This window comes from Lepeophtheirus salmonis, chromosome 5 (assembly GCF_016086655.4).
Source record: "Lepeophtheirus salmonis chromosome 5, UVic_Lsal_1.4, whole genome shotgun sequence".
Taxonomy (NCBI): domain Eukaryota; kingdom Metazoa; phylum Arthropoda; class Copepoda; order Siphonostomatoida; family Caligidae; genus Lepeophtheirus; species Lepeophtheirus salmonis.
The window spans coordinates 56,311,640-56,383,728 of record NC_052135.2 but is presented as its reverse complement, the minus strand read 5'-3'; the positions used below and the strand labels follow the sequence as shown (position 1 = coordinate 56,383,728).

General features: G+C 31.3%; 2 protein-coding genes and 1 pseudogene across 2 annotated transcripts; 2 read left to right on the top strand and 1 right to left on the bottom strand.

Annotated features, from left to right (window-relative positions):
* Positions 1-7,371: 7,371 nt before the first annotated feature.
* On the bottom strand, positions 7,372-8,070 carry LOC139905284 (uncharacterized). The gene has a single exon (XM_071888112.1). The coding sequence runs from the start codon at positions 8,068-8,070 to the stop codon at positions 7,372-7,374; it is 699 nt and encodes a 232-aa protein (XP_071744213.1).
* Positions 8,071-9,848: 1,778 nt separating this feature from the next.
* LOC121118540 (SUMO-conjugating enzyme UBC9-B pseudogene) lies at positions 9,849-10,712 on the top strand (annotated as a pseudogene).
* Positions 10,713-12,977: 2,265 nt separating this feature from the next.
* On the top strand, positions 12,978-57,472 carry LOC121117584 (neogenin). The gene is made up of 7 exons (XM_071888812.1): positions 12,978-13,348; positions 36,138-36,466; positions 47,397-47,550; positions 51,626-51,756; positions 52,058-53,136; positions 55,070-55,759; positions 56,196-57,472. Exons 2-7 carry the CDS (start codon positions 36,199-36,201, stop codon positions 56,892-56,894), a joined length of 3,021 nt encoding a protein of 1,006 aa, XP_071744913.1. The 5' UTR covers positions 12,978-13,348; positions 36,138-36,198; the 3' UTR covers positions 56,895-57,472.
* The last annotated feature ends 14,617 nt before the right edge of the window (positions 57,473-72,089 follow it).

Below are 72,089 nucleotides of genomic sequence, written 5' to 3'. Positions count from 1 at the left end.
AGCATAAGTTCTTCTTGAAATTCGTAACTTCTTGACTAAGATAATGAGTATATTATTATTAAATGATAAACTCCTTGTAGCTATTAAAAAGTAGAATAAAATACTACATCAATGTTGATTTTTTTCATTAAGATATATTCAAAATATATGTTCCGGATGAATTTTCCTTTGGATAAACTTGTCTAGGGATAAACCTTCCTAGCTATGAAATACTTCTGGATGAACTTTCCTCGTGATAAACTTACTTTGGGATGAACTTGTCTTCGGGTAAAAATAGTGAGGTAAACTTTTCAGAGGTGAAAAAAATACAGTGAACTTTCCGCACACGGTTTCATAAAATTAGCTGATAGCAGCTATGAGACCAAGAAAATGAACACACATCCCAACACATCATGGGCAAGTAATTTGACAAAAATGAAATATCTTTTTTGAAAGGTTATTAAAAATATGGGATTCATCGACTCATAAGTAATAAACAACTATTTTCTCTAAATTGCCTGAATTACATTTGTATTTATGGTTAGAAATTATCTTAAATTTCTATCAACAAATTATTCTTATTAATCTTTCGGAAGCTCAATTTTTTTTTTTTTTTTTTTTTTTGAGAAATTACACTTAAAGGAGCAAAAATTCATTGTAGCAGATACAAATTCAGAAATTGATAGATTTGTGTGTTTAAAAAGCCATACCGGGAAAAAATTAAGTCTTTTTAAGCAAATGAATGTTTTAATCTATAACTTAAATTTTCAAATATCTTAAGTCATCCAAAAGATTTGAATACAAAGGCTATAATTGACAAAAATATGTCTAGGAAATATTGTTTTGTATGATTGTATTTATATTCTGTGCCTTTTTCTGTTTATTTTTGGAGGAAAGATTGAGTGATACAATAAAGTTAACGACGTGTTGTACTTAATCAGTGCAATTCCTTCTGACTAATTAAAGGAAAATAAAAAAAACTGTCTTTTTTTGTACGAAACTTTATCTTTCTTGTTCCATCTAGCGTTAACCGATTGCATTTATAAAGCACAAGATCAGTTTATTACTGAGTGATATATTGGAAAAATCATAGATTTCTTTTTAATACACCTATTACGTTGGAGATGTAAATGAATGCACATCCATGAATTGTATATATTGTAGAAGTACTCATATTCACATCCAAAAATGCTATTCGCATGAAAACCTGAATTCCCAAAAATTTAAAATACCAATCGTCTGCACATTAGTATTTTTGAGGTGCAGCGCCAAAATCACGTTTTTTTAAATTATTGAAGGGTTTGCCTAGAATGACTATGGATAATTCACCAGCAGTGGTGAACAAATTATTCTTATTGAACCCTTGTAGGTGTTGCTAATTTCTCTTTTAAGTACCCAAAATTGATCGTAACAATAAAAGATTATGACATTGATAGTTTGTATTTTTGAAGGGCATATTGAGTCTCAAACACCTATTTAAAATAGAATAAATTTTTAGGTGCATTTACTTAATTAATAATAGATACTAAACTGTTATACAGTGATTTATATTCATAATTGAGATAAATAAATAAGTTTATCATTTGTACATGTAAATTCCTTTTATTCTTACAGTCCGATAGTCAGTATTTGTTGATGGCTTTTATAGTAATTTTTAAATCTTATTCAGAAAGAGTTATATTTACAAATATGGCATCATCCTTTGAAGATTTTGATTTGATAAATAGTTATACATACATATACAGAACCTAAATTAAATCAAAAGCCCAATTTACTTTAAGAGCTTATTATATATAGACAGAAAATACAAAAAAAGAAAAAAAAAGATAAAGTATTTCGTATAAGAAAATAATAATTTTTATTGGGTGGTATATTGGAATCTGAACACTTACTAATTCAATAACTAATGAAGGTTGAGTGATTGAAATGAATGAGTATTTCTATATATTAAAGCATAAACAATTAATCACAAACCTGAGCTTTCTAAATTACCTACAAGTCGACAAAATAACACTTGAACGGAATCGACAAATTTCCATTCGCGTACTCCAAGCTATTTGGCATCTCCAGACTATCGTCTCAAAATGTCCTAAACGTCGTAGAGGATAGAGGGCTCTATCAAAAAGGCCAAACTGGACCCAGTGGAGTTAAAGAAAGCAGCCCAGGCCAATCCCTTCAAGTCTATGAGGGCCCATACAAGATATATTGGTAAGGACAGCTGCGTTAATTTAATGATTAAGAAAACATAGCCATATATTTATTTATAGTATTAATATTTTGTGAAATTATATTGTTAATTAAGAAGAATTATCTTGTTGAAGTTTATAACTCAAAGTGTATAAGGACATATTGATTTTTACCAGCAGACTTCGAGTTATCGTCGATAAACAAAAAGTATTCTTATTTAAAAAGGCAAAATTAGTTGTAACAAAAAAAAAAAACCAAAGAACAATAGAAAGGTTCTAAACTATAGTTAAAATTGTTATATATTTTAACTCATCTCACAAATTTGATTTATTAGCCTATAATTGACTTAAATATGATCATAAAATATTGGGCAGTAATAAGTGTATTAAAAATAAATCCATTATTTCTAATATATGTTTTTTTACCCATTAATTTTTATCTCTTTGACAATCGAAACAGTACTTATATGACGGTTGGACTTGTCATTTTCTATTATTTTATCAACATTTAAATAATGTACTTTCAAGAGCTTGTTACATCTTTGACATCAAAATTACCGGAACAGAATCGACGAAACAAATATCGCACATGATTAGCCACTGGACTATCAGAACCTTAAACACTGTTCATATTTTCAGTCATTAGGTTTTTTTTTTTGTTTGAAGAAAAACTTTAAAATATGGCATATTTTATCTTTTGGTATCTAACTTTTACAGCCACTCAAACAACACTGAGTTAGACAATCAAAAAATTAAAAAAAAAAAGTTTTTTTGATACGATTTCTTATCTTTCAAACACCTTTCAGCATAAAATGATTGCACCTATACAACCGCTAGATACATATTATTAAAACCATCTATTTGAAAAATGGATGGACTTCTTTAACTGTTTATTTATTCTGTTAGAAAGGAATCAAATATTCACATTTGCATCCAAAAATATCTTTATTCTACAAATATTCATATTCCCATTCAAAAAAGTGTAAATAGTGATATTTGTATGACAACCCGAATTCACAAAAATTGAAATACCAATCGTCTACACATTATAATTTTTAATGTGCAGTGATATAATCAGGGGTTTTTTATTGGCAGCCTAACTGGAGTGTCTAATAATGACTCATAAACAATGGTGAACAAATTATTCTGATTAATCTTTTGTAGGAACCACAAATTCCACTTTAAGAAGCTAAAATTGATCGTTTTAATGATACATTGATAGATTTTTTGAAAGGCCATATCAAGGACAATATAAGTTTTTTTAATAAAATTAAGGTATAAAACTATACCTAAAGTTCTTGGGTATCATAACTCTTCCCATAAATTTTGAATAATAAGCCTATAACTCAAATATGTTTATGAAATTTTGGGCTGGATATTTATATAAAGTAAAAAAAAAAATGGGATTTTCCTTGTCTTGATTTTTGTTCAATATTGTTTTTAATTAAAATTACAGAGAGAGGATCCCTTGTCTTCTCTCATGAATGAAATTAGGTGTTTGTTTAAAAATTCATATTTTCTAAGTTTGATCAGGAAAGTTTTCCGGATTGTTTCTCAACTTAAACACAAAACTTTTCATTCTCTCTATAGCACAAAATAGAAAGAAAATAGTTGGATGAGCTACTCTACCCAAAAATAGCTCATTCTTTCATACATATTCAATCCCTAGATCTTGGGTATACTATAAATAAGTAGGAGTTTAATATGTTTATGTTTCCAAATTTATTATTTCTTTCTTTAAAGTTATACTCAAAATGTCTTAACCGTATGTAAAAATGCAAGAAACCGAAAACTAAATTAATCTCCGTTGGTAATCTGGGATATTATACACCCCAAGGATTATAAAAATGTTTTTTATTGTTTGGAATCTGCATTTTAAGTCTAATACTTTTAATAGATATACTCCTGAAGTATTAAATTAGATTGTATGCAATTATTTAGTATGTTTATAATGCCTTGTATAGTATTTATTCGTATATTTAGTCATTTTATAATCGAGGTAGTAAGAACGCAACCTCATCGTTTAATTCCCAAAATTAGCACGGAAGGACAATTTAATTAATATCAAAAATAAATAAGTAATCTTTTTACTTTACAATTAACAAATTATATCTTTGTGAAGCCCTAGAGTCATGATATTAACATTATTTTAAACTAAAGAAGGATTTTCTCTCAATACTTTATATTCATACAATAACATTTTTAATGATAATTACAATTTCAATAATTGATATTACAAAAAAATTAAAATTGGTCAACTGTTTATCATGTAATTAAATAAATTGCATTCATAGTTTTTTTTACAAAGTTCATTAACCTCACCAATAAAAGGATGTTTGCAAACTTAGGTTCATGGGATCACCCTAACAATTTGATGAATAAAAATAAAATTAAAATAATAATTATTATTTTAATAAGATTAAATATTAATAATAATTTCATCATAATTCGTGATATTAAACACACTTTATAGGCTTCAATCTTCAGTTTAAATTTTTTATACAAAGAACAAGCACAAAATAAATTCCTAATAATATGTTTCATCAACATATAAACAACCTAGAACAAAACTCAATAAATGAAGAAAATCCCAATATATTTTTTTACTTCATATTTACATACATTCCAATTTTTCATTATGGGCATTGTTGAAATCTGACAACTTGCATATTTCCCTCACAATCAGTAAAATAAATGGGAAATCTATTAAATTTCCAATAGAATGGTCATTTGACGTTTATTTACATAAATGGTCAAGTAAAATGATTGTGGTTAATTTGATTTTTGAACAATTTATTGCTGGCAATTATAGTAATATAGTATAAATTTCAATGAATGTGCACACAATGAAACAACTCACGATCAAATTACTTAAAATGAAATTATTTTACTATCAAATTACCCACAAACATTTTACCTGACAATGTAATGAACGTAAAATTACCAAAATATTTGAAATTTTATAAATTGACATTTTGCCAATTGCCGGTAACATTAGGCCATGTTTTTGTTTCTATGAATAAATTTTGGCTACTTTACAGGGTGAAAGCAAAAGTTGGTAATTCAACAATTTTTATTCAATACGACTACCTCCATTCTGAATGATAGCTTCAATACGGGGACAGTCCGAGAACAAGTATTTCCACTTTTCTGTGATCACGGCCTTCAGGGCATCAATATTCGGGTTAGAAATCTTGTTTGTCTTGCCTTCCAGACGCACCGAACATCAAAATACAGTGGGATCACTTCGGATGAGGACGAAGGCCAGAAGTCTGCCGGCCAGAAGGCAGCCATGTTCTCCCAGCAGAGTGCTTCACCTTATTGGAAATCTGCGCTGGGTGCCGTCTTGGGTAAATAGATAGTTGTCCCTGGACCACATGCTCAAAACCCGAGCAAGACATGGTATCTGAGGACCTGGAAGTAGACGTTTGTGTTGATCTTCTCGTTGGCCTTGACGAAGTAGGGATGAATCATCCTGCGTCGGACGCCACGACGATGAGGACCATCACTTCAGCTGGATTTTTGGTCCTGAAGGTTCCCTCGACCTGAGCTCTTGATTCAGTCAAGAAGCGATCATTCTTCCTTTTCGGAACAACTCCTTGGGATCGACTTGTGCGCAGTAGAGATCGCACACACCCCACTGTTTTACTAGTTGCTCAAACATTTTTGATCGCAAAAAAACATAATAAACATACAATTTTAGCTTTTTTTCAGCTTTTTTGAATTGAGTCAAGTACAAAATTGTCAGACTTTTTGAACTGAGGCTAGACAGCTTCGAAGAGGATTTTAATTTTCGAGTCCTCAGCCTATATAGCTACGTTTTTAATAGAGTATTACTAATCAATATTAAAATTAAGTAACTAATTAACTATATATTATGTAAGGACCGATTATTTCAATTTATTAAGTTATTGATACAAAAAGCCATGGTTCAATGGATTTACAAACATATAACGTAAAGCTTTTAACTATACAAATAAGTGAAATCATTTAATTTAAATTCACAAGACCTTGAAAACGCAGATTAACATTTGATTATTATATTATGTAGCTTTTAAATATTCAAATAAACACTTCATTAAATGATTTTACATTTCTCCTTGAGAGCACCTTTCTTATATATCTACGTATTTCTTTACTCTTAATTAATTTCAGAGTTTGAGTGGTTTAATATCAATGTTGATATGGTATTTTATAAAGAATTGACTTTTAATTTTTGGAATACATATTATTCTCTTTCAATTCTGGTATCATTAATGTCTCATGTATTTTACCCGTGGATATTCAGTAAAAAATGAACACTATTCTTGCTTTCCATTCATTTTTGAAAACCTAAACTTGGGATATCAAATATAAGACCCAATTGTCGAGTATGGCTCCCTGGAGGTTTGGTAGAGCCGGAAGATAAATCTCCATTATTAAAATAAATGAATGAATTCACTGTAATTCTAATATTTTCCGCTAGGGACGCAGTGTTTTAGTACTGTTTACAACATTGAAGCAACGCTATGGCGGAACTAACATCAGTAGATCGAAGCATTTTATTCTGTTTAGCATCTGTTGTTGTGGAAAATTGCATTACTATTTTTCCTTGAAACTTGCACCCTCATCAGTGAAATGTTTATGTCAAAAAGGAGAAAAGTGGACACAGAGTGTACGATTTTTGACCAAAAACATGATACTTTTTGAAATTTTCAAAGTGGGTAAATGGAAAACCAGTTTGCTTGGATGCCAACTGCAAATTCCCAAATTAAAGAATACAATCTTTAGTGTCATTATGAAACTCAGCTGATAAATATACCAGCTTACAGGGAGAACTGAGAAAACAAATTGATGGGGAAGTCATTCATTTGTTCATAGTACTTTCCAGATGTTGGAAAAACAGTGTTTTACAGTTCCTCAAGGCTGCAATCAAATGTTTTGCAACACTGTTACTACCACTGTGATTATTTATGCGTAACGCACTTAAATAAATATTCAACTGAAAAAAAATGTTGTTAAAATTGAACAAACAGGTAACTGTTTGGTCTATAATCCGTCCAAATTCTTACTCTCAATAGTTGACCACATGGAGTAATCATGACATTTTGGTCGGGGATGGAGGGGACCAACTTTCTTGTCCACAAGCTACTCATATTGGCCTCACACCACCGATGCGTCTCTCTGGATATGTGGGAGGGGCGCCACTCTGTTGGAAGTTCTATGACTAATTCTGGAATTGCAGTTTGGCCCAGGGAACAAGACCTTCCTCCAGGATGGTGCTGATATACGCCTTGGTGTTGATATTCACCCTGGCCGGCACAAACACCAAGTGGGGCTTCCCTGTCTCAGTCATGGCCGCATAAACTATCACAAACTGTGTCTTCTGCACCCAGTTGGCTCCATGGCCACCCAGTTCATCTTTTTTAGCCAGAATCGAGTCATTTTGGGGGTTAAAAGCTTGCTCCATAATGAAAAATCTTCTCGTGACTGAACACAATGTTGGAGCCGTGACAGTCCTAAGCTTTTGAAGAATGACATTGCGTCTCTCAAATCTTTTAGCCTTAACCTTACTCGTCTGGTCCTGTTGCCTCTTCAATTTGTAGAGAAATATCCCAAATTCATCTCGGATATGGTATCTCATTGTTATTGGTCCCATGTTGAAATTCTCGGCCATTTCGGTGAGGTTCCTATTGTGATTTCTTGCAATCTTTGATTTGACTGTCATGACGACTCCAGGCGTCCTGTTTGACCTTGGTCTGCCTGATCCGGGTCTTTCCTGGATATATTGAGTCTCCTTGTACATTTTAATGGTTTGCTTGATGAGTAAGGGGTTGAACTCCATGCTCTTCAGGTTACTCAAAATCACTTGTCGAGATTTGCCCTTCAGGTACTCCTTGATTATAGCCTCCCTCTTGGCTTCCATTTTGGTTTGATCTAGTTTCGACGCAACTAGAGTTTAAACATAATATCTTGCAATCTTACATATAATTATTTTATATAAAGTTAATTTAACATGACTTTCTCTGGACCCTGTTTGTGTATATACATATTTATTTCAAGTTAACATTTTAAATATTATACAACTAAGCAAGAAAAAAAAAAAAAAAAAAGTATTTTATTTTATTTTCTTCTTCGCCCCCTATCTTCTTTTCTCCCCTCTATCAGCTTTGTCCGTCAAAACTCATTTAGAGTAGTACGAGCAAAAATGCTCGTGGGATTAACATTGTCCTATTGTACTCCAAATAGTAAACATTGCAGTTTACAAACAACTTTTGAGGCCACTCATATGAGATCGCTAGCTCTTCCAAAACCATACGGGAGCTCGTGGTTTGATGGCTTTCTACCCAATTTTAAATCAACAGCCTGGTTAATATCTTATAAAATATACTTTAGTAAGTTGCAGCACCTAAAATTATGCTATACTGGGTTTCTTTCATAACATTCTTTACAGATTGCCCACTCTTCATGAAAGAGCCAATCCATGAAAAAAACTGCAGACTCAATACGATTTTTAAAGTAATTTTGCATTGGATTGAATCCTAAACACCCTTGATGAAGTCCTTTACATTTTCTGTCTTCCTTACTTTCTCATTAAACTAGTATGTTTGGTCTTGCCTAGAGATGTTGTCCCCAATAGTTGATGTGGCAACATTGAAGGTGTCCTGGCCTGTGCTCCTATTGGGATTGAATGAGTATTGCTGGAGTTGATTCATAATCATTGCCAATAGAAAATGAGCCCTTCTAGTATTTAACACATCTCCATTGTGACTAAATCCTAACTATTAGAAATAATTAAGTTATTTTTCACTTTTTCAGAGAAATATATGGTGAACAGCTCATTTACTTCAATAATTCTGCCAGTATGCTCTTCACGTTTTAATCGAAATGCTATCCATTTCTCTTATCGTCGACCTCTGTAAATGTAGTTCCTGCCTATATCAATACTAGATAAGGGGTTTATTGCTTTTATGTAACGTCTACCTGAATTAGATCTAAACAAACGTCATGACAGATAGGCTACTCTTCTCCCAAACATTCTTAAAATTTTCAGGGGGATCCCCTTAATTTTCAGTTTCATTTTTTTAATAACATACCCGTATTTAATATTATTTGAATCTCTGAGTGATTATAAAGAAGAAAAAAAAAAGAACCTATCTATGGAAATTAAACAGGTCGATTGTACTGCATAAAAATCAACTTTAGGTTTTTTTTTCTTTAGAAAGTCGACTATAAAGAAAAAATTTAATTACACCTAATCAGATTGATCACGATCCAAGAGCAAGACTCAGTAAAAATCCCAAAATTTAGATTCCAAATGTATAATATGATTTTATTAAAGGAAATAATCATTTATATATAATTGTTCCTAAGATTGTATTAATATGAAATTTGAATAAATTCTGTGAATTTGTATAATCAGTTATTATAATATATATATAATCAAGTCATTGCATCAAATCACAAATAAGTCTCCAGTCATAACCTACAAGTGTTCAGTATTTTTTTGTTTTTTGACAATTCAAGTAAGTCCAGTCGGTTTATCGTAATTTTATAAAAATATACTGATGATTTTCCAGCTTATCCGTCTACGTCTTACGACCAATAGAATATAACATTCAATTCACAAAAAAGAAGATATAAATAGAAGGAACCGCATAGGTTTGAATCGGTTTTATATTTTAAGAGATCGTTTGAGGAAGAATGAGTGGAACAGCTCAAGCACGCTAAAGTGAAGAGCGGAAGGCATGGAGAAAGAATCATCCCTTTGGATTCATTGTTCGTCCCGTAAAATACCCTGATGGTACCTTGAATTTGATGTTATGGGAATTTGGGATTCCCGGCCAAAAAGGAACTCCTTGGGAAAACGGAATGTATAAGGGGCAAATCATATTTAATAACAACTTTCCCTACGATCCTCCAACTGTGAAGTTTGATCCTCCATTGTTTCATCCAAACGTACATTACAGCGGATTCGTTTGCTTGTCACTTCTCAATCCAACAAAGGATTGGAGACCCAATCTTACCATAAGAAAAATTCTTCTCGGGATTCAATTTCTTTTGAATGATCCTAATGTAAATGATCCCGCTCAATCCGAAGCTTCCTCTTGCTTTCGTCAAAATCGATCATCTTATGATAAAAGAATTCGGAATCAAGCTTTAGCGATGCCTTTGACGAAATAACCTCTTGAGTACTTCAATGTTGTATTTTTTTTAATCAAAAAGACTAATAACAAATATTAGACATGTTTACTTGTAAAAATGAAAGATGAAGCTTTCTCGAATTTCTTCTGCATTTTGGTTCCATCATCACTGTTCTGAATCTGGACCTAGAAAACACACTAAAATAAAATCGTCCGTCTCAAAATAATCTACTCGTTTCAAATTGAGATTATCTTTCCGCCAAAAGATTATTTAACTATGAGGCTTGAGGAATAAGTAAATCCGTAATCAAACATGTATTTCTCCTTTTATTTTGTTAAAAATAATTCAATTTCAATGTGTTATGTGTCATAATTTATTCATTTCCATCTAAACGTAAAATATATCCATAGAGTTGTTAGAAAATATGATCTAAAACAAATGTGATACATTTTGTAATTTACAACCTAAGTAGTGTTATTTTTTCCATAGCTGTTATCATTATTCTTATTCATAACATCGATACATAAAGTAAGCGCAAGTGTTTGTGTTCATCCAAAAGAAGAGTAATAAAAATGGGGTTGGGATCTATTAGTAGAGTTGTATATAATATGACCTGACAGTATGTAAAAATAAAAACGAAAGATCAAGTTGGTGATCCTGACAAATGGAAAAATGTTTGGGAGAACAATGTCAAAAGATTACAATAATTATAGTTATTATCAATACTGTTGGGGAAATGTTTATTTTTCTGTTGGAAAATCATTTACTCATTAAAACAATAAAAACAAAATAACTACCTCTTGGTGACGTCAGAGACTAGTACCAATTGTGCCCAATACTACCAATAAGACATTCTCAAACCTACAAAAAAAAAAAAAAAAAAAAATCCGGTTCTAGTGAGCTTACTTTTCTCAGTTAAGCGGGCTGCTAACTTGTTTTAAACACCAATCAGAGATATATTAACAATATAGCAATACAACAAGATCTATGTACATAATGCAAGCCAATTTCAACAAAAATTAAGACCTAGGGCGCAAATAGGATTTTTAAACTCGGCGAGGGTGTTTGCATAAATTCCATTTTTCTTGGAAAATAAATTTCCACACGTCACCCCTCCCATAATGGCGTCTCAGATTAAGTCACTTAATAAGAAAACAGAGTTAAAAAACAACAACGCGGGAATGGTTTTAATAGGGATATCATTGTGATCCTTATTTTTAATCGTCTTCACTGGTACCACTCCACAAAACCTTTTATTAAAATTTATAATGAAAATTGTCAAGGTGTTACCTCTCAAACCAAAAATTGAGCTGTTATTTGCTGTCAGCTATCGATTTTTTTGCTTTTTTTCTTCTTATCAGCGTTTATACTGTTGATTGGTTAAGTTATAATTGAGGGTTGTAAGTCTGTGAATAATCCCCAATAATGATTAAATAACAAGTCAATATTTGGGAAGAGTTAACTACGACAACTAACTGGTTTTGGGCCTATTTTCTGCTTTGCTTCGGAGGAGGGGTATATAATAAAGTATACTTTATATAAATGTATTGTTACTAATTTCTTCGACCCAGTCAAGTCTAAGACTGGTCCTTAAATCAGGGATGTCTGAAAGGGTAGGCCTGGAGGGGTTGTTGCCCCCCCCTTAAAAAAAATAAAGGAATTTTTGCATCTAAATAGAAAAAATAATTTTTGATCTTTTTTTTTTCAAAAAATTTAATATGTATTATTTAATTTTATCTTTTTTCCCAAAAATTTAATTTAATTTTCCAGTTTTTCTTAAAGTACTGAAATTTTTTTTTTTTCAAAAAAAATTCTAAAAACCAACCCTAATACAGTGGAATAATATTAATTTATAAGTCGAGTCTTCCGTAACAAAATAGAAAAAATTCCTAAAATAAATTAGTAGTAAGGCAATTCTTCTCAACTGTTACTTTATCTAAAAGGACCGGTGCATAAATACAACTAAGTAATATTAATTCATAAGGAGGAAACACCACAATGACGTCGTGAGGATCAAGTCTTCCATCTTTTTAACACATCGTTACCATTATTGTTCTACGCATTATTTTCTCTGAAAAGAAACAGAATACAGGCCCAAAATCAGTCTGTAGTTGGCCAATTCTTCCCAACTATGTGGCTATTATTTAATAGCAATTGATAGTTGGAAGGAACTAATTCTAATTCAACAATTCAACGAAATAAGCAGAAAAATCCACGAAATACAATCTAGGTATATTTTTTGTAAGCGATATAAGGTTAAGAACTACCAAGTGGGTCGGGACTAGAACGGACTGAACTGGACCGAATTGCAGTCCTAAATAAAAACCAATATATCACTATGTATGTACCTATTTGTATACACTTCAGTTTTCCTTCTTTATTTTTTTACAAAAGTTGTTATATATAAAAATATTTTCTTTTGACAAGAAATCACATCAATTATTTTGATTATCTCTGCGAGTACATTTAATGTACTGATCGACAATGGTTTTCGTATGTCTATCATCCATGCGTGGTGCTCCTCTCTCCTCGTCAAAAGAGTAAGTTAGAGCGAGCTAGCGGTAAAAAGAGGGTTCCCTTTTGATACAAAGATTTGTGAAAGGCACCTCATCTTCATTATATTCACCAAGAAAAAAGAAAAGAAAATAACAAAAACATCCTCTCTCCTCCATTTACCAGACCCGCTTTTCCTTTTTCAGACAGTAAAAGCATTTTAGTATCAGTTCTACTTTCGTTGTAGTTACGTCTCCTCCATCTGTTTTTTCCTTTCGATAATTTATATATATATATATATATATGTACAAACTGTTAGACTTGAGGTATGACATGTCACATTTATTCCTGTAGAATTTCTTCCAAGTACTCTCAAAGACTGCATATAATAACCATGTGACAGGGTATAAAGTTAATTTTTCATAAAAAAGTGAAGTGACTTGACAAAAAAATAAATACGTTTGCCAAAACAAGTTTTTCTCCCAGGACTTTTCACACAACCATGGGATCCATCTATGTCACTTTTATTTGGGTGGTTTGGATCAATTTAAGCCAATTGGTGTATGGTGAGGAAACAATATTTGTACAATAAATGTTTTTTTTTTTTTGCAATATACCTAAGTACTCGTCAAAAGCTGTAGCATGATGCAGCATAGGTAGTACATTATAGACTCCTGCATACTTTTCTACCTAATATAAATTAATTAATGTTAAATAAGAGGCCTGAAATATTTTTTTTCTCCTTAAAAAAAATAATTGTATTTCATTTTAAAATACACAAAAGAATTGACAGGTTTATTTTGTCATTTATTGTACATTTGTACAATTATATATTTACAAACTATAGTCGATATGTAAGCAACTTAGATTGTCTTTAAAATACAGAATTAATATTTAAAATCAAGAATACTACATATTTATTGAGAAACAGTCATTATTCATAAAAGCTTTATCAGACATATAGTTCCAGAAATTAGTATAACATATTGCCATTCGAAATGTATCGGTATTTTGTTACAGAATTACTTGTCCGATTGAGTTTGGTTATAAAATGTCAATTATCTAATTTTTATCAAATATGATTATGCAATACTGGAGATACGAGGGGCTGATAAATCATTGAAATGTAAATAATAAAGTGATGACTCCAAGTAACGGAGTTTGGATGTTTTGAATTTTTTTTTAAGTGTTCCAAAAGACATCTAATTTCTTGCAATTCTGTTATGAGGTTACTTTTTTCTTGTAAATAAGATTGAACCCTTTAAATTTTTCTGAAAAATAATAGGAGCATTTTCAAAAATAATTTAGTTAAATTCCAATTGAATGACTTTTTTTTTCATGAATATATATTTTTTTAATGACCTTTCTTTGACATTTTCAAAATCCCTTTTTTAGACTGTCTTTTTTCTGTAAAATTTATACATATTTTTTTTTTTTTTAAGAGGCCTTCATTTCTACTTCTTTAAAAGTTATTACATAAATAAACAAAAATTCCTAGTGATATCCGATCATGTATTGGAGAAAAGGGTGCCATCCTTGTTGCAACGACCTTAATTACACCCTTTTCTGTCTCGTGATGCTTAAAATAAAAACTTTTTCTATACGAAACTTCGTTTTGTTATATTGTCAAGAAACAATTCATCAAAACGTCTTTGGAGTAAAATACAGAATTTACCTATTTTTCGTTAATTTATTCACCGATTATCAAAATTCAAATCGAAATAAAACTTTTAACCAAACTAAAAGTTTGAATGCTGATTTTAATCAACTAGAATTTTTTAATCATTTTATTATTCGTGAGTAATTTATCTTATTTTATAAATGTTTTAATATTAATATATTCCTATTATTTGAGTGCCAGAATAAATTAATGCTGTTTTTTATTTATAAATAAAACGTATTGATAGTTGAATTATATATTAATTTTGTTGTAAAAATACTTTTCCATACTCTAAGCCCACTGCAGAGTTTTACCCAGGTGCAACGTTGAGCAGGTATTGTAATTTCAAAAAATCATATTTTTTTATGAAATATGATAATTGTAAATTCTTATAAAGAGGTAGGCTTTGACTACCTATCATCTGATTAAGATTTTTATATAGTAAGAATATCTACTTTCTACTAAATTTTGAAATTTAGTAATTAATTAACTAATAAATAAAGTATGACTACTTTTGCATATAGCTCAAAATAAATTCTGAACTTTTACTACATAAAAGTATTTAAATATTGATTTGTGGAAATATAACTTAGTGTCGTAATCAGGCCCGGTGTCGTAGTAAGGTGTTTGTGTGTTGGACGGAGGGGAGACATCCCTCGAATTATTGAAGGTGAAAAAAATGGTATGCTAGTAGGAAAATGCTTGATTATTTATGCAATGACTGAAAATTTCTTTAAAATGTTAATTCATATTTAAGTCGAATATAGTAATTACTAAGAATGCCTTTTTTGAATAAAATATTTTTTTTCTCAAAAAACCTATTCGTTAAGAAATTTTAGCTGTACAAAATAAAAAAATCAATAAATGGGATAATTTAGTTTATCAAAATTCCCTAAAAAGTTTTTTTTTTTTTCGTTTAAATCGTTTTTTCATAAAATAAAATATAATATACATTTCTAAAAAAAATCGTGGATAAATATTATTTTATTCATATGAAAGGCCATATATTTTATTTGAAAAAAGGTCCTTGTATTTATGAGTTGAAAAAGATGATTTATTAGTTGCAAATTTAAAAAAATAAACAAAAACAAAGTCAACCCCCACCCCCTCTCTTGAAAGAAAAATATTGGAACCTACCCTTCCTGTAATCACAGTTTTGTATTTAAAAGTCTGGTTGGAGTGACTCGGAATCACTCACTACCTACAACTGAAAACATTATTGGTGGACCAGTTTCTCTTGGCCAAGAAATTGATGATTACGACACTGCAACTTAATGGGAAGTCAATACTTTAAGCCTTCAATCAGAAAATACATTTTAGAAGCAATCTGAAATATATACAAGTCCATAATTGTTAAAGGATATAAAAAATTGTGGCTCATATTTCAATTAATATATTATATTCATTTACATTGTTACAACATCTTTGATAATAATTGAACATATCTTTAAAAAGCCCCACATAAAGAAACTACTTCTATGCTCATGTTACACAGTGAGGCACTTTATTTATTTTGATATGTGAGTTACAACACGAGAAAGTATTAGAGACAGATATACTAAGAATAGAGTTGATACTAATGTGTAAATTTATCATGTAAATCTCTGAATACATTCTTGGGGGGGGCTATGGTTCTTCTACGATATTATTTTTTTTTGAAAGATGTTTCAAATCCATATGTTAACGGTTTGTTAAGACCACAAGACTAAGAAGATTCACATAATTGTCTTCCTTCAACAATATTTCAAAAATATGTTCAGGGATAAAATTTTTTGGATATATTTTGGATCTCTGTAGTAAAAATATATATTAATATGAAGTTTATTACAAGCTCGTTCATTTAATATATAAATATGATTAATGAATATTTATCGATATAGAGTGTGCTACCTTGTAAAAATAGAGGTCACCTTAGTAGGGCCATTTTTCGATAGAATTCTGAAAGAAAAATATAGATTGAATAAGTATATTTATCATAGATATTAGTATTGTTTGCTATATTGGATACTGACGCATTTAAAACGTTATAACAGTAGAACCTGTATTTATAGTGTCATTATGTTATTTTCTTTCAAACTTTTCATTAAGTTATTTCCACAAAACCATTCATCAAAACGTACCTATTTAGTAAAGTACAGAGTCGTATAAAGAAAAATGGAAAACTACACAATTCTTTTTGTGAATTTACATATTTGACAATTATTTTAAACTTTATGTACATTTTACTATTAAGATATTGCCTTTATTTGAGTACCAGAATTAATTAATTCTGTTATTTTTTTTTTTGCACAGTATATACATAAAACAGAAATAGATGAAAGTTGTCGTTGTTGGAGTTCAGACAAGGGATTCAAAATATTAAAGAGAGCATTTCTTAACGGTTTGTAACCCGTATACAGTAGTATATCGGGTACAATATCCATGCATTTAAACACTATTATACTAAATTGATAGTATAACTGGTACTAGTGTCATTAAGTGATAACTATGTTATGTTGAAACGTCGATGACGTATCACTGCCTCCCCCCTCCCTCCCAATGGTCTTTATACAAAAATCACGATAATGAAGATTTCTTATCTTACAGACATAATCCCCATCATAAAATTATATATCAAAGTTATTTAAGGGATGGCCTAGTTCTTCAATTAACGAAAGACTCTTGCTTATTACGTTATTTTATTTTAAATGGTTCTTTGTTCAACTTTATCCTTATTTTGAATTGTCCTATTTGTACCATTGTTTTTGACCTGAACTTTTTCTTTTTCTTCTTGTTTGTTAGTATTGAACATATGTGTTGTATGCTGGTTTTGGCTTTAGATTATGTCTAGATATTTATATTTGTAGGGAATAAAGTTACGCCAGCTGGCGAAAAAAAAATTATTTTATATAAAAATACAATAATGAAAATTGTCTTTAATTAAAAATAAGTCTTCAAATTTCTGAGCTTGCAACAGCCCTCCCTCTCCCTTCCAGCAACAAAAACCCCTGGTAGTGCATTTTGTTATGTGTTTTTTTGTCAAAAAGTATAGATTAAAATATTTATAACACTTTTTGTACATTATGCCGTAAGGAAGTATTTTGTTTCGGAGCAAAACTACAAAGCTTACGTTTCCCATTCATGTTGCTCCGATTTTGAAAAGCAACATTTAAAAAAAAGTTATTTGTGACAATTGATCTATCGTTGTTGATTCATTTTATGGTTATGATGTTTATATATCCCTGCTTTAGTATCAAAAATGTGTCCTATTAGTCAAGTTTTAATAAATTTGTATTTACAATGTGTGTAAAGAAGATTAACATCATCTTAATCAAGAACAGAATGCACATAGTATCAAGAGTATTTTATAATTATAACTATGCCTTGTAAAAATAACAATTATTCCAAAAAATGTGCTCCTTCTGCAGGCACCGTAGCCTCGAGTGTGGCCCTGAAGGCCTTGCACAACTGAATGACGTAGTAATTGGACATAAAACCCCCTCCTTCTCAAAAGAATCCTTCAGGGAATCAACAATATGTTTGGGACTTAATAAGCCTTGCTCTCCACGAATCTGAATATTCCTTACTCCAGTGCCGAACAATGTGGTGTTGAGGGTAACCAAAAGTTTGGAGGACAGAAATCGTTCAGGTTTTCCTTTGACCAATCTTGAGTTGTTATGGCCTTATGATAGGGTGCTGAGTCTTGTTGCCAACAGTAATCTCTTTCGGGATAGTTGTCATCAAACCTCTTTCATCACCTCTAGGTGCTCCTTGACTCCCAAATTGATCCCCTTGTCAAACCAGAAGTCTTTAGTGACAATCTTGTTGTGATATCCACTTCCTGTCTTCCTGGAAAATCATTATCCCCTGTTAATGAGCCGCATAATCTTATGGACAAGCTCAACAGAGCAATTCAGAATGCCCACGACCTCCGTTGCAGAGTGATGGATCCGGATATGATCTACAATCCATTACTTTTTTGCTTCCATTGTCGTTATTTGTTGACGTATTGCGACCAATAATACTGGTTATGAAAGGTTTTAAATTTAAAAACCTTTTTTAAATTAATAGAACATCGATTACAAGTAACAATGCCTTTATGGAGCTCTAATTGGCGGGCTAGGATTTGCTCACTCTAGCATAATAATTCTTGCATTACTCTTATTATTGTAGTTTTAAGTAATGTTTTAATGTCTTATCTAGAAAATCTAATATATATTAGTTATAACATAAATTTTAAGGGAAAAAATGATTGTTTGCCTCCTTGAACAGCTTTGAAATGTTCAAATAAGATTTTTTATTCGAAAGTAGTTAAATTAAGAACAAAAATATATTTTATTTTCTTAGATTTTGCTATCCATGGGTCCTTAGTTGTATTTGTATTTTATGATAATGCCAATGAATAAATAGTTTCAAAATGTATGCATATTGGTAGTTCATTCCTAATTTAGCATATTGAATATTAAATGTGGTTAGAACATAAATGGTTTTTAAAGTTCGGAACTGGAGAATAATTAAACTTAATCACAGTGATTTATCAAATGGTTAAGTCTCATTGGCAGTAAAGATGAACTACCACATCTATCATGATTATACACGCAATTTATCCTTAAGAACTTTGCTTATTATAATCTACAAACTTCAACTATTCTTCCATTCAAAATAACGAGGCTCTGTGTTTTAAAATATTTTCGTTTAGGACATTTCATAATTGTTTCGCAAAGGCAAACTCTGCATCTTCTTTTTTCTCTAAGCCATATGTGATAACTAGTAAATTAAGATAAGTCATTTTTACATTGATAAAAGCAACACATATACGATTAATAAAAATAATTCCGGTGACAAGCTGAACATGAAGAGAGATGTAATAACTTTATGTTTTCAATTTGATCAAACAGGGCATTTTTGTTGCAAAAATAGGGTTTAGATTGCACAATAATAAGTTAAAAAAGTACGTATGTGACCCTTTAAATTATAAGCAAACTTTTTTGTCAAATTTGAGAGGATTACATTTGTATATATATAAACGACTTATCTTCAATTTCTGTCACACTTATTCTTCTTAACCCTTTGGATGTGTAGCTAACTTCTCTTCAGGCCTACAATTGAATCAAATATGTCCATGAAGTTTTGGGATAATTGTCTAAATATTTTTTACATATTAAAAGATATGTATTCAAATTTGTTCAATGAGGGTAAATACCCAAGAATTTTACCTATACGCAACTTATAACTAGTATTTGAATTAAGAAACATATGTCTATTTATAATTTAGTTCCCTGCCTGTAAGGATGATACTTTGCTGCTTTAAATGCAACTTGTGGCACCTTCAAAGGGTGAATTCGTTGATAGTATGGAATTGAATTTATGTTGACAGGCCACTGTTTTTTAAATTTTTGAATAAATGAATGTATTTTTTAAAAGACTGAATAGTAGAATACAACATTAGTATTCATCACCAATGAATATTCGTCAATTTCTATTAACAAATTATTCTTATTAACCCTCTTGAGTGTCTCGCAAATTGCACTTATAGGAGCTGAAATTGATCCTCATAATAAAATAATGAGAAATTAATCGTTTTTCTTTGAAAGGTTATATTAGAGTGAATATAAGTATTTAAGCCAAATAAAGGTTTCAAACTATGAATATCACTTTTATGTACCTTTACATGTCTTAGAAGTTTTAATTCCAGACCTATAATTGACTTTAATAAAATATTGTGCTCTGTGTACTTATCAAGTATAAAATAAATTGTTATAATTTTTGTAAGAGCTTGATGCTATTAGCAGTTACTTTTTTTTTTCATTTAATCAAATTACATGTAATATACAAATATATGTATGTCATGTTTAGACATTGTCAATTAAAGTTAGATCATTTATTTTTTTCAAGTTACAAAATATACATAAATATCTTTTTAGTATGTGAATCTGTCACTTTTCATTGAACTTTCTGTTACTCACTTTTTGACGTATATTGTTATTTCATCTACATAATATTTATATATTAATACTCAATTACACAGCACGGTGTACATATGTAGAGGTTTTGTTAGGTCTACCTCAGCATATGTTTATGCATATTGGGGTACAAATCAAAATCAAATCATACCATTCTTAATGGATATTGGAAATAGTAATACCCAGAGGTCCTATACTGCAAGTCAAAGTCGATTTTTTTTAGTCCTTGCTCATAAGTCCAACTTTAGTAAAAGTCTTTGAAAATTTTCATATACTTTAAATTTCTTTCGAGTTCAATAGTCAACAATTTTTGTTATTTATTATTATTGTCTGTAAATTTGGCCATTGACCTCCCCCCTACATAAAAAAATCAATATACTTAACCTTAAAATTTGAAAAGTGTTTTAGAGGAGAGCAGCTGCAATCAGCTGTGACATGAGAGGAGTGGAATAAGAACATAAAAAATAATATCTCCGATGTCGGTCCTCAATTCTACTCTGACTTCAACAAGGACCAACAAATCATTAAGGTTACTCTACATCTTTTATATGTACACACAAATGTTCAATCAGGTTATGCATTTTATTGATTGTTATAGGAAAGGAATTCCACTACTCAGGAGTTAAATAATAGAGACAAAAGTTGAGGATAAGAAAATTCATTCTTCAAATTACTAATTCCAAAAAACAAGCCAGCTAAAAAATACACTTGATTTATATCACACATTATAATATAGGATCTATGATGAACTTAATTGTCTTTGATGCTAATTTACGAAATAGGAAACCCTGTTTTTCAGTTTGACTAAAGTAATCAAACAAACTACTGTTATTTGTTTTATTCCTAGCCAAGTTTAGATAGTTGAAAAATGAATTCCCAAAAACCAATTAAAAATAATTACCACTCCTTCTCAAGTCCCAATTATCAAATTTTTGGGCTCTTGTTCATCTCCCAACTTCGACCCATTTGACTTTTATTTATAGGTGGAACTTTCTTTAAACTTTAAAATCAACCGAATATAATAATTATTTAACCATTATATTTATATACTAAATTACTCAATCAGCAAGCAAAATAAAAATTTATTGAATTAAGTTTTTATTTCTAACCTAATTGATTTTTTGTATACCATATTTTTCTTAATTGCTTTACTAACATACAATGAAAAAAGTAATTAAATAGTCATAGTACGAAAAAGTTGCCTTGGCAACATAAAAGCAGGCTGGGATAAAAAAGAAAAAGTATTGGAGAAAAAGGGATTTTTCTTTTATTTTACTTCTTTAAAAGTGATTTTTTTCCCTCGGTACAACTATATTTCAACTTATTATTATTTTAATTTTTGAGCATATTAAATACAATATTTTGGAATGTTATGGAAAAATTCTTAGGCAAAGGTGTTTTTGCTTTTTAAAATTTACATATAAGAAATTGTACATTTGGAGTAATTTAATTTATTTTCTCTTGATTTTGGTCGGTGTAAAAATATGAAATATCTGTTAATTGAAAAATGAAAAAAAAAAAAAAAATCAAATACTTGGTTCATTTTACTAACTATATGAGTACACTTAACAAAAAATGTTGGGCTGTCTCCAGTAATTGCTTACAAAAGAAACATTTTCTTTCTTCTGATATAAACTACCTAAGATTAGTAAGATGGTTACCATTCTGTGCTTTAACCAACATAAGGAATAGTTTATCATCCTATTAAGCCCTCTGACTATATCCTGCCAACCGTATATTTCTTCTTCTTATCTGATCTAAAATTTGATAGCTTATATATTTACTAACTAAAATCCTTCTCAGTCGATTGTTTCCCGTTATTTTGGTGGTATTAAAAAAACTATCCCTTGAGCCAATTTCTCTTCTCTTTAAAACAAATTTATTTCCAAATTATTTCCTTTGCCGTAAACTCATAATTTTTATTAAAACCTCTCTTACAAACGATAATATGACTTTATAGATGTCATTATGCACACTTATATCAGAAGAATATTATTTCTTATTATTGGGTTATTATAAATAAGTCTGTGATCTTTTATGTGATTCTACTCATGTAAAATTTAAGGGATTACAATAACAGTTTTTAATCAGAGTAATATATTTCTACGTTTCATATTGTATGTTGAATTTTGATCATTCGTCATATAGGAGTTGAAACTGCGGCTTCTACCCAAAACCTTTGTTAATATCTTTTAAAAAGCAAAACTTAATTGATAATCTTTTAGCTTACTGATTGATTTTCACAAAAGCTGTTCTATCCTTCTTCTATGGGATTTATTAGTTTCCCTGCATTTTCTTTCAATCTCAAAATTGGAGACAGCTATAGCAGATGGCCGAAATTCAACCTTTAATACTAAAAGATATAAACTCACATTAAGTAAGCCCTACCGGTTTTTCTTGTAACTACCAAGAGCCAATACAGTTTAATTACGAGATGAACATAATCAGTAACCTGGAGAGGAACTTCTATTTCATCAAATCCATTAACTCCAAAACAGAACATTACTATGCACATACACAAATAAAAATATACCGTACAAACTCCAATGATTATCATCTAGTTCTATGTGAAAAATTATTCGAGAAATTGTGATCGATTGGTCGGGATCCCTCCTCCTACTCTAATGATATAGTCTTTGCTTTAAGAAGTTATTTCCTTGTTATTGAAAGGTTGCGATAATTCTATTTCAACTTTCTGTTATGGTTGTCTCCAATTTTGAGGTAGAAAGAAAAAAATACGACATAGGGACAAACTTATAAAATGTATCCCATAGAAGTAGGCATGAACTGCTTTCGTGAAAATCAATTACAAGGCTAAAGTTATCGATTAAGTAACAAAGGTTTTTGATTTATTGGGTAAAAGCCGCAGTTTAAACTGCTCTATGACGACTGACCAAAATCCCTTGCCTCCAATTTTGAGATAGATAGAAAAAGTATGATGTGTGGGTAAATTTATACAATGTATGCACAGTTGCACCTATAAAATAATACTCAATGTAAGTTTTGAAATAATTTTTCTTAACCCTTTATATAAAGGAATTACTTAAATTGTTGTAGTTTAACCAACTTTTGGTTTAATACCTAAGTTATTAAAGATTCAACTTTGGAAGCATATATGAGAGTCGTTTGAAAATTGAGCACAAAGTACGAGAGATTGTACTTCTGGCGCGTATCGAGGCTAAGTTTAGTTAATAGCATCTCTTGGAAGAACACACACCAACTTTTACCCAGATTTGTCTATTTCTCCCTGTTGGACATTCGTTCGGGTCAAGGAAGTGGAGTGATTTTCAAAAAATGGACGAAAAAGAATTTTGATCGTTGATTAAACATAACTTTTATGAAGGAGACTAAAAATAAGCTTGATAAACATTATGGGGCATTATTAATTTTCAAAAATTTCGGAGGCGTATTGGGCCAAATGACGTTGAACTCTCTGGACGTTTGAAATCATAAATAAAATCCATGATATGGTGATGGATGATAGAAGAATGAATGTACATGAGATTGCTAGCACAGTGGGCATCTCGAGTTGGAATCCTATTTCCATTAATTTTGCAACCAAACCTGCTAAGGTGTGAGTTGATGTATTGCCGTGATGGAAAATGACTTTTTGTGGGCCAATCGTGGTTTTTTTTTTTTTGCAGTGCAGTTTTCAAACGGTCCAAGAACGATGAATAATATGTATCTGTAATAGTTTTACCCTTTTTTAAATATTCAAATTACTTTAATTTTGGTCCTTCGATATCCCGGCCCCAAGATCTGTGTATGTTTATTGTTGACGTTTTTCAAAAACACTACAAAATTCGAAAAACATTATTATTGAAGCTACCTAGAAGTTGATGCTACGGCATTAAAAAATGTACAGTACCAAATGAAAGTTAATAAAATTCCATTGAATATAAAAGTAAGTAATAACAAAAAACTCAGTAAAAATTAGCTTGTTAGATAGAATGTCGCCAATAGAGGTATGTGTTGTCACTTTCTCTATGTAGCTTTCTTTGAAACTAGGGCAGCAGAATCGGTACATAAAATGTCCGACTCAAGTATTTTGAATGTCACAAACTCTTACTTCACGTCTTGGACTCTAACACACAATAATAAATGTTATAGCCTATATAAGTACTAATGAGTCATTTGAGTGTAGAGAATATAAATATGGATTTAATTTATACCCATACATAGCTATTAGTTACATGTAGTAAATAATTGTACTAGATGTAATGAAAATGTATGGAATATTAAATATTTAACTAGATGAACAACAAATGAAAACACTTAGGAACATAATTTAAACAAATATAGTGAAATCTTAAATAAAGCTAACGCTATACATTCACATTGTATAATGATGTCTGCAAATCAGGTTTGTAGGTAGTTACATTTATCTTTATGCAAGACTGTAATCTGTTGTTTGTAAACTCAAAGAGCGGTGTTTATTTTTTAAAAAAATCATACGATCTATGATCTTATGAAACTGTTATCATATTTATTGGACTGAAATAATTTGGTTTATAAATATCAGTCCAAATTGGTTGGTTAATATAAAACTAGAATAGCCACTCACAAAGGTATGTTGATCCAAGAAAAGACAAGACTCCAAATACATATTTCTATATATATGTAGGTATTAATGATTGATGATATGGTAAATGAATTCACAATTTTTTTAAATCTGTTGTTCCTGGTACTGTCCGCTAGGCAGACAATATTTAAGTACTTGGAGGCAACATGAAAGCACCACGGATGGTAGCTTTTGAGTCTGTTTATAATCTGTTGGTGGAAATTACATTTTTTATTTTCCTTTAGCCTCTTACCTTCATCAGAGAAATATCTTTCTCAAAAAGATTAAAAGTGGACACAGAGAGTAAGATTTTTGTGTTCCTGGAGATGAATGGCAAACCTATGTGTTTGGTATACATTCAGGAACTTTTAGTCCTGAAAGAATACAATTTTCCGTGCTATTATGCAACTCAACATAGTTAAAAATATTGCAAGGGATAACTAAGAAAATGAAAAAGGTAAATGAAATGATGACGAGTGTGGTAAACATCAGTCTGTGTCGATAAGACATTTTTAATTCAGGGAAAGCAAGTTACGTAATTACGAGCAAAATGGCTTAGCATCGAAACCTTATTGGGAAGGTGAATTTGTTAAAAACTGCATGTTGATAATTGCTGAATTTTTGTTTCCTTGTTGAAAACAACATATTTTTACCAACATTAGCTGGACAAGAAATATCCTTGTAGATAGGATTTCTGAACTGTTGGTGGATTTGGAGCATCAACTGAAGTGCAGGGTGAATCCATTTTTGGTAGTTTTGTTCAAATTAAGTAAAATTATTGAAAAAAAGTGCTCATACTTTTTGTGCAATTCTTAAGATCTTCATAATGTATTTCATAAAAGAAAAATTCATACAATAAAGATTTTTATACATGTTTTGTTCTTCTTTGCACTAATTACTATTATTTGTAAATGACATAAAGAAAAAAAGTAGTCTTATTCTTAGTTTTATGTAAATTTGCTATGATTTTACTGGCTTGCCCGTATGAGACCCGGTTAATTTGCATCCAAACCAAAATGAGTTTGATATTCCTTGGTTAGAGCTTGGAGAATGGAAATCATAAATTGTTTGCATATATTTGATGAAAAAGTCACATTTAAAGAGGTTTAAGCCTACAGACTTATTTTTTAGCAAAACATTGTAACATGTTTGAAAATACTGTACAACTTTGTAGTCACTTTTTGATCCCAATTTCTTTCATATTTCTTGAACTCCAATTATATTTTCTCATTTATTTCTGCTTCCCTTACAATAGTAATATTTTGGAGCATACATACTAATACATAGAATGAAGATTATGTGGATTGAAACTCCCAAGAAACTTTGTCGCTAGATTGTCTTAAGTATTAAGATATTAGTCTTATTTATGAGTTGGGGAATAAAAGTTTAAGAAATGATCTATGTAGGTAAAACATATATATATATAGGACAAAGAAATGGAAGATCAAAGAACTATGTAATAGAAGGAAAAGGGAATTGGAGTAAAAGCTTACAGTGTACTCGTATGTACATAATTTACTGTCTCAGATGAAATTTAACCTATATATTATTTCCGTTTATTAAAAAAAAAAAAAAAAAAAACCAACTCCTATATGTTGTGAGTCAACATAAAAACAATTAATTTATTTTACATACCATATATATACCAAGTGGTCCATTAAATTCAGAGCACTTTGAATTTTAAACTTCAACAAGATATAATTTATTAATTAAAAATAGAACTTAAAAAAAAAAAAAAATAATAATTCTATAAGCAATTGTTTGTCTGAGCTCTTTTAATCGTTAATATAACCCCCTCAGCGGCATTCCATGTGGAGGTGGAAGGCATGGAGTCCGGTGCAGTCATGAAGTCCCATTGCCAGCTGGCAGTGGCTTGGTATTTGGATGACGGACACTGGAGGCCTTCCCTCAACATGGACCCATAAGGTGTAATTGAGGGGATTAGCATCTGGGCTGTTGGGGGGCAATAGTGTCAAAAAGGAACCCACAAGACTCCCTTAAAAGTGTCTAACAACAAAGGAGATGGGGTTCTTTAATTGCTGGTGTGAAAAGCAGTCTCTACACCCTCACAAGGTTCTTTCCTACACTTTTTTGATAGCTATGCTGGCAGTCTGCTTGGAAACTCTGAGATCTTTTGCAGGGGCCCTCCTGGACTTGACAGAATTGTCCTGGCTGTTTTCTTTAACCCTTCCGGGTCCTGATTGGCCTTTTTGACAAAGTCCTTCTTTGTCTCCTACGTTTCGCATTTGCTGACGTAGATGGCGATCCTGGAGTACTCCTAACTGCTTAAAATCCAGGAATGGACATTTGTCGATCACATTCAAATGTAATTTGCTTTGATTTTTTCGTAGTGCAAAATAAAAGTTTATTCTTTAATATATCAAAATGTGAAATAAACTCAACCCTAATTATATTTCATTGACTCAACCTTAATTAATTATTTAATTAGGAAGTGTTCAGATTTCAATAGACCACCCTGTAGTCCAAATACATATTTTTAGTAACGTAAATCATGTGTATTTTTTAGCTCTCCCATTTTGAATTGGTATTCTGAAGAATGATTTTTCTTTTGCTCTGCTGTTGTCATTTTTATTTAACTCCTGAGTAGTGAATTTCCGTTTTCTACTACATTTAATTAAATTCAAAACCTGATTGACGGAAAAGGCCTTTGTTCCAGATTTATAACTGTAAGTCCTTGTTCGACTATGAGTAGAATTGAGGATTGTCATCGGAGTAATTCTGGGCAATGCCCTTGTTAATTTCCTTCTCCTCTTCCTACCATGTAACAAGCGGATTGTAGCTGGTCTTATGAAACAGCATGTCCACTAAGCTGCTCTCTTCCAAAACAAACCAAAAATTCTCAGGGCGACCATATTGATTATCGATTTTTTTATTTTTAGTCGAAAAATTATCAAAAAGTACAGATAACTATTTTGGTTCAGGAAGAAGTACACAATATTGGTATCATGACAACACTTAGTCGTTATACACCAATTTCTGGGATGAGTTGAAGTATCCAGAGAATGTTTACTATACTTTCTAATCTTCATTTGATGTATGACAGGTTTAATTTGGGCCAATATGACCGTTCAAATACACAAAAGAGATCAATTTCTAGTTCTTTCAATGTGAAGATTAATTCTTACTATTTTAAGTGCAATTTGCAACACCCAAAGGGGTTAACCAGGATAATTCGTTGATAGAAAACGACTATATGAACGCGTTAAAAAATACAATGTACAGGGTCGTTCAGGTAAATCTGGACCACCTTTAACTTGCAATAAGGGTAGCAAGTAGAAATTTGTGATTTTATTCACAAGCTGTAATAATTTTTAAAAAAAAATTCAATGTATCTCACATCTTCCCCAATCATTCGCTCAATACGTGGCCGAATGGATTTTCCGGGCTTAAACACGTCCGTGGGGAGACTTTTTCGCAGCACTTGATGATGGAGGCCTACAAGTATTTTCTCTTATATGGACCATATTTTTCTGTGGTTGTTGACTTCGTAGACTGTGGTCTTTGGATATATATAAGTCTCTTCTTGATATACGCTTGGCTGTGCCCCGTGCAAGTAAATTCGATGATGGTCTTCCTTTTGGTCTACCCTATCGTAAATATTTGTTCGAATTAAAAGTTGTGCAACAAACTTAAAACTAACGTGCAATCCCTCACTTTAAAATTGAAATAGCCGAGTAAATGCTAACCTTATTTTTGAGTATGTACTTAAAGATGGTCTCGATTTACCTGAACGAGCTTTTAATCCAGTCTCCATTTTGAGAAAAAATCTTTTAGCTTACTTTTGTGTTGGTAGGCCCAATATGTGGTAAAATAATTAGCGTCCTTTAATTATTACTTGTATCAAAAAATCCCTCTTGACAACAAGATCATTTCATTCCCTCTAAATAAATGACATGATATGGCAAAAGCCTCCCATCAAGCCTTGCAAACTGCGTACAACATCAAACAATTTACAAAGTTTTTTTGGGTATTTTTACTAATATAATGCATATATTATTTTTTGGGTTAAATCCATTCCATTTCTAGTAATGTTTTTTTTTAATAATAATAAATGTTCATAGATTTAAAAAATAAAAAAAATTCAAATAAAATTATTTGCAAATCATCAACTTCTTTACAATTTATGTATATATATTTAAAAAATAGTATAACTATGTTATAAATGTTGAACATTGCTAAAAAACCACTATCCATCCATTTATTTCATAAAATAACTTTTGACATTTTTTATTTACAAAAATTAATTCTATAACATGGGGATATTTATGCTATGCCTATGCATATCTATTTTCCTAATTTAGTTTATAATGAATGATATACCTATTTTTAATGATAACACGTATAGTAATAATAAGAAGGGCTTTGAAGACACTTCATGTTTTCTTGTCGCCCAACAGACACGTTTTATTTAATTATACATCTAATAAAATTATTTTTAATTAAGACCATGTTCCAAAACGGAAAGAAAGAATTAATGAATACTTTTATAATATGCTACTATATGAAAAAGAAAAAAACGAAAGCAGACTAAGAAGGAGTAGAAAGGGGAAAAAGAAAGACAATCCCTACATATTAACCCTGTTTTTCCAAAAAGGGGATGAAACAACCCCACCCCTTTTAATTAATGACTAAAAATAACAATGAAAGAATAATAACTAGACTGTGCAATTAAGGGCTCATTCGTGGCCACAACCAAGTGTGACTATAGTGTATACGAAGGATTGTTCCTTTTTTGTGTCCCTTTCAAAGTTATGTAAATCCCTAATATAGTTTTTTTCTTTTTTTTTCAAACACAATTTTCTCTCCAGCCAGTTATCAGATTAAAAATATATAAGCAGATTCTGAAAGCTTAATGAATTCTGATTTATTTAATTTAATAAAATAAACTCAGCCTAAGTTGCAGTCTCTATACAAGGCCAAAAGTATGAGCAGGCCTTCTTCACTTGCTCCCTTGGCAAATCCTGGAAATCCTTCTTGATTCGAATGATAAGCTAGTCTTTCGTATTGCAGGGGGTTCGGTTTGTTTGTCGTTCAACCCCAACACACATATAAAAGTCTGGCGAGATGAAGCAATTCAAAACTGTCTTGGAGCCATTTGATACTTTTTTTCAAAGTGTGACAGGGAGCCGAGTCCTCTTGCATTAGTCTTGACCCTGAGGCCTTGGGAGAATACATGACTTGACCTTCGGAATTAATTATCCCCCAGCACCATGACGTGTGTTGGAATTTCGTCTTCATGATCTTGAAAGGTCTTAAATTCCCCCTTAATCTCGCAAAAGAATGTCTCACTGAATCTCAGAGTTGGAGCAATTGTTCTGTGTTCGCTCCCTGCGCAGATTCCAAAAGAGATTTTCGCGCCTTTTCCAAATATTTGGGACAACGAATTCATCTAGTTATTCCAATTTTTTCAACTGGTGCAAGTTTTTAGCAGATATCTAACAAAAATGAAGCTGCTGACTAAATGCACGCGTTTGCCTGAGAGAGGGCACCAAAGTGACGGCATATATAATTTGCGTACTATGTATCTAGTACGTCAAAATAAACATATTATTGAACAAAAATCACGAAAGTGAGACTTTCCAAAAATATGTTTCTACTTAATAATACGCACCGTGAAACATTTCATAGCTATATTTGAGTCAAGTATAGGTTTTGGATGTCAGTATGTGGGATGAGTTCAGATACCCAAGCGTTTTATCTATAATTTACAACAGGGATTCTCAACAGGTGCTTTTCATATAGCCTTCAAAAATTATTTAATAAAAAAAAAAAAAATATAATTTGATATGACTATAAATGTCCTAAATTGTGTTTGTATGGTAAAAATGACATGAATTATCCAAAAATCTTAGGAGGTGGTCAATCAGTTGCCACAAATTTTTTCTAACAGTGAGGCATTCTATGTGAAGTGTACACAATATCACAACATCATCAAAACAGATTTTGAGGATGTTTATCCCAATCACAGAACACTATGACTCAAATTTTAGACATATACAAGCACGACGGACTGTTTTGGAGTCCATCAACGCTTGGTCCTCTTCGAAGGATCTTTGACCTTCAGTGGAGCATAACTCAACTCAGACTCAACCGATTTCAAAATATTTCTTCAAAATGTTACATTTTGGCAAAAATGAGTTTATTGTATTTTTTAAGTTGTTGTTATGTACTCTTTAATTTCCAAGAGGTTTTATTTCAAAATTTAAATAAAAAAGGGTCAAGTGTTCACACCTCCATATTCACACCTAGGACCTTTTTAGTAAAAGATGTTCCTATGTGCAGGTAAAAGACTACAAACGAGCGTTTGAGCCCTTCATCAAGGTACCTCCAGTATGTTTATAATACAATTTATGTTTTGTATGATATTTATAGCAAATAAAGAATGTTAATATAAAAAAAATCACTGGAGTTATTCATTAATTATATTCTAATTGCAACCCGGACTTCACTTATAACTCCCAATTAAATCCTCAGTGTTACTTTCTGTCATTCATGATCACACTATAAACTTGAATGTTCTCTTCATTAATGTGAAAAATTAATGATAAAAGCTATAGAATATGAATTAAAATCCAGCTCAGGTTTTCCAACAACAAAAAACACATAAAATGCTTAGGATTTACACCCCTATTTATTGGAATATCGGTCAATAGATATGTCGTCTCTCCAAGTTACCATACTTCTAGGACATTCTTTCTAGTGGATTTTTTAAACTAACCTTAATTAAGTCAATATTTACATCCATAACCAGTTCTTATTACCTACCAGAACAATTACGAAAAATAATGTTAGCTATTTAACAAACAATTTATTTATTATTGCCTAATTTGCCTATTTTATTGTTTCATATATGCATGCAATTATCTCAATGAGCAAAACCAATAACAAAAACAGTTATTTCACCCCCCCTACCTCTCCTACTAAAACAAACACAGCAATTTCTTATATGAGTATAGATTTAAAAATATGAAAACGGAAGGTAATTTTGTATCTTCTAAGGCTGTTATTATTATTTTTTTATTCTTTTGAAGAGAGAACACAAATATAAAGTAATCACTAGTGCATAAAAGAAGAATAATAATACTGTTGATTTGTTGCAGAGTTATGAGTGAAAGTCCTAACTGGACACAGTAGAATTATGGATCGACATCCTATCGTTTTAACGACAATTTCTTTCACCACTTCAAGTATTCCATCTTTTACCGTTCCACCAAAGAGATAGATTTTAAATTTGATGATTCAGTCATTTATAACAGTTATGGAGTATCTCCGCTTTATAATAGTTACTTGATGCAGATCTAATGTGACGTCAGCCAAACTGTTCTCTTTCAAAACAATTTTCAAATTGTTATGGTTACCAATCTTGATTTTCGGCCAAAAACACTAAGGACAAAAATAAATGTGCAAGGTTCTTTTCCTAACAATGACAAAAGATAAAATACGAAGTTAGCACTGTAATTTTAGGTGATAATGTTGCCTTGTTCTTGAAGGTATCTTCACACGATATTTACCTGGAACATTCCCTTGTTACCATACGACGTTTTAATTTTAAATCAACTATAACTTTTAAACATCTTTTAAATAACTTTATCTATGAAATTTCTAAAAAAAACCCAACTACAATATGTTATATTTAATCAAAAGAAGCCACACCATGCTAACATAATAAGTACATAAAAACCAACCATTGAATTCAAGTCTTGTAGTACCTTTGATCTATATACTTTTTCATTAAGTATTTGTAAAATTATAGCCTTTATCAATAATCTTTTAGATTCGTCTTCAAATCTTTTTTAACGATTTTATTATCCAATTTGATATATCATTTTTTTTACAATAAATAAATGTATGTAATTTCTTTTGATAGAAATCACTCAACCCAAAAAAAAAAAGGAGGGAAAAAGTAATTCTTATTAAAAAAAACATTTATTTTTTCTTGATATGTACTTATGTATTTCTTAAGGTAGAAATATAGAGCTATACAATATATAGGTATGATTACATATTATTTAATATTCAAATTGTAATCCGCTCTAATCATTTCCTTATATTATCCTTTACAATTTACATATAAAAAATATATTCCTTACTTATAAACATTTATTAGGGTGAGCCTAATTCCTCTATTGTCTCTAAACAAGCTTAAACTTTTTTGGGTAATGCCTTTGGACCTAATCGTCATATTTGTAAATTTTTATTGAAATAATAGGGAGCTATTAGGTTTTGACAAACAGACACACTTTTTTAATGTTCCTTTAATTGGTAATATGGAGGTGACCTGATTAAGTGTAGGTAAACATTATAGTATTACAATCACTCCATATGACATAAAACATGGGCTGAAATATCCCAGGTTTTACACAGAGATGGCGCTATTATTTTTTTAATTTACTTCAGTTTCATTTAGTATCAATGCCTGAAAGAGAGCTGACAAAATATCATGACAATCTGTTCTTTGGTTTGTGAGTAATTGTGCTCAATGCAACGCTACTTTTGTTATTTTCAAAACAATGTATCAAAACAATTTCGTGTTTTAATTTTGCAGAGTTTTTTGATGGGAAAAAATATTGTTCAAGCTGAGCAATGGCTTGAAGAGGATCATAGGGACTCCACTCCATAAAGAGAATAAAAATAGTAATTTAAGAAAAACCATTTTGAACGAAAAGAACACTTGTTTTCTTTGTTAAGCCAGTGACTTTTCAACCCGTGTGTTAGGAATTGTCTTTGAAGTCCACAAAAATTGAGTTTATTTCCTTTTCTACAAACAACCGAGACTTGAAGTTAAACTCATTGAGTTGAAGATAATTATTGTACATTGACAAAAAAAAAGTGCAAACTATACGCGGTACAATTTGTTAAGTGTTTCATTTTTTAGAAGAAACAATCCCTATTAGAGAAAACTCTTGATTAAACTTTTGAAAGATGATTTATTTGTCTAAAAAAACTTATTTACTATAAAGTGCTCTTGTTTGACTTATACTGATTGTTTTGTAGGAAAAAATTTACAGCTACAGAGGCTGTATCCAACCTCTAAACATTTATATACATGGTTTGAACAGTATACTTTGTCACTTTTTATCAATTGAAACCTTTTTTGGAATATTTTCCGTCAATAAAAAATAAAAAAACAAAAACATTTTAAGCCTAATGTATGATGATTGTTTCATATATTCATAGAAAGAAACACTGAACAGATTATTATTAATTAAATTTCTCTATCCATATATACAATATATGTATATACGATACATGCATAGCTAAGTAGTTCAAAGTAGAGTTATATCTATTTTTGTAGAAATGCCTAAAAATGTGAATATAATCCTAGCATTTTTTGAGCAGATAAGAGCATATGTATTCACAAGTGTAAAGATAGTATTATACTATGATTACATTATTTAATTCAATAACGATGTTAATAATATTCTTGGATTTAGACAAGATTATATATTACTTTTTAATCATTTGCTTTAATAAAGAAAACCTTGTATAGTGATCGCATATACAGTATTAGAGTAATGACTTTTTTAATGCGGATGCCATCAGAAAAATACCCTCCATTATATGTGTGGCAATAACATAAAAGGAAGCTGATATTTTTTTGCATTATTAGTTTTTACTTCAATGAAAAACCGAAGAGGATTCTTTCAAGAGGCAATATTAAGCCATTGAAAAACTGTCCAACAAGTTATTATTATAATTGATATTTGTTTAAATTTTTACATGAACATATTATATAAAATTTCAGTCAATTTGAACTTTAAATCGAATTTTTATATCATCAATATAATCAATTTCAGTTGGTGAGGGTTGTTCTTAACCAGTAAATCCCTTTCTTTTTTTTTCTTTATTCTCGCAACGTCAATACTTACATCATATTCTTTAAAAATAATTTTTACGTCACGACGTCTTAGTATCTTTTATTATCAGTGTTACCAAATAACTGATTTTTATCAGGTTCAGTTAACCTTTACAACAACGGCTCCTAAGGACTTTATCACTATTTTGAATTAATATAAATTATAGTACATATATGGACGGATACGTTTATCATACTGTTGCAATGTTGAAAAAAAAAGTATTCCTGCTTACTTTTATGTTATTGCCACACATATTATATAGATGGACGATTCATTGACTAATCTGTACCATCTACAGATAAAACTGACCTATCTAAGTACTCGTAGATAGTTTTCCATATAGAAATATATCTATCACAGGTGGCAAAAAGGGCTAAAAATTTGACCTGATTTGACCTGTATAATGACTGCCTCCTATCATACTTATTTATGCTCAGTTTTTTTGAAAAAATCTGAAAAACAGTCGAACATAGATAGCAGCCGTCGAAGCAGCCATGTAAAAAATATATTGGGAAATTAGGAGGGGATCTTTATGGTCCTTAAGGCGGCTGTGGTGGATTTTTGCTGACAATTTTCTATTTCTCTTGCCCCTTATTATTGTTCTAATAGTGATTGGATTAACAAAAAAGGATGTCAACATCATTTGTCAACAGATATACCGTCTATCCCAATTGAAAAAATATACTTTCCCTTTTGATTAACACTCAAGAGGATTTAGACAATTTCCTAAAAATAACTCCTCATATTTCTGAAATTCCACTCCAGACTCACAGGGTTGCTTGAATATGTTTAGAAATGAAATAGAATTAAGTCAAGTATTTGACAAAATGTAAGAAGTAATGAATATTTTAGAGACATAATAACTACCCGCTGCCACTACGCCACTTTATTGAGTCCAAGTCTAGTTTTGAGTCTTTAATCATGAGGCGAAGTTTTCAAAGTATAGACTCAAGTCTAACTTGAGTTGCACGTCTCAAATCCAAGTACTTTGTTCCACATCCATCCAAAAAAGTTAGCAAATTAGATTCAAACACTTATAACACGTAATTTAATTATATCGGTTCATTTATATCAAAATGTTTTTTAACATGAATGTACATAATATGTTGTTTTTTTTCAGTCTTTTCTGCTACCATTTTTAAAGCATGTCATTCATCATGTTTGTAAAAGAGTATGTTATTTTGAATGTATGTTGTAGGGTTTAATAATAAAAGTATTAAGCAGTCTATGTGGGTTTAGGCATCTTTTCATAATATGTATATCTATACATACTAATGATCCGAGTACTCATATTTTATTTTCTTATATTTTTAGTCAAGTCCCGGACATATCCATCCATGCCAAAGGACCTGTTATTCTGGAACACCCACTCAATATGACGGTTGTACGCAATGAACCCGTTACATTGACTTGCAAGGCCTCTGGTCCTAATCCACTCTCCTATGAATGGTACAGAAATGGAAGAAAGGTTATCACGGCCTCCAAGGATCTTGAAACGCATCGCATATTACTCCCTGGTGGCTCACTCTTCTTTTTGAAGGCTGTTCATAACAAAAAGGAACAGGATGGGGGAGTGTACTGGTGTGTTGTTACAAATGGGCTTGGATCGGCTCGGAGTAAGAATGCGACTCTGGATATTGCATGTAAGTAGTCGTAAACATTTTGACCTTGGCACTTATTATGTATACAGGTGGATAGCTAGGTACTACAAAGTTTTTAGTATTTTGATTCAAAATCATAGAAAAAGTCTGTCTGGATTTTTACCAAATGTTAATAATTCTATTGCTTTGATATCTAATAGATTTTGATATAGGTAATACGAGGGTGTCATCAATTTGAATATTAGCTACTAGTGATGAAAACGATATTTATTTTTAAGCTCTCCCGTTTTTTTTTGGAGGTGGCAATGAGAAGAGTAAATTTTCCTTTCTTAAGCTGTCCTCATTATTATTTAATTCCTGAGGCGTAAACTTCCTTTTAACAATAACAAAACAAAAACAGTGCTCTTGTTATACATGCACACGCCGGCAATATTTCAGTAATCCGACTACATTGTTATTTCTTAGATCAAACTATGTTTATGATATACATCAAGGATCACTTTAAACCAGTCCACCCTATCTACACGTTCGATACTGTATGTTCATGCCGGGAATATTTCATTAATGCAACTACATTATTATTTCTTAGATCAAGATATGTTTAAGATATAAGTCATGGAGTACTATATACTGTCCATCCAGTCACTCTTTTACATACATTAAGACATTAATACAGACATACCTTCCTTTATTAATATATATATATTAAGGCCAAGTATCCTTGAGGATAAATGGCTCAAGGCGACATTTTATGCCGAATGGTTTAAGGCAAAATTTCCCAACCAAAATAATTTACGCCCACTTTAAAAAAAAAAAAAATTTTTTGATAGCATTAGATACAATATCGGAATAAATATCAAAATTTCGAAAAATTTCCTCTAATACCGATACGATGCAGATATGGATGCAAGATATATCAGCCCACGCCTAGTATCACACTGGTATATGATTCCTCTACAGAAAACCAACAGTAACAGATGCGAAGGGTTTGACACTTACAAAATGAATTTATGATCCTTACCAAGACTTTCATTTATGATAAGTTTTACTTTTTAAGTTCTAGATGTACATGTGACGTATGCAGATGATTTATAATTTATACATTTCAGTTTGTTGTGTATATGTTGGGAAGTAAATTCTGAAGGGAATTCAACATATGAAATGCAAGAGAAGGAAGTTTTCCTTATTCTGGATAACTCTATATATTAAATAGGTATAATATTTCTACATATAGAATAACAAATATCACTACATCATGATTCTTCCCCTCTTCCCAAAGAAAAAAACAACAACAACATTGAAATACATTAGCTGTAAAATCTATTCTTCAAAAATATAATTTATTACTGTCTCTCGAAACCTCCTTTTTTCGAAATGGAAAAAAGGAAAAAGACAGAAACATAGATATATGTGATAGTCCTTTGTTAGGGGTGAGTTTAGAGAGTGGCACCCACTGTGGATTGATTCCTCCGTCATGACATTCCAGTAATGGCTAAAAGTGGCTTTGAATGCCACTGTGTTTACATGACGGACACTGCAAGTCTTCCCCTCAACATGAACGTAAAAGGTGGATTCAAGGGGTTGGTATCAGGCCTGGGGGGCTAAAAGTGTAAAATAAAAACAGTTGAAAAGAACTCAATAGAGTATTGCAAGAGAAGAGATGGGTTTCTTTCATTGCTAGTGTCAAAATTGGCCTCTCTATTCTCACAAGTGACAAGGCTCTTTAATCCATTTTTTTGATAGCTCGCTCTCTAGACAGTCTGGTGTGAACCCCGAGATCTCTAGCATGGGCCTTCATGTACTTGATGCAGCTGGCCTGGGCTGTTTTCTTTAACTCCTTCGGATCCAATTTGGTCTTTTTGACGGAGCCTTTCTTCCTTTACAACGTTTTGGACTTGTTGACGGTGTATTGGATACACCTAACTGCTTGGAGTGCGCGAATTCTGTTGATCTGTTCAAATGTGATTTTCTCAACTTTTGCGTATGCTAGAGATGTTTGTTTTATTTTGTAGCTAATTGATTGTGCTATACACAAATCTGAATTTATATCGGAATATGAATTTATTTCATCACTCAACCTTAATTAACTATTGAAGTAATAAGTATTCAGATTTCAATGGACAATTATGGTTATAACGAAATCTGTTGGTATCAATATTTATAAAAAATAAATTAACCAAATATATTGATTTATAATTGATTGCAAGTATAAATCTAATTTTCTATGTTCAACTTTATAAGACACACTATTAAAAATATTTAACTGTTTTATATCTTAATTAAATTTATTGGTGAATATTAATAAATGGGTTTATGTTTAAAGTACATTTTGCTAATGACATGCGTTTTTGATTTTTATGCTTTCGATACATACAAAAATGAGTATATTTCCACAAAGAATGAGTGGAATAGAGTATTTACCAAGGGATTTTTATATCAACGAGTAATTTGCAGCCTTAAAAAGAAATAACTTTCAAAAGTTAAGAATAATGCAACTATGTAGTGTGCCTATGTTACTCATAAATGATCAACAGAGACGTGGAATAGGGGAGCTAAGAGTCCATTGGCCCCTTCTTTTGATAGACAACAACAATAAAAGTATTTTGATATAAAATAGTCCCTCTCCTACGGAATTGGTTCTGGTGCAACTAGTCATGAATAAGAAAATCAAAAATTGTTTGACTTAGGCCCATTGTGACGTAAGTATTTATTGCTAAATTTGCAAGAATGATGATTTTGTAAGAGGAAATTAAGAATTTTTGCATTTGCATACTCATAATTGGTCCATAAGTACTGAAAAAGTAGGTAAATGCCCAAAACTACCTAGAATAGCGATAAATCTATGGTAAATAGATTAAATACGGGTATTTTCTAAGAATTTTACACGACAATGAGTAACTAACTGCAGGGTACCTTTTTTTGCGCGTAACATGTGTGTATTTTTTACATTGATCTTCCAAATATGAGTCCATGAATGAGTATTTGTAGTATCCGACCTATACCTTCTTTATCCTGACTCTGTTTTACCATACATATATATTTAGTTGTTGCCCACAATTTGACAGCCACTCTGAAATTTACATAACTCAACAAATCCAATTGTTTCCAATTGAAAAATAATCCACGATAAATGAAATACTTTTTGTAAGTCTAAATGTAATGCGTTGTTATTTTTTCATACCTTCCTCACCCCTATAAAAAGTAAGCTTATCAGATACACAGTAATGCATTTATGTACATCCATAAGGACAAAGCAAGGTAAATGCACTTAAATGAAGAAAAATGATGAGTAAAGGTGTAAAAACTATTTTAAAGTTTTAATCAAGTCATTTTGAAAGTTTCAGACACTCTCTCTCTTGAGAGGAAAAAAAAAGAAGAATGATTCTTACTTTTCTTTGATATGATTATTCAGGGATTATAAACGATAAGACGTGAATGGCAAGCATTCCCCATAACTTATTATAAGAAGAATATCATGGAGGATCCTGAAGGATGTACCAGTATGTATATCATAGATTTACCGACATGATAAAAGTTGGGAATTTAGTATCTTCTGATATTTTTTATTTTGCATGTTATTCCTTAAAGCAAGAAAATAACCGTCAAACGTGAAAAAAAAAGGGTCCTTCATCGACACGTTTTTATGTTTTGAAATCTGAAAAATGTCGAAAAAGGGAGTTTGGGTGTTGTTTCATTAAAACTATCGATTTGAATCCAGTTAAGAATTTTTATTTTATTAAGTATTATAGATGAAACCTGTATTATCCAATAATATTAGTGCAATCTTCCTTTAACTTGCCTTATAGTATGATAATTTTAGTTCCAAGCATGCTTCCAATAAATGAATATTATTTTTTTGGTACCCTGTATTACGCGCACATATTTTGATGTTTCTCTTCATTTTTATTACTCAAATCTCTTTTTTGATACCAAGTGTCTGATACATAATTATTCAATTTACTTTCTTTGTTTATTTATGCCAAATGAAACACCCTATTTTACCAATTTATAATTTTACACTACAAAAATTGTCAATTAAACTCTTAAAAGTACTACCTTTACTTATTCCTTTTTTTCAGATAACCTTTCAAAAAAGAAACTGTGGATCAATAATTGCATTTAATTTTTTTTTTTCATTTACGGAAAAAATGAAACGCAATTTTAATTTTGCTCTGATATTGTCCATAAATTTGAGATAAAGACTTATCTTTTTCACGTTCACAACTTTGTGTGTGGGATGGTTTTTTGAGAAGATAAGTAGTCACAGCAGTCATTCCTCTAAGTCAACTGAATACTTTTATTAAAAAAAAGCAAAGAAGTTAAATAGTCATATTGAATCAAAAATATCAAACTTAAAAAATATAACAATAAAAATATGCTTCAATAAAAACGAATAATCAACCTTAGAAAATAAGGAATAATAAATATTGTTATTATTACCAGCATGCCTGGTACTTAAATACTTATCATTTGAGGCAAGTTATAGAAAGATTGTTATACTATTGTTTCAAAATATATGTTTTATCTATAATACTTAAGAATATAAAAAATCCTCTAACTGGATTAAAATCGATAATTTTAATGAAACAACATCAAAATTTCTTCTTTTAAAAAAAAAAAAATTTTACAGATTTTAAAATTAAATCATGTCCATGAGGGACCATTTTTTTTACGTTTGAGCGATATTTTCTTATTTAGAGGAATATATAAAAATATCAACTGTACTAAATTCACAATTTTTGTCAATCACTGATATATATATATATATATACATGGTCGGTCAACACACAAGCAAGTTAGAATGATTATTTTTCAAAATAGAGTGTGGATTACATTTGCCCTCTTCGACAAATTATCCTTAAATTCTATTAACAAATTATTCTTTGGGTGTACTAAAAATTGCACTTAAAGTATTCAAATCAGATTGCCACTATAAAAGAATGATACATTTTATTTGAAAGGGTACATATTGTACCCAATATAAGACTATAAGCTTCAAACAATAAAAATCTTGGGTTGGTGCACTCATCCCAGTAATATTAATATAAAGCCTATAATTGACCTAAATATGTCAATGAAATATTGGCTTGTATGTTCTCATATGTATAGTATACTAATAAATTGGGATTTACCCTCTTTCTGGATTTTTGTTCAACATTGTTTTTATGTTGACACACCATATAAATATACATAACATAGTGGTACATGCTTAATACTGATACAAAACAACACAAATTATTATTATATTGATTGCATCTAAAAAATAAAATAACAAGAAAATATAGATCGATCTTTTGTTTTTAGAGACTAGGATGTTTATGCCCTTACCCCTCAACAGCAATGAGATATAATTTTAGTAGTATTGATTGCACTGACGAGAAAAATAATGAAAAAAACAAGATAAAGATCCAAAAGTACGATTATTTCTTGTCCTTTTCTCGACATAGTCTTCCTCAATCATGCAAAACTGTGAGTAAGATGTTAGAAGTAATAACTAAGGATGTTAATCCTTAGCCTTTTGGGTATGTAACTTTTCATGGTAACCCAGCCATTTTGAAGAATATTTGAAAGGATATAAAATTAGCAGCTATGAGGGGAAAGAAATAAACACAAGTCCCACTCCATATCATGCAAGGACAAATACGGGAATTCCTCTGTTTCGATCCTCAATTCTACTCCAAGTCCAATGAGGACTTACAATTATAACTCCGAAACAGATCCTCAGTGTCACATTCTGTCATTCATGTCTACACTCACACGTTGTTATACTTGATACTTAGAGGTTATCTCCTCATGAATAAAATAATAATGATAACAGCCTTAAAAAATGAAAAGAACCTCTTCAGGTTTCCAACACGGAAAAAACCTCCCTCGCATAAGAAATCCCTACTCAGCACTTTCTGCTTAGGCAGAATATTTGCATGTACAAATCTTTGAGATTAGCGGTCAGATTTAGGTATTTTTTTTGTTGATACTTGTATCTTCTAACGATTTCCTTTTTTTGCATTTCTAAAAGTCCTTTGGCAATTTATCATTTACTATCCCTTCCTCTCTCCAAAGCAAATAAGGATGGTTATAACTTTTATCCATTTATTGAAATATTTGTTGGATATACTTGAAAAAAAAAGTATATTTAAAAAATATAGAGATGTAATAGTGAAAAGAAATGTGTCCAAAAAGGAACCCAAAAGTAATAATTAAAAAATTATTACACATCACTACAGTTGTTATAAGACATATGGGATACCCTGTAGAGCCTAATTGGCTTAAGATCTTCCATATACATATAATAGAAGTTTGGATAATGAGATTTATCTCGACACCCCTTAATCATATATCTACTGGATTAACATCCATTCATTCTAAACTTCTTCAAAACAACCCTAGAGTTGTTTCTGTTCTACATACGTGCATTAGGGTGTCAGATATTTCCCTTTTATACAAAAAAAGTATGGGTCTGGAGGTTTAAAATGGTTATTTTGAATAAAAAACAACGATTGACAAAGTTTGAACCATTTTTATGAAAGTTTTGGTCATTAGAGTTAATGTTATCTAAATTTGTACTTTTTTGTTTATCTAAGTATAAAGCAATCAAGAATAACTTTCTGAAAATTGAGTGTGGATAATATTTGTATTCTTGGACTAATTATCCCTAACTTCTTTCAACAAATTATTCTTAATAACCATTTGGAGGCGTTGAAAACTGAAAGAACAAAAACTGATAGTCACAATAAAAGAATGATAAATAGATGATTTTTATTTGATAGAGCATATTGGGGCAATATAAGTTCCTTAAATCAAATCAACTTTGTAAATACAGATAAAATAGTTGAATAATAAGCCTAAAAGTGACTCAAATATCTTTATGAAATATTGTGAAGGAAGTAAAAGAAGAAATCAGTAATTCCTCTCTTTTTAATTTTTGTCCAAGATTGTTCTGATGTTAACGTACCACATTTGTATTTATACTTGCTAAAACAGTGAGATGAACCGGTTGAAAATGTTCTTGCAACATTATTGGTGAAGAAATCATAGCTACCATTGTATTTCTTCTTTACATTTGGACAACCAAGCTTCTTATCTCCGTTTCTTAATTTTGTTCAAGATTTGTTATATGTTGACAATCACTAATATTCATTAAAAAATATTGAAATTTTATCAATCGTAGTTTTTATTGAAAAATAGGGTTTTATAGCTCCATATTTTGTATCTTTTTTTTTTTTTTACAAAAAACAAAACCTGACACCCTAATGTAAATATATCCCCTCATAAAATCCAATAAGAGCTACTACTCCTTGTGTACTTATATATTATGTGTTGTAGCATTCATAGACATGGAAGGTACATAAATAAATAGGAAATGAACAATTGTATCTTACTTACAGTTAGATATGTAAAAAAGTATGTCAAAAACTCTTCCGGAGAATAATGGATTGAATGAACTACCTACGTATTATAATATAAAGAGTTTCTTTTCTTAAATAAATACTAGTGTTGAGACTCGGCTCAAGACCGAATTTTAACTTAAATGCTTCTTTTCCCTGATTAGAGTTTTGAATTTTGATTGTTTAAATAAATATAGAATAAATTTTAGATGATTTGAACCATTCTTGAGATTTATTGAATAATAATTTTATATTTGGGAAGAATTGGTCCAGAATTGTCAAACTACCAACGGATTTTAGTATTTTGTCTCCCACTGTTTTTGAAATCAATATTTTGAACGTTGATTGGATGAATTAGAATTAGCTTTGGTTCAGTTATGAACTCAATTTTCAAGAGTTATTGAATAATAATTCCATGGTGTGGAAGAAACAGCCCATAATTGACTAATTAATAACTGATTTTAGGCTTTTTTCGTAATCAATGTTCTGAACGTTGATTGATTAAATTACAACTAGCTTTTTTTAAGCTCTGAATAATTCTAAACAGTTATAAATAGTGAATCCAAAGTTTGGAAGAGTCTGCCTAGAATTGGATAACTTCCACCTGAACTTGGGTCTTTTTCTCCGTTTTTTTATAAGTGTTCTGATCATTGATTGGTTGAAATAGAATTAGTTTTTGTTAAGCTGTATACAATAGGACATGAAAATACTAAAAACCAATTTTATCCACAAGGTGGAGCAACAGTCTATAGCTTTTTGATTTAATTATGATGCTTGCTCATAAGAATTTTAACAGCGCCTTCTCTGTGAGTAACATACGTACATGTTATTTTTTATTAAATAAAGTAATCATTAAGGAATTACTTTATTTTGCTCTGTGGCTTTGCTTATAAACGAAAATCTATAAGTAAGCAACGTGTATGCCCCATTCGGAACAATTCTTGAATAATGATTCCATAGAATTAGCCAAGAAAATACCAAACTACAAACTGATTGTTTTATTTTGTTCTGCCTTTTTCTAGTAATCAATGTTGTGAACGTTGATTGGTTGAATTAATAATTAGTTTTTGTTAAGCTTTGAACAATTCTCAATAAATATTAAAAAAATCATTTTGTGAAAGAATTAGCTAACTACCAACTAATATTTTGTTTTTTCACATGTTCTTTTTTGTTTGAAAGGTTGGGTGATACAATAAATGTAAAAACGTGTTAATCTTTTTTGGTGTCAATCTATGAACCGATTTTTTCACAATTTCTGATGTATGAGTTGTACAAATGTTATTTATTCAAGACATTTAACTACCTATGTCAACATTATTGCAAGGTCCACCCACCATTTTGAAACATATATAGCGTCATTGACAATTCATTTATGGAGTCGGTCAACACCAAACTTTAAATAATACCTATTTTTTCTTTTAGACCGATCCATGCCAAACTGATTCGATGCGCTAAAAAAATAGACAAATTCATACCGTTCTAGGATTTCCAGACAAAAACGTAACACTAATAAATACAAGAAGTATGTCTCTTCTTCCCTTGAAAGCTCCTTCCCTCAATCTTCTTTCTTTCTTTCATTCTCTCACAATTATTCTATTTTTATAAGAAATAGCTTAAAAATTGGGGAAGAAATTCTCTTTAAAATCTTCATCTATTTTTATTCTTTTTAATCTTGTTTTTTGATATGTTAAGTACTTCTTTAATACATTAAATATACATCTTTTTTACTATGAAAAAGTAATGTATTATAGGTAAATCAAGACAATGAAATCCCTTACAGGAACATTCATTTATGTATATTAGGTTGAATAAGACAATTTTAGGGGGGATGAGTACTGAATACACTTGCTACATACAATTGCGTCTTGGACTGATTATAGATATGCAAAAAAAACCCTAAATTTTACTAGGTTAAAAAAAAGAAATTGTTTAAGGACTACATAAATAGACAAATGTAATTTTTTTTTTAGCAAAAATATTATTTTTAAAATGGTCATAAATATTTTTATCCAAAAGAACGTCAAATAGAAAACAATATATTCGAAAAGGCCATTCGAAAGTTTGGCCTTTAAAAAAAAAAAAAAAAAAGTTATTACTATAATTTAGCCTTATTTTCTTCAAAAAAATAAATTATAAATAAGGCTACTCGAATTTAATTTCTTTTTTCGAAGAAAAGGACATTAGAAAAGAAAAAAAAAAACCAATCGTTTTATATTATGGAAAGTGAAAATATTTTTACAGTAATATCAATTTAAAAAAAGTTAAATATATTTATCTTCACGTCAGACCTTCTCACGCTAAAAACAGCCCTGATAATGAAGGTGAGCTCCAAGTCATTCCTAAAGTTAGTGGAGACTAAATTATATAGTATATTCATTGAGGAGAGACTGAACGGGGGAATATTAGAAATTCTTATTTATATACGTTTTTGCTATCATTAATTACTTTATTCGTATTTATATTGTGCAATCCTAGCTAGGAGTGAGGGGAAAAAAAGATAGCTAGAGCTGAAGGACCTAGGTATAGGTCCTTACGACCATTGAATCTTAAAAAAGATCAGACTGATAAAAAAAGACTAAAAAGGAGAAGACTGATTTTGAAATAAGTCCTAGGACCGATCCAACACTCGTTACTTTTTCCTATGTAGATGTGAGGAGAGGAAATGGATGATGAAATTCTCGATTGATGTGAAAGAGGATCCGGGGTAGTGATAAACGATTGTTTGTTCATAGCAAGGGAAGAGTGATGACGGGATTTACTTCTATCTCCAAGATAACAGTAAATAATAATATCCACTGATTCAATTCCTACTCACTATCAAAGATAGTATGTTGACATCATTTCTAATCCATAAATCATATGCGTCTCTCATCCATAACTTTTCATTTCCATTGCCAACTGCCGTTACCCCTTTGAACAACGCAATACAAAAGCTACCAACTAGGTACATAAACTATATGACATCAATAAATATCCATAGGCATTGTATACATATATATATTGTTTATGTTACGCAAAATAAATACATTTTTATAAACTCTCATCCATTTTTTTAACACTAAATGGCAACTTTTATAAAAATATTTTTTAAGCATTGTACTTTAATCTAAAACACATATTTTGATGATATATTCAAAAAGATATGACTATTATAGGTTTTTGTCGCTTTTTCCAAAATTTCTGCGACTAAGTAAATATTAGTTATTTACTATGAAATTGCACAGAAATTATTGTGTTATTTGTCAAAACATAATAATTTGTTGGGAACTAGCTTTACCCTAAAGTAAATGTAACTATAATCTAAATACAAAGATCTTTTAACTTGTCGCACAATTTTGAATACCATTCATTGATACAGTTGCAAATTATAATCCTTTTCATTATGCTAAACAAAAAACGAAACCGAAAAACTTATATCATTACCATTATATTTATCTGGTATGTATTTTTTTTACATAACACATATGTTTACGATTTACAACCCAAAACATCTTTATATATATCTACAAACATGACATTTAAAGATCCCCTGACTTGTTTCCCTCTTTTTAAACATCTCATACATCTAACTCATTCTTTTAAAACAGATATACGAGACGAATTTCGAGCACTTCCTCGTGATACAGATGCCTCTGTCGGAGAAGAAATACTTCTTAAATGCTCCCCTCCAAAGGGACACCCCTCTCCTGTCATCCGGTGGAAAAAGGATGGAAGCTTTATTGATTTGACATCGTCTAATAGGTAATGTATTTTTTTCTTTCTCGTTTTCTTTCTTTTGATTTGTATGAAAAGACCCCATTCCTTAAAAAAATCAGGAAACACTTTTGATTTACTCCCCTCTACATATGTTTGTATCTTGTATAACGGTCGAAAAAGTTAAATAGCGATAACAAAGTTTGTGTTGTTTTAATAGATGACTAAATCTAAATTTTATAATAAGTTTGTCTTATCCAATGTTGTATTCCAAAATGGCAAAACAAAGACCACATGATTAACATTATATTAAATGATGTTGACTAAGAGATTACTTTTTAAACACAAGGAGCGTCAGTATAAATATTACTATAGAATAACAGTTTTATTGTTATATAAGAAAAATAATTTTCTCCGTTGTTAACTCTTTAATATATCGTCATAGTATTAACATCTATCTCTGAACGATGAATACTAGCGGGAGTTCCCGACCTTGCCTGGAGTTATGAGGCGTCGATGAACAGATACACTTTGATTTTATAATATAGAAAATAGCACTACAAGAAATCCTCAGTGTAACTTTGCATCTCTCTAAAGACTAAAGTACTTAAAATTTTCCAAATTGCAACCCAGAAATACAAAATTTGTTTAGGAGAGCTGTGGACCTCGAGACAGGTTAAAAACTACCCTGCTCCTTCAAAGACGCCATATATAATTACATTTGATTTAGACCAACGGACTACGCGGTATGAACTTAGGGCCTCGAGGCAGATTAAAAACCAGCACCCCCGCCTAAATAAACCATTTAATTCCCTAATAATTGCTTAACAATGGTTGTTTCGATACCTGCTATCTCTGTTCAACAGTTTCTCTGATTTTTTTTAAAATACGCTGAGGATTAATAAGTATTTTTAGGACGTAGTCATTATACAGGTGAAATTTTCAGCATCCACTTGTGTACCACCTGAATATGTGATATATGTATTTGTAGATAGAAAGCTATCTACTTATCAATAGATGGATCAGTCCCATCAGTTGATGAATCACTACTTTTTTGAGCAGTTATCAGTTTTCTGATAGCTGCATTTTCTATTGATGGAAATTTTCCGATGAAACTATTTCAATTTTCCTTTAACCCTTATCAACACACCATTGAGAGAACAAAGAATTACGTAATTCTGCTTAAAAAGGGTATTTTGTGGTCTTTGTATCATCGAATAATATTCGTTTATTATCTACGAAAATTAAGGAAGTATATGGTTCTATTAAAAACAAATATACACCTATTTAATATAACTGACATAATTTTCGAGTAAGTGATGCAAACCGAGAAGGGCTATTTTGTTAGATCTTTCGTCATAAAAGAAAAATAAATCAGCAACAACCAAATTTTATAATAGTTGAGGGGCATTTTTGGTCTTTTTTTTTTTTTTGTAGTTAAATTTGAGAACTTCAATAAAAATTCGATAGTAGAAATGAGTACAACATTAAAGCTATATTTTTTTGTTAAGCCGTAATAGTTTATAATTAAAGAACTTTGCAGAAGGGGAAATTTACATCAAATGGTCCTAAATTTGACTCAGACATAGTTAAAACTTCATAATTAATGGATGAAAGGTGTAGCTTGCTACTCATAAATTCATATTTTGTGGTATTGGCTATAAGTTTCGATAACAAAATAAATGTACTACCAGGAGTATACGGGTTTCCTCGTAGTTATTAGGTGTTGACAAACAAACTTTGCTTTATTAATATAGATAAGTACTACCTTTTTCTTTTCTTTTTTAATATGATGCACTCAGTTTTAGCTACACACGCTAATAACTAAATTGTTAGTTCTTAAATTAAGATGTTATGCAGTTCTAATATGTCATGCGCACACTCAAAAATAATATGTACATAGACAAACCTTGCTTTATCAATTTAGATGATAGATTGTGATCCTTTTCTAGTTTTAATTAATGTATCGATTCAAAATTATAATTATTTTAATGAAAATTAAAGAAATATGCCATTAAATATTCTTAAAAATACTGAAAGTTGAAAACACAGATATTTAAACATTAGTTTTACTCGTTCGTTTTGTATTAAGATATATAAACTCTTTTTACTATCAACTATTAATCATAATCGTAAAACTGACTGATTTTTTTTTTTTTTTTTTAAATATATATATTTATTGTTAGTTTTTTTAGATCAAACAGTCACGCGGTATAGAAATGAAGCGCATACTAAAAAATAGTCCTTTGCAGTAAACTTGGCTGTATTAACATAGAGTATCTAGGACAGTGGTCCCTTATCTTTTTCTAACTGTAGACCGGTCAACGTTTGAGAATTTTACTGCAGACCGGAGCAGTTGAAACAAAATAATATGAAACGTGAATCAACTGTGCCTCACATGGAGCTTTATTATCACATGGCTCCAACAATAGAACACTATTACAAAATCAAAAACTGTCCGTAATGCTAAATCAATGGGAGCCCGGAATTTGTCCCTTTGCAACAAAATTGTAGCATTTAGGGGCCTGTTTCTTACTCATTATCCAAGCTCCATCACATTTTTGGGTGCAAATGAAAAAAATACAGTCATTTCAAAATAAAGAGCCACTGGACTAAAAAGGTGGCTTTAAAAGTTGGGGACATTCAGTGGCATATATATATATATATTTTTATTATCGATCCAGACTTAGACAATAAATAAAACATAAAGAAATAATTGATTATATTGCTGCCTAGTACTAATTGATCAACGGACAGGTACCAGTCCGCGATCCAGAGGTACAATATGAATATACCAACCCTGCATCTTCCCCTCCATTATTTTGATATCCATTAAATTCTTATGGATATACATAATTGCTTTGTTTCATTGCCCGTGTTCTGTTCTCTCTTAACTCTTATATTCCCTATCGCACTCTCAAAAAGCTTCTGTTTCTCAATACTTTCCTCCCCAAATCCATTATAATTGTATAATTGTATTGAACAAACAACTGGAGTCGTGCATAAATTTGTTGTAAATCTTTTACCTTTGAATTATATAACATACAAAGTGATAGACCCAAAACTTGCAGTAACTTGTAAAAATGATTTATACCCGTTATTTTTAGATCAGAGATCGTTGTCAAATCCATCCAGACTGACTGTAATATGAATGAGTCAATTACAGTGCCATACAACTAAAAAGAACCCAAACTTTTGTAGCAACTTTTGGACTTCCTCCATTTGGCCCTCCTTTAGACCTAATCTCAACCCCCAACACTTTGCAGTTTGTGGTGTCATGGAGAAAAATGCTTGCCACACCTCCCTGACCAATTTCGATTAACTTCGAGTAGCCATCATGACAGTGGTAGCCATGGATACGGCTTTCATCGTAGATGGATCCCAAACTGTTTCCTGGCGTGTTGAGGCTGTTATTACTTGTAAAGAAGGACACATTGAATAAAAATATAGCTAATAAATAGATTTTGAGTTTTCTTTCCTTGATTAAAAAAATCGCAATTTTTGTAATTGAGTAATGCCATTGCAAGTTTTGTGTCTCCACCCTGTAGACCTGTAAATTTAGGATTGTTGAAATAGGTAAACACGTCTGCCATTGATATCTGGTTCTTTTGTTTCATTCTATGCATTATTATTGAGGATAAGTAATGAACAATATTGATATAACTGACCAATGTACAAATACCAATTGTTCTTATGCTTCAATTTCTTCAGCTCAAATCCATCTCTAACTATGTTTTCTCCCCCTACTAGTTACTCCTCAAAGTAACAAATAGAGATACCACTCCACTAAGACTACACACTTTCATTATTTTATTGTAAAATGTGGAAAAATGTTAAAAACCCGCACTAACGACGACTAAAGAGTCTTCCTTAATCCAATTATAAAGCAAAACATTTAATAAATTATCATTTTTTTTTTTACATTTCTATGAATAATATTAGATTAAATTGCTAATGTTGTTTGCACACGAAATGATTCAGAATTGTTAATGTATATTATGAGGCATTTATTTATATTAATACCTAGACATAACATGGATATTGTATTTTAATTTCTATGAGTGCTTAAAAAACCCTGTTACCTAGTGAGTCGTACTTGAATAATTTGATTGATTTATTTCAGGATACGAATTGACGATAGTGGAAGCTTGGTTGTCCAAAACGTAAGGAAAAGAGACAATGGTCGCTATCAATGCTCCGCCAAAAATGTTGCAGGAACTAGAGATTCTCGACCTGTTCGCCTCAAAGTTCATGGCAAGTATTAATACAATTTGTGGTACTTCAACATAAAAACGTTCTAGAACAACAAACAACAAAATGAGAAAATCTTAATTTATTTGTTTACTGCATTGTAATTTTCGGCGTATGAAAAGGGATTATAAGAATAATTTGCTGATGGAAGTTGATGATAATTTTTCAAATAACACAAATAAAATTCACACTCAATTTTCAGAAAAATCATTCTAGATTGCTTTTGTGTTGACGAGCCACATTTAGCAGTTACTTTTAGATTATAATATGGGACGTATATCCTATGTAACTTTCTACTTTTTAGAGCCTCCATACTTTATCAGCCGTCCCTTAGACACAACGGCTCTTGCTGGAGATGATGTACTCCTGAATTGCCAGGCCAATGGAGATCCTTATCCCGACGTTCAGTGGCATCGTCAAGGCACAGACATTGATATCAATAAAGTTAAAATAGTGAATGGAAAAGGTCTCAAGTTGGAAAATGTTCATCCCTCAGATGAGGGTGTGTACATTTGTGAAGCTAACAATATCCGGGGTTCCATATCCACCACTGCAAAGCTCTCTATCATGGAAATCCCTGTAATTACAGTCAAACCTCCGGCTTCTTTGAAGAAATCCAACAAATTGGATAAAATCTCTTTAGATTGCTTTGTGACTGGAACTCCACATCCACTAGTTTTTTGGACCATTGAGAGCGCCAATAGTGACGGTAAAGAAGTTCTCCTATTTTCTGACTCATTGGGAGGTGATAAGCGGATATCTGTTCTAAGAGATGGATCTCTAATCATTAAGGACCCACAAGTGAAAGATACTGGACATTATGTTTGTTCATCACTTAATTCTGTTGGCTCAGCTCTTTCCCGCTCATATTTAACAGTCTACGATCCATCTTCTTCTTCCATAGAGAAAGAGAAGGGAAATTCAACATTAAACCTTCCACGAGAAATAATTAAATTGGAAGAGGCACGTTTAGTTCTTTTAGAAGAAACATTTTCAGACATTACTGCCGTTTCCGAAAGTCCAACAAGCATTAAACTTGAGTGGAAACTCGCTTCAACCATCTCAAGCATCAATGGGATTCGTTTACATTATCGTAAAAATGGAAACAAGAGCTTCGTGAGCAAAGTCATTCCTCTAGACAGGGATACATCATATCTCCTTCAAGATTTGGAAGAATTTACAGAATACGAAATCTTTATTCGACCCTATTACGAGAGCGTGTCGGGTCGGCCTTCAAGACTTGTACAAATAATAACGCTTCCCACAGTTCCAGACCAAGCTCCCAAGATCCTCAAGATTAAGATCCTCAACGCCACTGCCATTTTCATTGCTTGGGACTATGTAGATCGAGAGCATCATAATGGAAATATCAAAGGATATCAGGTAAGAAAGAAATTGAGTTGTAGCATTAAACAAAGGAACTGATAAAGGAAAAAAACAACAACACCAACATATTTATGTCACACGCTTCAATGCACTAAGAAATTGATGGCCTTGAAATTGATTTTTCGATTTCTCTTGAATTTCTGGAGGAATAATTTTCTGGTTACTTGAGTTTATTTACAGGAGAGGGGAGTTTTTTTTAGTTTATCCCAACTAGTGCAAAAATAAAATACATACGTTTACCTTCTAGCGAAACAATATATACTCAAATCCTGATTAATATTATAAACACACACAAAAAACCTTTGAAGTCTTTGATATATGTATATACTTTGAGGCTTCAATTATGAATGCAAAAATATTTTATTTTGTGAATTTTCTATTTCATGTTTTTTTTTTTTTTTTGATGCAATTACATCAAAAGAATCTCTCAATAAAAATATTTGTGCAGAATAATCTTAATAATAAATCAAATTTTGAATTTTATGATGATGTAAAATCAATTTGTCATCTTCATAACTTTGCTTGAATAAATTTCGAGTGTAGATTTATGTCCATTTTGAGCTTTTATAAATACCTTTGATGAGAAAAAAGTAAAAATCCAAATCTTTTGACAAACTATTAAATGTGTGGCATATCAACACCAAATTACTATATAAAAATTATTTTTATTAACCCTTTCGATGGGTTGCAAATATCACTTAAATGAAAGCAAAAATGCATTATCACGCGATAAAATGATTATAAATTGATAATTTGTATTTGAAACGCCATATAGGAGTCAAATCATGTTTCATAAATTAAATAACAACTTTAGAATATAATAAAAATTCTTTAATATGTCAGTTAATCCCAATAATATTTGAATACCAGCTCTATTATTTATAGAAATATGTCTACCTATAAAGTATTGGGTGGTTTTCTAGTGCTATGTTGACCCTTATTTAGGACTGAGAACTGCATTCAAGTCCTGTCCCACTTGTCGATCCTTAAAGGAGGTAAAATAAACCCTCGTGACTTGATTTAGGATGATTTCCATTTTTTTAAATATTCCGTTTTATCAGTGGTTCCCAAAGTGGGAGTTGTGCGAAACAACAGAGAAGGTGCAATATGATTGATTAAAAGAAGAATCAGATTTGAATTGTACCATAAAAACTTATTTCATGATGAATTTACGTATTTTTATAAGTATCTACTGGATCAGCCGGGGCTGGAGGGCCTATGACCAAATAAAAGAATTTAAACTTTTGACTATGTTTTTTAGGATGAATTTTTTTTACTGTTGGGAAAAAGTAAAAAAAAATTTAAAAAAATGTCATTTAACTCTAATTTTTCAGCAGAGGAAATATTTAAATATTTAAAATTCCAAAAGTCGAAAATTTGGCCCTGAAGGACATTTAAAGGTATTGGAGCTAAGAAAGTAACTAATTTGAAACTAATTGGGAGAATTAGAGAGAAAACTTTACTTTGCAAAATCTGAACTAACTCAAAAAAATTTGGGAACCAATGCGTTATATAATAAAATAAACTATATAACTAAGCCAAAATATAATATGTTCGTATTTGAATTAAAAGAGGGATATTTTTAGCAGGATATGTATAATGATTTAAATAAATATCTCATATATCTTATTTGTTTTAAAAACAATCGACATTTTTATAATAAAATCAAAGGGCCGGCAATTAAGGCCAGTCACCAGTACTGACGGTCTCAATGACCGTTCCCAAGGACTGAAAGTCCTAAGGGCCGATAGAACTGGTCCTAAGACAGGACTAGACCAAATAAATAAGGACTGACACAACACTAGATGTATTTATATTCGCATCTCCAATAATTAATTTGAGATTTCTCCTTTTCTTGATGTTTGACTTTGTGTATTAACTCAACCACAACTATGACTATTATACCCTTTTGAAATGTTTGATTTTCTAGATACATATCCAAGGAAACAACTCGGAGATCCTGAATTCCGCACTCCCAAGTGAGCGCCTTGAGTCCATCCTCAACGTCCCAAAGCTTCTTACGATAGACAAAGCCAACGTATCCATTGCCCTGATAAACCACGTTGGGGTTGGTCCCTTCTCAGACTCTGAGGAAATCCTTCTTCCAAGCCTCTCTGAGTTTGACATGGCTGTCTATCATCACCGAGGAAGTGGAGAAAGCTATGCCTGGCTCCTAGCTCTTATAGGTAGCTTTACTTTCATGCTTGCATTTGCCTCTGGACTTACACTATATTACCGACGCCGACGCGTTCTCCATAAATCCAATGTGTATGAGTATAGTAGTGGAGGCGGTGTGGTCGGATCCTTTACTCCCTCATCATCACAAATGGGGAATAATGGTAATAACATGGGGCAACAACCTCTTTGGATTGATCGGAGATGGAATGGTGGGGACTACGAAAAGGACTCAAACTCCTCTGAAAAGAAGCTCTTGAATCAGAATGGAACAGCATCCCATCTTCAAGAAAATGAGTACGCCTACATCGATCGAAATAAACTATTTTCTACTTTTGGTAACAGGGGGTGCAGCAACTACGAAAGTCCGTCATTCCTTCAGTCCCCTTATGCAACGACAGATATACTTCGAGCTGCTCAACAAGGAAAAGCAGGACATCACTTGGTAAGGCTTTATGACTACTTGTATTTTAAAAAATAATTAATTTGGTACATTTTTTTTTATCTTTTTTTTGCTGAGCAATTTTTTTAATGTAATTGACAATAATAGTGATAGCATAATGGTTTGCACATTTGAATTGCATACTCAGGATCATATAAAGATGGAAATAAACCCCTTTGTCGTTTTATTATCAAAAAGGAAAGCATATAAAATTCTAGACATAAAAATAAATGGTTTTTTTTTTTTTTGGGGGATGAAGGGGGGGAGAAGCCAGGATTTGGAAGTTAGATATTCGAAACAACAGAGGGAAGGGGGAAAACAGAAATAAATATTAATGTAAATAGTAATGAGAAAAGTTAAAATGGCCATCATTAACAATTTTATAAGTATATGTTTTGATGTAAAAAAACCTTATTTTCATTCTGTACTCACTTTTCAGGGACCAAGGCTCTTTCCTCTCTCTGTGACTCCAATGCTTCATCCTCGAAATAACTTTCTTCACCGCTCAAGCACAGCCACTTCCTCATGTCTCTTCAACAACCACAAAAACCATTACTACGCAAGCAAAATAATGAGCCGTGATGCCCGGAGTTGCGATGACATCACTGAGCGAATCTCTTCCGGAGGAGGAAGTACCTACGCCCGCTCTCATCATGTCTATCCCTCACGTCTTCTAAATGAAAGTAACTGCAATCCACATAATAGCAGTCTTCTTTCTCAGCAGCACTATTCAGAACTTTCCACACCACCTCCAAGGGTTCAACTATATGACCCTTACCCACCCAGATTTAGTCGTATCTATCCTTCCTCAATCGCAAACGGTGTTGGACTTGAGAGCAATAAACCACCCCCACTAATTAGCAATAATAGTAGCAGCTTGTGCCAACCTTCTCTTCCTCTCGGAAATGAACTTCACCCAGAAGAAGACACTGAAGAGGCCATCACTCGATTCGACGACGCTGTAGAGTCTTATATGTCTCAAGCTGTACTTGAATCCGATACTGACTCTTATTTGAGCCATGGAGGAGGCGAATCTCTCTCTGAAGGCTCACAGTTCTCGGACGATGTTGTTCGAAAAGACTTGGACAAGGAGAAGCTGGATCATGACGACGACAACACAGCTCTGCAGCATTCATAAGCACTGTGGTCCTAAACAACTTTGTGATATTAAATTATTATTATTTCAGTATACCTACTAACCTTATGTACACTTTTGATTTGTAATAGCGACCCTCCCAACTCTCTTTTTCATTCCTTCTGAACCTTCCTAAGAACACCCTACATAGTATGTGTTACACCTCTAATTTATTTAACTCTCAATGGAAGGATATCCTTTCATTGGATTTTGTTTTTGATCATTTTACAAACAGAAACAGAACATAGAAAACTTAATTATTATTGTTAAATCATTTTTTATATTATTTATTATAATTTATTCATCCTCTTCATGGGATGATGAATTCAACGACTCAGTATTAATAATGACTCACTAATCAATCATTTTTGATTCTTAGACGAAACGTAAAAAAAAAAAAAAATGTTATTTATTCACTGACTTTTGACAATTTTTAGAGAGATTTGTATTATTAACTACTACTTACAAATAAATATATACTATTGAATATTATAAACTCAAATAAAATATTGGAAGTATATACCTAGCTGTCATTCCTAAAATAACTAAATAAATAAACGTTTTCAACTACTAAAAAAAAATTTTTTTTAAGGTTTCTGTAGGGTTCTCACTCATTTGGAATATGAAACTCTACTCAATAAATAAATAATGCGTAGACTTTTTATAAAATGTGACCCAGAACGCATGCAAGATTTGTTCTGGTTGGTAATCGGAGCAATGAATATATTTTCTATTTGTTATCATGATTTTGACATTCTTACAATGAAAAACATCAAAGTATAAAGTGTAATTTTATGTGCGTTTTCTTGGTAGTTGTAAATTGAAGTTCTCTTTTGGACTCAGAGTAGAATTGAGGACTGAAAACGGAGAAATGCATGCCTATGCCCTTCCTAGAAATTGAGTGAAATTTATGTTTAATTCCATTCTCTCATGGCTGCTTGTAGCCCTTGTCTAATCAAACGTCAAAGCATCTAAGCTATACCCCTCTGAAACATTTTTCAAATTGTAAGAATTATCCTTTAACTTTTCACTGCTTTTCTTTTCAGCAAACGGGTAGACTATATTTATGCACACTAGGAAATATCCAAAGCATGTTTTAATGTGCGAGTTTCTTTCGGCAACCAGAACAATTTTTATTTCCTAAAGCTGTTACCCTTATTCTTTCTCTCTTGAGGAGAGAACATTTAATTTCATGAGTAAACACGAGTGTGTACTCATGAATTACGTGAAGTAACGCAAAAGTTTTGTTAGGAAGCTATAAGTTTCAGTCCCTATTGTAATCTAAGTAGAATTAAGGATCGAAAACAAAGTAATTCCCGCTTATGTCCTAGCTTTATACAGAGTGTAACTTGTATTAATTTCCTTCATCTTACAACTGCTCGCAGCTAATTTAAAGAAACGTCATGACAGTAGGTATAGATTTTATCCTTCCAAACATTCTTCAAATTGTTCATTTTCGGTGTCTTTTTTATACATACTCGAAATGTTTAGGATTTACATCGTTAGTGGTGCATTTTAATATCTACTCAGATACACGAATATTATTTCAGTTTTCTCATTTTTACAAGACCCAAAGGCTCACGATTTACAGTGCTATTTATACAACTCTACTGATGAGGATCGCTTCGCTGTGTTACATTTCAAAGATCATTAACTTGCTTTCTCTCCTGGAGATAAGCATCCCCTCACTGAGGAATAAAAAAAGAAGAACTAACCAAGGAAGAAAGAAAAGAAAGAGGGGGAGTAGGAAAGAAACAAAATCATTCATCCCTTAGACTCTTTTACCCTCTTCTCTCTCTTCTTCTTCTTCCTCTTTGTATCATACGAAATAAAGAATTTCTTCGTTTTTTTTTTGGTTCCACACACATTTAAACTTTTATCGCACGTGCATCTTTCATTTTTTGAGGGGCATGACGTTTCAAATAATAGATTCACTCTATGGAACAGGACTACTTCTTCATAAAATAATGGAAAAAACCATCTAATAGTTATGAATATTACCACAAATTTGCGATTGTAAATCTTCCAATTCTCAAGAGCTGCTGTTTTGTTATATAATGAAGTATTAATAAATGAATACAATTATCCATTGGTATTGAATGTTTGTTTAGCATTCCGTTTTATATCCCTTTTAAAAACTAGTAAGGCCGATACTTCCCAAATATATAATTACCCTTTGTATTTTGTTGTCAGCTGTTGATTTCTTCGTCTTCCTTGATACATCTTGGCTATTTATTTATTATTGTTAATAAATAAATGAATTAATAATCTACAATATGCCAATGCTCCGTTTTTAAAATCCTTCGTTGTCTTTATATTATTATTTATATGCAATTTATACAAATGTATAGCTGCACTGATATTGGTTAGCAATATTATATTACGGCATCGAGTAAAATACCATGTACAATTTTAATATTATGGCATAAATATATACATATATATGTATAATTAGGCATTGTATAGAATACCTAGGTAATGAATATGGTGTCAGGCAAACTAAATAATGAATGATTTTTGTATACTTTTCCTATGTATTCTATGTAATAAATAGGTATTACATAGAATACCTAGTAACTGTTTACGCTCACTATTAAATGTTGACAAGATGGGATAGAAAACTTTATTATTAATTAGGCATTTGAAATAATAAACCTTAAAAATAGATATTATTTTCAGAAAAAAGTGATAGGAAAACCGATACTGAAATTGAAAAAGTTTGAATGGTAGTAGTTATTATCTCATTAGCAAAAAAAAACAAACTATTCTGATACTCTGATGTTACACACACGTACATGTTTCGATTAAGAAATCTTGTTCCATTCGGAGAAACTGACTCATTCTTATTGCATCTTATTGGACAAAGGGAGGGGGCCCTCCCTTTGTCCAACTCAAATGCTTTAGTTCATGGCAGCTCGATGTATTGTTGATTACAGGAAATAAGTTAACACACACAAAGAACATGGACCTATGCACTTTGTATTGTTATTTACAGTCTAGAACTTATATGTATTAAATACATTGCCAACATCTGATCCCGGCATTATGTATAATACTTAGGTAATGTATAAAATGTCGTTTATTATATAGTTTGTCTGAGACAATCAGGCATTAGATACATTACCTAGGGATTATATATAATGCCAGATTTGCATACTTTGCTACTAACATATATATATATATATATATAAATATATAATTCCTTTTACGAATGGTGGATAAATAATTTGCCAATGATAGTCTAGAAGTACTTTTGAGATAAATACAAGTTGGTATGTTTGACTTATTTAGCTAACTATCAAATGATTTTGGGTCATTTTCTGTTTTCTGAAGGAAAGGTAAGGAGATTCAGAACAACAATGGTATTAGCAGGCCTGTTTGTGGATTGATGTAATTAAAATAATACGCCCTTTTTGTAGGCAATACAAATTAGTAAATTTGTCAAATAACTATTTAAAATTAAAAAAAAAGATTTAAAAAACAATCAAAATTTATATTCATCAAATATTTGTAAATGCACACTCGAAATAGGAGTTATCCCAGACTACGGGTATCAAAAATGATTCCAAGAAAGTTTTAAAGCTATAATGTCTCACAAAAAAATGATGCTTTATTCTGTCCGGACTAATATAGTTACAAAAAACTTATTAACTTCTTTCCAAACATAAAAAAATGTGATCCAATGAACAATTAAAAATGGATGTGTGCAAAAATGATACGACCATCGATTAAGGTAGTATAAACTTATCCAGGGATCATTAAAATTATATATCTCAGAAGCTTCGTATAGGTGTAGTGATAGCCTGTTTAATAAAAGACAATTTAGGGTCGATCATTCAATAATAGTTTATGGCAATGTCAAAATGGTAATTATATATATTTAATGATACTATTATCATTCCAGTGTTAAAAAAAACTTTACAAAATCCGTCAACTACTCGTTTCATTCTTTTTATTTCATTGATTTATAAAAAAAAAATACTTTTACCTTAATATTATTTTTCTAATAATTTAATTATTTTGTTTTTTTAATCATCTTTATTAACCTATTTTTTATGCCCCAAGCGCCAAGACGTCTTTGAAATGTCTGTAAAATTAGTAGTTATACAATTTCATATAATTAGAGTCTAATTATAACAATTAGTGTGGTGTTAAAATAATAGAAATATAGATTTCCTAATGTAATGTACGGATTTAAAAAAAATTTAAAGTCTTTTATTTATTTGGCTTTCAATAAAAAATTTATGATGCATATATATTTGACACAACTTGATGTCAAATGAAAAGCAATGATAATATATTAAAATCAAAGTTTTAGGGGGTAAAAGCATGACTAGAATTGCAGTATTAGTTATTTTCCAGATATATTTTAGACCATAAAAATAAGATAATTGGAGAAAGATACCTTACTCTTGCAAAAGTAATAACTTATTGAATTCATGTATTATGTATATGGGAATGTTTAACGATATAATGACTTATTTAAAAAAAAATACATATTATGGGAATATATAACAAAGAGGTATATGTATTTTTGATAGACGATAAAAGTTTAACACTAACATAATGCAAATTTTTAATGTAATTCGAAACATCAAAGATATATACCAGGGCCGTCCAAAGAGGGTGGGCTGAAGGGGGCAATAGCCCCTTCCCCTCAAATGAAGATATTTTGGCTTTTTATAGCAAATTTAATATTTGAAATTGTTTTCTAATTTTTTTTTAATGGTCTTTTTTATTTATTAACTATTATATTTTAATACAATTAATAATTAAATAAAATACCTAAAGGAATTGCATTATAAAAATATAAATAAACATTTTAGTTTAAAATTAGACCTCCAGGGATAAAAAAATTCATCCGTTATTTTTTATTTTTTTACGTCTCAATTCAAAAAATTCTATAAAAGAAAAAAGTGTTCATTTAACAATATTGGAAGTAAAATAAACATGAAAAGAATTAACAAGAATATTGAAAAGAATGGACACAAGTATTAGGAAAACGATAAAAGTTATAATGAAAATTTCCACATCTATAGGTTATCTGAGAGACGATGATGTTTTTTTAAAATATTCACAATATGTTTAAAAATTTTCAGGTGACGTTCTGATTTAGAGGGTATGAACCTCACTAAGTCGGAGGCAAAATCCCATAACTTTCCATATACTCTTGGTATTTTGATATTAAAAGCAACGTATCTGGCTGTGGCATCTATTAAAATGCCTCTGAAATCTTCTACTCGGATTGCCTCTCTCAAAGTGAGTTTTTTGGCAATATATGCCTTGGAATTTAGAATTCCATAGTACAGTGCCTTAGTTTTTGGAGGCGAATTCCTTCTCACAGATAATCCAAAAAGAATAATGGCTGATAGATAACTTGACTTTGTTTTTATGAGATCCTTCATATTTACAGATTCAAATAGTATAAGTATTTCCAGACGGGGCACTCAGCGAATGCGTGGTTGACCGAATTATACATTTTCCCACAGCCTTTACACGGTTCATCGAAGGAGATATATCCTGCGGAGATCTATAACTGAGCTGTAAATTTACGACCGTCCAAGATTCCAGAAGTAGATATTTGGATCTAGATTGGTGGGAGTTTTAATAGTTTTATGTATTCTTTCCCCACCTTAATTGGGTTGTCTAATGCAATTTCTCAATATTTAAGTTTCACTGGCCAAGTTTGAGGGGCTTGGTTCCGCTTTGAGCTTCTTATTTACAGATATAGTAACTTCCCCTTTGAGAAACTATTGTCCGAGAACGCGTCAGGGACAGAAATAATATTTTTCTCCACCGCTTCCCACTCCAAAACTCCAGTATCTTCTTGTTGCTTGAAGAAGTACTTCTTTTTATAATTTTGGTGGATGATGTCCACTGTGGAACTCGAGTCGTACACTGGAGAACCTCTCCACAGAATTATCTCCGCTATAGACAATGATTATGCTATATCCCTAATATTATTCTTTGATAAATTTATACCAGACAAAATCTACTTAAGACCTCATTTTGAAGAGATATATCCTTTCCATTCAGCATCTTGACTTTTTGTGAGAGCAATGAATATATTTTTATATTAAAGTTAAATTGATTTTTATGTTAAGAGCTGCAGATTTTTGATTTTTTTTTTCCAAAATATTTAATTTGTTTAGAATTATGGAAATTTAAAAGACACTCAAAAAACATGAACTCTCAACTTACTGAATTAATTGTACTTTAACCATTGTTATGTACTATATAAAAAAATCCGATAGAAGTATGTCTTCTTTTAAAAAAATATGTTTAAACTAAGATTTTAAACAAATATTAATTAGGCTTTTGAAAAATTCATACTTAAAGTAATACATTTTTTATATACAATACTCTTTTTTTTTTTACAAATCATGTTTATGTCCACTATACTGTGTATATGGTGTATACAAGTAATTTAAATTCAACAAATGATACGCAACACTTTAATCAATAATTCATAATTCACCTATTGTGATAATTAAAACTTGCGATGATTGAGTTCCATCGGTTTTTTTATATATCTATTCGGGAATAAAATAATTTCTAGTGAAAATTATTTAGTGATAAGTATTCCGGTCTAATGTAGATAATATAAAGGCCAAAATTTTCATTACTTACAAAATATATACACAATAAATAAGACATATTTGCTTGTCATAAAGAAATGATAAAATCTCCTAATATCTAGTAATTATAATTGATGTTATTATAGAAGAAGATAATATAATTGAGTTCGTTTATAAAGTGGTGTAGATATATCCATAGTAAAAATAACATAGCAATAATATACAGTGCCGTATGTCAGGAAGATTTTTCGGTCCGCTTTACAAGGGTGAACGATTGATTTTCAGTGGTGAACGTGGGATATTTAAACAGGGCAAATGCTACAGCATAGATTAAATCTTGCAAGAATATCGTCCAATGGACTGTCAGACCATTATTTTCTTCAGGCAAACATTGGGAAAAATATAATGAAAAGGAAAAACTCTAGACGGAAAGTCAATGCCGACCTATTCATAAAGGAAGGAGTATAATGGAGTATAAAATGAACGGTGCAAGAATGAGATAAAAAATTTTGAACTATACAATTAAGTCAAACAATTTAAACCTCCTTAAATATTTTTAAAGTTAGAACGGATGAAGATAATGAACGAGATTATAATATACCTTGAAACGGTTACATCGACAGAAAATAAATTTTGTTCACATGTCTTGATGTTCTTAACTCGCATGTATACGTGGTGATGTGTTTGAAAAAAATGAAGAAAAAAATGCATGTGTTCTTTATCATGATTAGAAGAAGAAGTTTTTTCTCTCTTTCCTTCACGCAAAGGTGTCAATCAAACTGTCCATTTCTTCATGGAACACCTTGTCCACCATCACCCTCTCCATGTTCAAGAGGGTGAGGGAGGAGAGCCTCTCCTGGTCCATGGTGGTCCTAATGTGGTTCTTGAGCCTTCTGAGACAGGAGAATGACCGCTCCGCCTCACAGCTGCTGATGGGCATTGAGGCCAGGATAACAATCACCTTGTATAGCTCCGGCATCAGGCGGAACACTCCCGAGCTTATTAACTCCGCAGCAATTTGTGACGAAACCATGTCTTCTGTGTCAATATCTGCCTAGAGAAACATAAATTTTAAACATATAGTGTAAAATGAATCATTATAATATTAACCTTGAATTGCTGGAAGATTGCATGGTCTGACTGGAGCTGCTCGAGTTCAAGTCTGTAGTGCTTGACGACACGCTCAATGACACAGGTCTCCACTTCACTGTCATTGACGATTGCAATGAGATCCATTGTGATGTTTGTATCGTCGGTGGCAAATCTGCTCTCAAGCTCTAATACAATCTTATTGATTGCAACATCGAAAACTCACGGAAGTAGGATTCAGTTGTTCCTTTCCACTTTATTCTCCTTGGAATCTTCGCCTCCTTGAATTCCAAATCAATTGAGTCCTCCTGGTCAAATACTGATTTCATCTCAGACGACTTCAACTCAGCAAGTTTCCAGATTGATTCAAAGATTTTCTCATTCTTAAGATCTTCAAGAGTCCTAATCACTAGGTTGGCGTGTTTCCGGGCCTTTGTTTGGTCAACCTTTCTGCCTTGAAGTTCATCTGACAAGCTAGATGTGTGTCTGAGGAGTGTCTTCAAAGGTTCAATGCCGAAAACAAATTCGTGACTGAAGATGCTGTTGAGCAGAGAAGTTGCTGTTGAACTCGACAATGTATCTTTATCTTTTCTCATTATTATGAGGGTCTTCATGATTCTGACAATCCCTAGAGATACAGCGTGTACAGCATCGTAGCGGAGACTCCAGCGGGTAGAAGACTGGTTCTTCAGGGTCATCACCTTGGCATGCTCCTCATCTTTACTTGTTTTCTTCACCGACTTGTAGATTGCTGACCTCTTTGGTGACCCTTCAATGAAGTTGTATAAAATTTGTACTGTCCCCATTGTATTTCTCAACAGGGTTATATCTGAGAGAAGATCCTTGACTACAAGATTGAGGACATGGGCGTAGCAGTGGATGTAGACACAGTGGGGCTACTTCCTTCCACCTGGCGGCAAGACCCTTCTTGATGCCGGATATGTTGGAGGCACTGTCCGTAGCCAGGGAGACAGTGCAGGTGGGGTTAAGGCCGAGATCCTTGATAGCCTCGTGAAGCTTCTCAAACAAATATTTGCCGTCAGTCTGTGTAACTTTTACAAACTTGAGGAAGCTCTCTTTCTTGATGCCTTCACTCGTCAGATATCCCAGTGACAGACTGAACTGCTCCGCGTTTAACATATCTGATGTCTCATCAACAATCACAGAGAAACAGTAGTCATCATCGCTGGCACAAGTCTTGACATCTTCAATTATATTTTCCGTCACTTTGGATGCTATAATCTCTATCAGCTCATTTTGGATGTCAGGGGAAGTCCATTTGGCAAAACCTGCCCCAGCTGAACCAAATTTTTTGACTTCGGCCTCCAGTTTATCTTTGAGAATATGATTGTCGTGTGAACGCAGGGACAAAAGCTCAAAGAAGTTTCCTCGATTGTTTTCATTAGATTCCGTCAACTTTTCTCTTGTTTTGGAATCGCCCCTAAAAGTCAATCCTTGCTTTGCGAGGAACCCAACAGTTTGGAAAAGACACCTCAAATAAGCTCGCCACTTCACGACTTCCTCAGCATGTTGAGACTGAACATAACCGAGAACCGAGGTATTCTTTCTCTTTGATGTGAGGAAATTGATCCACTTTTCCATCGACAGTTTGTGTTTTTTGTTGTTAGAATGAACTTTCAACGAGGAACTGTTTTTCCAGGTGTTGAACTCAAATTTCCCAAGGTTGGAAATGGAAAATTTGGAACAGGCGAAACACTTGGCTGACTTTTCAACCTCGTCATATTCTAGCCACAGGAACTTACGGAACCAATCATATTGAAAGTCTCTGGAGTATTTGTCATCTATCTGAGGACTGTATGTTTGTAACTTGGGCTGTAGAGGATGATCTCTCTTGACTTTAGGCACAGTTTCCCGCTTAGTCTCCACTCTGGTTCTGGTCTGGATGTCCTTCCGCTTTGGCTCCCGCCCGGTAAGTATCGGGTCACCCAGCTGGCTCGTGAAGACAACAGGGTACTCTGGGCCTCCGTCCACAAACTCCATCTCCTCAGTCTTGCTCTTCTCACTTCCCTGGACATTGTCGCTAGTCTCAGAGTCCTCTGCAGAGGGAATATTGTTGTTGTTGACTACAGAGAGCTACTCGGGAGAGAAGATTGGTCCGATATCGAGATTAGGAAGTCTTCTTCCATGAGAAATCCGTCCGCTGGGGTAATATGATGAATCGCCATTATTTTCTGTGTCTGCAGTAACTTTCTCTTCACAGAAGCGGACTTTTGAGATCTTGGTTCAGGCAGTAAGGCCTCAACTGGAGCAGGGTCATCGGGACAGGAGGAGGCAGTGACTGAGGATGAGGATGTAGAAGAGGAAGTTTTCTTAACAGCAAAGTTCAATGTTTTCTGCTTCTTATGCTCAAATTTCACTTGATACTTGCAGCTGGGGTCATTCTTATAGAGTTTAACTTTGTGATCATTAACGTTGTCCTTCTAGAACAAATCACCAACTCTCTGTTAAAATGCGTTTTCCGCTTCCCGTGATACATTTCTGATAATTAATAAATTACTGCAACAATCCACTCTAAAAAAGTACATAACTATTATTTATGTCCCTTTTAAGCAGTAATAATTTAATTTATCTTGTATTCAATGAAACAAATTCTCACGCTGTTAAATATTTCAAGAGTACTCCATACGAAAAATGTTGTGTACGTCTTTTTTTTTTTTGGCTGTAAAGTACTTCAACTTTGCAACCAGTAACGTTAAACGTAATATTATGTGAAGTACTTTAAATCCATACAAAAAAATGTTGTGTGCATCTTTGTTTTTTATTTTTGGCTGTAAAGTACTCTTGAAATAATTGCAGTAATTTATTAATCATCAGAAATGTATCACAGGAAGCGGAAAACGCGTTTTATATTCAAAGGTTCAATAATTTATATTTATAAAATGACAGGCAATATTTGAAAGAGATATTATGGTAAATTACAGGATTTGAATTCAAATTTCTGCGATGAATTGAGATACCCGAGAGTGTTAACTGAAGTTTAGAACCTCTGTTTTATCTATCTGACTTAATTTGGCCCCAATATTGTCTTAAAGATATAATTTATTAATTTACTAACTCTATAAATGTGCCGGTGACTTTTGGCTACTTTAAGTACAATTTGTGGTGCCTCCAAAGGATTAATCAGAATCATTTTTTCATTTAAATGAAATATAATTTGTTGGAAAATGTATTCCATGTTCAATTTTGAGAAAAATTATCTAGCTTCCTTTTGGGTGGACGTGCTACAAATATGTAATTTTATTATAATGACTCCGTACTATTATGAGTTGGTCATAAGTTACATATATATAATAGATTTTAATAATTAATTATGACTTAATTCATCTATATTTACATACCTATATGATTGGTGGACGGTTGAGTAAGATTTTTTTTTTTTGGTCCACTGAAGCGGACAAAGCGCAATACTGACGTACGGCCCTGATAATATATACCAGTATTCTAAAAAAAAAAGTACCTGAAAATGAACGTGGTCACCTTTGACAATTTGATGAATGTTTAGGAGGTGAGAAGCTAAGCTGTTGTAACGTGTCTTAAATTAGCTGCGAGCAGGAAATAAAAATGAGCCTCACTTCATATAAAACAATAATATAGGCAGGAATTAATTGGATATCGATCCTAAATTATACTGCAAGTCCAACTGGGGATTACATTTAATACTCCGCAACAAATCCTCAATATTACTTTTCGTTTTGTATTCTCTCTTCAAGAATAAAATTATGATAAGAGCTTTTGAATATAAAACGTTAATTCGAATAGCAAGTACAAAAAGCCAGGCCCTGTTCTATCAGCATATTTATTCCAACTATGAAATTATCCCTCCTGACCTCAAAGTTAAAAATGGCAACAATAATTACATTTTTATTCATTAATTATTACTCTTATTTCATCATTATGCTCAATTAAATTAACTAATCAAGTATATAAATAAAAATATAATTTTTATAGTACTAAGTTACATTTCTTTATGATTGGTAAAACTATTTTAGTCGATTGTACAGCAACTCTTTTTTTTTTCTCGATAATTTCCTTGTTGAAATACAAAATGGTTGCTCGAAAAATAGTTCTTATGAAGTATTTTCATTCCTCAGATAAATAATCTGTTAAGAGGTTGGTCTATGACGTCATGTGTATACTCTCTATTGCAAGGGCAAAGATTATAGGAATATTAGATAAGATGTATATGCTGTGAAAATACATTGGGCAATTATCTTTTTTTATTTAACATTTTGTTGTCTTAATTCATCATAAACGACAATTAATAAATCTTGTTAATTTAAAAGTATAATGCCATTCATTATTTTTACATTTCCTTATTGAAGTTATGTCCTATCTTTTAATAATATTACTTTAAAAGAATAAAAAGTAACATTTAGGCGTTCAGAAAATTCATCATAGAATGTCCTATTTATTTGAAGGACAATTGACCAGATAAAATAATATCATATGATGATATACCAAAGATAGAAACATCAAATGGAACCAAATATTTTAAAAGGATGAATGAGATATGTGGGATGGTTAAAACGTTTGAAGGTATGTTTTTTTTTTAAATATATATTTTAGATTTGGATAATGTTTCTCCATTTATTTCAGAGATGGGCAAAAAATAAAAATAATATTAAGATGATTTTATTTTGTTCCTTCTCTCATATTTGAAAAAATTGTTCTAGATAACTGTACTTACATACAAATATAAAATAAAGAATAAAATATCCAGCAAATCACTCAGAAAAAACTACAATCTGTTTTTTTGTTTTTCTTCATTCCTAACTCCATTTTTAGCTATATAATTGATAACAATATTTTTGTTTATTTTTTTAAGCTTCTATTAATTTCTTGGAGTGTTCATCCATTTCTAAGACTGAGATATCTTTGTTATATCTTGTCTATATCATACATATCCTTGCTTCATGTTCTAAATAAGTTCTAAATTAATTATTTAATTGATGTATTTTTTATATTTTTGTAATAGTATTACATTTGTTGCAGAGTTAAAAACAAACTTTGTAATTGATCAAATTGTTCTTCAGCAAAATGCCACAAGAAAATAAAACATGCTGAACTTAGTAGAATTTGGTAATTTGATTCTATATAAAGCTTAGGTTTTTTTGAGGCATATTTAGAATTCGAGTTATTTATGATAAAAGTTTTTTTTTTTTTTACTCAGGCTCAAATCTCCGAGAAAAATAAATCAAGAGGATGTTAAAATATCTTATTTAATAGCTAAAAGTCTGAATTTTTTTTATTAAATTTTATTTTACAAAACACTGAAATTGTTATAAAAGTAGAAAATAATTATTACTAATGACTACATAGAACCTGATAGAGTGAAATTTAAATGCAACATACAAGTTATTGTTGAAAAGAAATTGTAACAACTTCTTGATATTTTTGCGGCGTATAAAATAAAATTCACACTCCAGTACTGAAGTCTACCTTAATTAATAGTAATACAATTGAAATAATATTTTTTTCCTCTGTTGTCACTTTGATACAAGTTTGTCACAATATTTCAAAGATAAATGTCATTTTTAAATGGATCTTCTAAGAAAAGTGAATTTATTAACGGGTAACCGGAAGAAAAAGAAGAGAAAAAAAGGTGATAAAAGTTTAAAAAAATTTCAGACTATATTTCTCTTGAGAGTGGAATCCCAAAACCTTCAGTGATGCGACATCGATACCAGATTGAGGATTCCTTTTTCAAAAGGGGTTTATATTTTTTATGTTGTAATTCCCCCTTTAACTTTAGCCAAAGATAATTTGTTAACGTTAAATATGATAAAAACATTTTAAAATGGTTTGGAATACTTTATCTTCAATATGAAGTGTGCTTCAAAAAGCATTTAACCCTTAAATATATATTTAAAAAAAAAATACATGGCTCTTTTTTAACGAATTAAAAGCTGATAGAGGAAAACTAAGACCATATATAGAGTAAGGGGATCAAAATTTAGTAAGTTTAGCTTATTTTGTTCTTGTTTGAAAGAAAAAAATTTATACGTTCTTATTATTTATGTACCTCCACGATAATTATGAAAAAGTGGACAGGTGGGACTCCAAAAACTGTTTTCTTGAATCAGAGTCCTACAGCACTTTACTCGCTTATCCTTGTTGGCCTGAGAGAGAAAGGGAAATATAAGGATATATCATAATACTGATGTTTGACTTCCACTATAATTGTGTTAACAGTGACTGTTAACAAAAGTAGCTATATAATGGCATTGTAGACTATTACTGTTAAGGTACCGCTGTTATAATGTATTAAGTCAACATCTGTATGTTTGGCCTAGCAGTCGGTACGGTTAATACAATTGAAAATTATGGCAAGTCCAATTATATACTGGCATATCATTGTATTTCAATTAACCTTGATAGATATCAGTTATTACAACTACCAAGAGCAATTTAAGTTTGATAAAATTGATAAAATATCTTCTTTAATATGGAGGTAGATAACACCCCGAGTATGTACTCACGTTATGATATGAGAGAAGTAACAGAGGGTTAAAAATGAAAGGAAAATACAAAGTAATTAATGCTTTACTTTTATTTGATTGATGAGTCAGTATTTTCTTTCTATTTATAAGAAATAGCAAAAATTTGATACGAAAAAGAAAAAGAAAAAAAAGAAAAACAATACTTGGAAATGGATGGAATATTTCTTTATACATTATTTTTTAATAGTAAATGGTTAGTTGTGCAATTATATTTATAGGGTTTTTCATACTATGGGTATCTTAATGTGATGGAGATGGTTTTTAAGAAGCAGATGTGTTTTTGATACGTTTGTACCTATACTAGGTACACTCATGGGATCAATATTTAGTTGTAAATAGGTACCCATCTTTGGCAAGATGGACTTAATGGTATAGAAACAAAGTAATTAGTCAGAATATGTATGTACAGGGTTAGGCAGGAAAATGCGGACTTGAGAAATTGCTTGAACAATACTTCAATATATTTATATTTATAATTGTAACAAATAATAACAAAATTTGTAAACAAGGGCTTAACAAACTTTGTTCCTCAATATGGCCACTTCCATTATTAGTCACAGTCTTTACTCACGTCACCGGAAGTTCTTAGAGGAGTTGATGACAAACTCATAATAAATCTGGTGAAGAAGGTGCCACTTTTCTTTATTTATTTACTTATTGAGCCTTCTGGCCTTCATGACCTCTGTCAGAAGGTGCCTTGGGATCCTGGTGTATGAGGAAAATCCCAAGTCACCCTTCACATCCCTCTTGATGGTTCTAGCAGCTACGGAGAAGTAATTGGCGATGTGATTTATTTTTATGGTGGGGTCCTCCATGATCAGTTTATCCAAACTGGACACGAACACTGGATCCCAATTTAAATTATGTCTTCAACTTTCTGCTTTCCTGAAGAGGTCTTCTTCATCTTGGCCACCTTGAAAACCAGGCTCCTTGTACACTTCACAATATCAATAATACTTGCTATCTCATCTTCAGTATCTCGGAGATCTGAGATGCGCAGCCTATGGCTT

What these genes read in the sequence shown, in the direction of transcription:
- LOC139905284 (XM_071888112.1), bottom strand. Translation starts at nt 8,070, where the DNA reads ATGGAAGCCAAGAGGGAGGCTATAATCAAGGAGTACCTGAAGGGCAAA.
- LOC121117584 (XM_071888812.1), top strand. Translation starts at nt 36,199, where the DNA reads ATGACGGTTGTACGCAATGAACCCGTTACATTGACTTGCAAGGCCTCT. An exon ending in GATTTGACATCGTCTAATAG is followed by an intron (nt 47,551 to 51,625) that starts GTAATGTATTTT and finishes GATTTATTTCAG; the next exon opens with GATACGAATTGACGATAGTG. An exon ending in GAAAAGCAGGACATCACTTG is followed by an intron (nt 55,760 to 56,195) that starts GTAAGGCTTTAT and finishes CTCACTTTTCAG; the next exon opens with GGACCAAGGCTCTTTCCTCT.